We start from the raw sequence: 71,438 nt of genomic DNA on the forward strand, positions 1-71,438 counted from the left end.
GATGCCTCTACTACCTCCACTAGTCAAGGTTGTGGAAAATGTTATAATATTGATTTGAATGCTTATTCCACTAACCTTGCTAACATGGATGCAATGAGAAAATAAATTGCTAGACTCAATGAGATCATTGGCAAGGGTTGCTTGAGTGGTAAGGCTCAAGTAAGTAACAAGAAGGCAAATGATTCAAAAGTGCCTCAATTCAAGCAAGGGAGACACCCCTCAATCAAGCATGGGCTTGGGCACATTATAGGAGCCAAGACAAATGGAAGAAAGATCATAAATGGCTATGAGTGTGTCAAGTTTGAGAGGAAGGAAAGAGTTGGTACAGATCAGCCTGCATAGACAGTGATAGTGCCATAGTCTAGAGCGACAGTGCCACACCATGGCAGTGCCGTAGTGAAGGCCGACTGTGCTGCTCCCCGCAAAAATGGGAAGGCTACCAATTCTGCTCCTGATCAAACTAAGCCCAAGAAGGTGTCCCAATAGAAATAGGTTCTATAGAAGCCAAAGGAATTAGTGTGGGGCACTATGAACAAATATGCATACCAACCAAAGTTTCAACCACCTCGACAAAGCTTGACTTCATGTTTTGTTTTAAAGAACAACAACAGTGGAAAAGTGGTTGCCAAATATGTTGGAAAGGAAGCCAACACATATAGGAATACTTCTATTTGAGTTCCTAAATTTCTTATGACTAACATGCAAGGCCCCAAGTCAAATTGGAGACCTAAATCAAGCAACTAAATTTGTTTTGCAGGCATACTCTTCTGGTGGGTCAAGTTGGGTGCTTGATAGTGGATGTACAAATCATATGACCAGAGAAAGGAGTATGTTCTCATCATATACCTTGAAGATGGACTCAAATGAAAATATTCTCTTTAGAGACAACTCTAAGAGGGATGTGATTGGTCTCGGTGAAGTTGCTATAACCCTTGAGCATTCAATTACAAATGTTTTACATGTTGATTTGTTAGGTTACAATTTGTTGTCCGTCTCTCAATTATGCGAGATGGGCTTCAATTGTCTCTTTACGAATAAGGGTGTGGAAGTCTTTAGTAGAGAGGATTCCTCTATTGTCTTTATAGGTCATTTAAAGAACAAGCTTTACCTAGTTGATTTCAACAAAAGTAAAGCTAATCTTAAGACTTATTTAGTGGCAAAATCTAGCATGGGGTGGCTTTGGCATCGCCGACTAGCCCATGTTGGGATGAGGAACTTGGCCAAACTTTAAAAGGACAAACACATCCTTGGGCTAACAAATATTTACTTTGAGAAAGATAGGATATGTAGTTCTTGTCAAGCCGGAAAGCAAGTTGGCGTACCTCACCCACCAAAGAGCATCATGACCATGACGCAACCATTGGAGCTCATACACATGGATCTCTTTGGACTAGTCACCTACCTAAGTATTGGGGGTAACAAATATGGTCATGTTATTGTTGATGATTATTCCCGGTTCACTTGGGTATTTTCTTGTTTGATAAGTGTCAAGTTAGAGACAAAGTGAAGACTTTTGTTAGAAGAGCTCAAAAGAAGTTCGGTCTCCCCATCAAGAAAATGAGAAGCGACAATGGGACCAAATTCTAGAACACCCAAGTTGAGGGGTTTCTTGATAAAGAGGGCATCAAGCATGAGTTTTTAACTCCATACACCCCTCAACAAAATGGTGTAGTAGAGAGGAAGAATCATACACTAATTGACATGGCAAGGATAATGCTAGATGAGTACAAGACGTCGGACCTCTTTTGGTGTGAAGTCATCAACAGCGCTTGCTATGCCATCAACCGCCTCTACCTACACAAGAAGTTGAAGAAAACTTCATATGAGCTTCTAACCAGTAACAAACCAAGGGTGTCCTACTTTAGAGTATTTGGATGCAAGTGTTTCATACTTAATAAGAAACTCAAAATCTCTAAGTTTGTACCTAAAGTTGATGAAGGTTTTCTTCTTGGTTATGGATCAAATGAGCATGCCTATTGTGTTTTCAATAAAACCTCTAGGAGAGTTGAAATAGCGGTAGACGTGACATTTGATGAATCTAATGGCTCTCAAGTGGAGCAAGTTGATTCAAGTGTTGTAGGAAAGGAGGATCCACCATGTGAAGCAATCAAGCAATTGGCTATTGGTGATATAAGACCACAAGAAGATGAAGTCATTGAAGTGGAGGTTCCTCAAAATGCTGATGAATAAAGTTCCGCTGACGTACCTGATGCTGAGGGAGAGCCAACCCCTGCTGCAAATTAGTAGAGCGATAGTGCCGCACATAAGAGCGGCAGTGCCACACTCCCTCTGACAGCAGCAGCAAGTCCAACTCTGATTCAAAGACAAAACCTACAACCCATATTTGAGCAAGAAGATAATGAAGATCTAGAAGATGGACAAGAGGCCATTGATCATCCAAGGCTAAGGCAAACAATACAACAAGATCATCCCATTGACAACTTTCTTGGGAGTCTTCGAAAGGGGGTAACAACTCATTCACATTTAGCAAACTTTTATCAATATTACTCGTTTGTTTCCTCTTTGGAGCCTCTTAAGGTAGAACAAGCACTTGGAGACCCGGATTGGGCAAATTTTACTGAGAACCGAGAACCAAACCAAACTAACTGAGAACCGAACCAAACTAACCAAGAACCAAAATTTCGGTTACCAGTTTGGTTCTCAGTTCTTAGGAACCGAACTTTGTTCGGTTAAATCGATTCCTCCCCTCGGTTAACCGAAATAACTGAAGAACCAAAACCGATGGGAGGAACTTATAAATTGGTACCAAGGGATCAGTAATTGGGTTGTGAACTTGTGATTTGTGAATGTACCAATGTGTTGGTTGTGGTTATTTGGTTGTGACTTATTGATTTGCATATGTTGTCATGTCATTTATGCCTTGAAAACAGCCAAAATGTTGCTGAATTTTTCTATTGTAACCTGTTCAATAATTGGTCGGTTTGTTCGGTTGGAACCGAGAACTGAACCAAACTAATCGAAACCGAACTTGGTCGGTACCGAGTTTTTTGAAGAACCGATCGGTACCGAGTTTCCTGAGAACCGAACTTCCTCAAAAACCGAAGAACCGATTGGTTTGGTTCGGTAAAACCGAACGCCTAGGCCTAGTGATGGCCATGCAAGAAGAGCTCAATAACTTTGAAAGAAACCAAGTGTGGACCTTGGTGGAGAGACCCAACACCAATATCATTGGCACCAAGTGGTTCTTCCACAACAAGCAAGATGAGAATGTCATGGTGACAAGAAACAATGTAAGATTGGTTGCTCAAGGTTTCACTCAAGTAGAGGGCTTGGACTTTGAGGAAACATATGCACCGGTGGCAAGACTTGAAGCAATTTGAATACTTCTAGCCTATGCTGCTCATCACAATTTCAAGCTATATCAAATGGATGTGAAGAGTGCATTCCTCAACGGCCCCATTCAAGAACTTGTCTATGTTGAGCAACCACCGGGTTTTGAAGATCCCAAGTTCCCCAACCACGTCTACAAACTCCAAAAGGCGCTCTATGGGCTTAAGTAAGCACCAAGAGCATGGTATGAATGCCTTAAGGAATTCTTGCTTAAACAAGGCTTTGAAATAGGCAAAGCCGACCCTACCCTTTTCACTCATAAAGTTGGTAAAGATATATTTGTGTGCTAAATATATGTCGATGACATAATATTTGGTAGTACTAATCATATTTTTTGTGAGGAATTTAGTAGGATCATGACAAAGAGATTTGAGATGTCCATGATGGGTGAGTTGAAGTTCGTCCTCAGATTTCAAATCAAACAAGTAAAGGATGGAACTTTTATTAGTCAAACGAAGTATACCCATGATATGCTCAAGAAATTTGACATGGTGAATGCCAAGCCTATCAAAACTCCCATGCCAACCAATGGACATCTTGATCTCAACATTGAAGGGAAAGCCATGGATACCAAGGTATATCATTCCATGATCGGCTCTCTACTTTATTTGTGCGCATCTAGGCCTGATATTATGCATAGTGTGTGCACGTGTGCTAGATTTCAAGCTAACCCGAAAGAGAGTCACTTGGTGGCCGTTAAGAGAATCTTGAGATATTTACTATACACTCCTAACCTTGGTTTGTGGTATCCTAAGGGCTCTAAGTTTGATCTACTTGGGTATTCGAATTCCGATTACGCCGGTTGTAAAGTAGATCGAAAAAGCACTTCGGGGACATGTCAATTCCTTGGACGATCCCTAGTGTCTTGGAGTTCTAAAAAGCAAAAATGTACCCCTTGACGAGGCCAAGGCCGAGTATGTTGCGGCCAGTGCATGTTGTGCCCAACTACTTTGGATGAGGCAAACTCTTCGTGATTTTGGATGTCATTTCACCAAAATCCCATTATTATGTGACAATGAGAGTGCCATTAAGCTTGTAAACAATCACATAAGCCACTCTAGAACCAAGCACATAGACATCCAACATCATTTCTTGAGAGACCATGAAACCAAAGGAGATATCGAAATTCACCATGTGAGCACCGAAAAGCAACTAGCCGATATCTTCACAAAGCCCCTCAACGAGTCAAGGTTTTGTGCTTTGTGTAGTGAGCTAAATATACTTGATTCTCGTAACATGGTTTAAATTTTAGCATGCCTCTATTTGATAAACTAGTATCTAGGCAAAAGAGTTGAAAATTTTCATATTGTGCATGAAAATAATTTATAAAAGGCAACTTATGTATCATGATCATGGTCTGTATTGATTATTTGTTTCTGGTCATGATATATAGGTGATATGTGTCCATATCTTATATAGAGAGTCATATAGATTATAGCTAACTCCCACTGTTTTAGGGAGTGCGGCAGTGCCGCGCCTGCCGTGCGGCAGTGCCGGGCTAGGCATACGGCAGTACTGCACTTTGAATCTCAATTGAGATTCAGCCCAAACGATTTTTACTGTGAGGCCCATTTATTCTTCATCTTATCCTCAGGTCCGCAGTAACTTTTTCCCTCTCTCTTCCCCCCGACACCGACGCCCACGCCTCTCTCTCCTCTCAAGCCCGTGCCGTGGCTGATCTCTGGCAGTGTCGTGGTAGCTGCCAGCACTCCCTCAACATCACTGACAGCTGCTACTACCCCTGACCTGAGCAGTTTCTTCCCTCTCCTCTCCCATCCTCGTTTGAGAAGATGGAGCACGAAGATAATGACCGAAGGGGAAAAAGAAAGATGAATGAGCAAAGAGACAAGGATCCACCTTTTCATGGTCGAGGGAGGTCAGCAGCAACCGGTAGCAGTGCAGCTCCATGGGGACTTGGTGATAGGGGAAGGCGCAAGCAATACATTGAAGATGAGGAGAGGCTGGAGATGACATGTCATACCACTAATGCCATTTCTGACACCCCACAGCATCTCTCTGAGTTTGATAGCAGATACATGAGAGATTTTGAGGGTGAGATCATCATGAGACCTCCAGATGACTCCTGCCAGCATGCAGTTGTCAACCATTCCAAGAGTTGGAAGCTGGTGGAAGAGGCGAGGGGGATCAATCCCTATGCAGTGCGCAAGGATTTGGGCATTGATTATAGATTTTGGAATGAGTTTCATTTCAACTTTTATGCCACTACCATTCTTACATCCAAGAAAACCAAGATCATCAAGATACAGTATATTGATTAGGATGAGATACAGAAGAAGGAGGAGCCTGAGTTTGACAAGGTAATTAAAATTTGTGACAGGTTCTAGCTTTGCAGGCATCATGGGTTTCCAGTATAACTAGAATAAGGAGGTCCTTGCATGGTTTCATACCACATACTTCTATGATTAGACCTCTAATGAGATTCACTAGATGACTGATGGTCAGCACTATCGAGTCGACTTTGTCACTTTCAGCCAGATTCTTGGCTTTGGGGAGGAGCACAGAGGTTACACTTACATTCATGATGAGCCTCGAGCTGAGATCCGTGACATCAGTTACATGTGGTGAGATAAAAGGATTGCAGATGGCAAGAGGAGTGGTCTACATAGCTTCTATTACATCCTCAACAACCTCATCAGGAACACCATCAACCCAAAGGATGGAGCAGCCTCAGATATTAATGGCTATGTATGAAATGTGTTGGCTAGATTTGCTCCAGGTGGGGACAGGTTCAATGTCCCTAGATTCATGTGAACTAAGTTGAGATTTGTAGTGGAGGATGGGAGGAGGGGGCTGCCCTATGCCCCTTACCTCATGTTCATGATTGAGAGGGTCACTGGATTTTATTTTCTGAAGGATGGGTTGCACACCGTCTACAAAATTGAGAAGACCCAGCCAGCTGCAGCTACTCAGGGAGCGGAGAGCTCTCATGCTCATGTAGATATCCCTGAGTCTTCCCACTCTAGGTCTCACAGAGGAGGCAAGATGAAGAAGTTTGGCAAGTGGTTGAAGGCAATCTTCGGCAAGTGCACCTATGCAGCTGACAAAGCATATGAGACACAGCTTGAGCAACGTCAGCAGCGTGGATAGGACCTTCTATCACTTCCTCCTATTCCACCTCCTCCATAGTATGACCTTCCGAGTCTCTTTGACACAGATTCAGATGATGAGGATGATGATGATGATGAGCAGCAGGGACGAGCAGTAGATTGGGATGAGACCCTGAAGGGATACCGTCAGAGACAGGAGCCGAGGTGTTCCACTCGCTACACCGCCACTACTCACCGTTAGGGCCGTGCATGTATTGACTCCAACGGCGATGATGGTGATGGTGGTGCCGGGACTGCTGCAGAAGGTATTAGGGTTGTAGGAGGTGATGATATTGATTGGACGGACATCTAGGCAGATGACGTGTATGTGTTGATCTTTCTTCTTTTCTTCTTCTTTTGGTGCTTTATGCCAAAGGGCGAGAAAATTAGAGGGGTCCAACAACTTTTCGACGCCATGGTCAGCAGCTGCGCTTCATGTCCTATTCGATGAGTGTTAGTCTTCACTAAGTGAAAAGTTTGAGAGTCGCTAAAAACTCTAAATTATGAAATAATGCTACTATTTGACTTTTTGTGTGGGATATAGATATATATTAATCTATGTTGTCATTTGTGATACAATTAAGCTAGAATATATATCTTTATATGTACCACATATTATGTGGTGTATGTTCTGATCTGTGCTGTTACAGCAAGTGCGGCTGTGCCGCACCTAGCTGCAATAGTAAACCATGTTATGCATAAACTGTTATTTGCATCACGTTTTACATACCTGACACAGTATGCAGCACCCCATAGGAGCATGGATGTAGGGGGGAGCCCCATCACTTTCACTAAAATATGAATCTTGGCTTCTTATGGCAATTTGAGAATTCAATTCTCTATTGACATACTTAGGAGGAGGCTCTACACCCATGGCTCGAAAGTCTCAGTATTTATTTCATGTCTTTTGTAAGCTCTAATTGGGTTGTCATCAATCACCAAAAATAAGGAGACTAAAAGTGCAATCAAGCCTTAATTGTGGGTTTTGGTGATAATGACCGCGCAATTAGAGAACTAATGAGATTTATGGAGATGACAAGCAGGGAATTTATATTTGAGGATGCTACACGAAATGGAGGAGCCCCCAATTATAAATGTAGATGGCTTTAAACTCAAAGAAGGTTTAAATTCTTTTATATATTGAATTTGAGTATAGGAAAAGTCGTACTATAAAGGGGGGCACAATGATTAAGCTAATATGTGCTACCAAGTTCTTAAACAACCACATGCATCATCAGATTCACAGCCAAGACAGTCTACACTTCACTATTACCCTTGTTGTCTTGCATGATGCAGGCTCCGACTCTCCCGAACCCTTGGTCACGGGCTCCAGCTCGACCGACCCTTTGGTCGCGAGATCCGGCTCGCCCGATCCCTTGGTCGCGGGCTTCGTCTCGCCCGACCCCTTGGCCGCAGGCTCTGCCTCGCCCGACCTCGAGACCGTGGGCTTTGTCTCGCCTGACCCTTGGGCGCGGGCTCCGTCTCGCCCAACCTCGAGGCCGTAGGCTTTGTCTCGTCTGACCTCTTGAGTGTGGTGTTCGGTGTGGGCTAGGGGTATATATACATTTCCCTTTTATCCCCAACGGCTATCTGCGATTTAAAGTGACCATTAGGGGCTGGGGGTATATATACATTTTTCCTTCCTCCCCAACGATAACCGAACAAGCTCTCTTCTTCCTCGCTTCGGTACGCCCAAAACAGAGCAGGGGCTCTCTCTCTCACTCCATTGTTGACCTCAAGCCCCCAAGCAAGCCCATTGATTTCTCTATCAATCCTTGAGGGATAAGGGTTCAAAACTCGATTAGAGAGCAGCTCCATTGATTCCTAAACTCTAAAGAGCACTTGGTTCACGTTTTAGCGGGCGGTTGTGTTTGTTACTCTTGGAGCTTGGCTCCTAGCCGGCTAGAGCATCGTCCGTGGAGCTTGCCAACTTTTGTGGCTGCCCCGGGAGATTTGTAACCATCTTTTGAAGCTAGTAAACTCACCCCTCATCTCAAGAGTTAAGTCTCTTAGACTTGAGAATGCGGAAGGGCTAGAAAACTCTAAGCCTTAGTGGTTAACCTCAATAACGTGGAGGTAGGCAAACCTTGGTGGCGAGCCAAACCACGGGATAAATCATTGTGTCACTTATGCTTGATTTACATTACTTTCATGATATATTGTTGATTGGGGTGATTTCTAGAGTTTGAGGCTCATCTACTTGTGTGCGGTGTTCCCACCACTTTCAGCTATCGATCTGTGATCTACTACCCTGTAGGAAGCTAAAAATTTTACCCAATCTAAATTTCGTTAGGTAAATTTTGAACTGTGAACTAATCTCTCCTATAGGTGCGGCAGTGCCACGGGTGAATTTGACTTCGGTTTGAGTTGAATTTTTACAAGTCTATTCACCCCCCCTCTAGGCGTTCCAGAGATCCTACAAGAATAACAATTAAAAAGGGATGAAGGGATATTTTTTATATATATTTGATTGAAGTTGAGTATGTTTGACAGTTAAAAACTAACGGACAATATTTGGTCTTGGTTAACTTGTTACCCTCATGGTTATATACCATAAGAAGAATTTTGTTTTGCAAAGGTTTAACTGAGATTGATGTTTGGTTAGCGGCCATCGGTAGCCACGCCGAAGGTGGGGCGAGTTGTGGCGAGCCGCACATGTGGCGGAAAAATTCGACGCGACAATTTGTGGCTGCTTTTGTACTACGGCCTTGTTTAGATTGCAAGAGTTAGAAAAATTTGGCATTGTAGCACTTTCGTTTGTATTTGACAATTATTGTCCAATTATGGACTAACTAGGCTTAAAAGATTTGTCTCGTAATTTACAATCAAACTGTGTAATTAGTTATTTTTTTATCTACATTTACTGTTGTATGCATGTGTCCTTAGATTCGATGTGATGGAGAGAAAGTGAAAAAACTTGAACTTTGAAGCAATCTAAACAAGGCCTACGTTTTCTTGTGGCTGCCACACTTGTGTCACGAACGAAATAAGCGTCCCAGATTTTATGGCGAGCCAAAGGCCTGGCGATATGCGACCAGCATTAAACACACCCTTAGAGCGAGTATAATAAGAGACCGTAAGAAAGTTGAATGGTGAGGTGGAGAAGAGAGGAGGAGAGAGAAGAAGCGAGTTGTAAACTTACAGCCAGCTTAAACACAAAACCAAGAAACTTTGCTAGAGAGATAGACAGGTCATGTATTAATAGAGAATGACTGGCCACTATATAAGTGGGCTGAGAGATAGACCGCAAGGATTATTACAATCGACAGCCGACTGTATTATTAGCTTTGCTCTTACATGGTACTTTGGCAATGTAATGTTTAAATAAAGAATTCCAGTCTCGTAGCTCACGAGCAATACAGTTCTTCCAGGCTTAGTAACGCTATTGCCACATAAGTACACATAGAAGTTCCAATGAAACTCTTTTGGCGCCAACCTTCGTTGGTTTGCCTTCTTCCCGCCTGAAAATTTTCAAGCAGAAACATGGGTCGGACGTCGGACAGTGCCCTGCACATCCTATCCTGCCACTGCCACCACTCTGATTCTTGCAGCTCAACACTCGCATGATCCAATCTCATGAATTCGAGCACCAACTTTTCAGATAGGACGCGTAAACACCAGCGGTTTGCATTGCAGCAGAGAGCAGATGCAGCAAAAGCAACAGAGTACTCTGCCGACCTCTGGCACCTCAAGCCTTCCCATGCTTCAGTTTGACCACAGTGAATAGTACAGTGCTATACATACCGCATACAGTACCAATTTTTGAACTAATACCAGTCCCAGGCCATGTTTAGATTGCAAAAAATTTCAACCCGATGAATAGTAACACTTTCGTCTTATTTGATAAATATTGTCCAATCGTGGACCAACTAAGCTCAAAAGATTCATCTCGTGATTTCGAACTAAATTGTGCAATTAGTTATTTTTTTTACCTACATTTAATGCTCCATGCAACAGTACGACAGCAAAATAGCTTCGGCTCATGGTTTTTGCGACTGATAAGCCAGCTGATGTTGTTTTGTTGTAAGAAAAAAAACATTATACCATGGCTCCTAAACCGGGCCGATAAGTTCAAGCGCGTGCAATGGAGTATTACCATTCCATAAACAGATCAAGCTAGATCGATCAGTGTTTCGTGTCCACGTCTTCAAAAACACAGCATGCAGTGGCCTGCCGCGAGCAGCAGCAAACACCTACTCCCAGCGTACATACGGAGTACCGTGTAGCACTAGTAACATTCAGAGAATTGAAACCGAAAAAAAAAATCCAATTGAATTGGCCTCGAAGTGTGTGCCGGTGGCCGGCCGGTGCAGCTAGCTGCCGTTCCTGCGGCCGCACTGATGGCCGGCAACCACCCTCCGCTCTGCATAAATGCCATCCTCCCCTTCCTTGTAGTATACCGTTGCTATGATGTGATTTGAGTGTAGTGTACGGTGGTGTGTGTATAAATACCATCCACAAATACGGCGTGGTTAGTTTGCTCCACGTCATGGGCTCAGTAACTAATCAATGGATGATCGATATACTCACACATTGGAGTATATGTACGAGTTAGACGCAATGTGTGTGGCTCGCCATGTTCATGTGGTCCGTGTCGCGAGGGCGACGCCGGCGAGGTCGCCGCCGCCGTACTCCTCCAGCACCACCAGCAGGTTCCCGCTTGGCTTCAGCCACGACCGCGGCACGTGGTACCTGCAATTGCAAATGTGAAGAAATGTCATGTGTGTTCTCCGTGACGAAACAAGCTAGCGCCATATCCTCACTTCCCACGTTTGCACGCCACAGCTTTGTTTCTACGGAATACAGTACCTACCATCTCTGGGAGAGGTCGCCGCAGTTTGACATGCACTGGTCCTCGCGGTACGTCCCGGCGTAGCTGCACCGCCGGCAGCTGCCGGAGTAGGCCCTGTACGACCAGTACCTCCCGGCGTGGTGCCCGTTCACCCACATCTGGCCCTTGCCCATGCTGCCCATGTCCAGAGCCACCGGATCGCTCCCTGCCGGCGCGTTGAACAAGGCCTGTTCGTCACACCAAACAAGGATTCAGCAACACAAGTCACTTATCACTGCTGCCAATGCCATCTCTTCAGAAGTTCAAATCGCTAATGGAAGGACCTTGTGCCAAGTCAGTGGCTGTTTGCCACCGGGGCCGGCCCATTCCACGGCGGAGCTTCCAGTCACGGTGTGGAGGCCGAGCGACTCGCCTTTCAGGCCGACCTGCGCCAGGCAAGATTCAGTGTGATTCTGTGATGAGCTTATTAGTATTTCTGATGGAAGAAGGCATTTTTTCACGGATGCCTGGATGGTACAAGCACCTGATATGTCCATTTCTGATGGCTGAGGTCCCTCTTCCCCTCATTCAGGCCGGAGAGGGTCACTGGCCCGAGGACGCCGACGTTCCACAACTCAAAATGGTTGCCATTGTTCTACATCACCACCATATTCGGCGGTACAAACATTTTTTAGAGTAAGATGATTTTTTATGATATTGAATTGGCCTGTGATCAATCAACTTACAGGAAGGCCCACTGCTGAGCTTAGGATGGAGATCTTGTTGCTGCCCTGCCACATCTTCACATGTCCATTGAACCTAAGTTTCGGGTTGTCATAGCCGCCATAAACAGATCCTACAACATAAACATTCTCTCAGTATAATCCTCGTACAGACCTGATTGGTAACAAAATGCTGCTAGAGAGAGAAGTTATTAGTACCATATGATCTCCCATTGACGAACACCTGCATCGAGTGTCCAGCGGAATACACAGTGAGCTGAGGCCACTGGCCAGACTTCAGGAATTGTTCATTGGCACCAATGTTGACACTGCAGTGAGCATAATTCAAAGTTAAGATAATCCATCAGGTTTCAGAAAGAAATGGTTCCAATGATCGATGAAGCCTTATCAAGGCCACTAGGCCAGTCAGTCACTCACTGGGTGGTGTACCACAGATAGTCTGATTTGTCCCATGTCAAGCTGAGTTGCTCGACCAGGCCATCCCTTGTAAACGCACTGTCATCCAGCGAGTTTGTGTCTTCGCTGTAGGACTGCCAAGCGAAGTGTAACACCGGGTTCATCTTCGGCAGCAGAGTTGGCTCCTTCACCTACACAATTATCACATTTTTCTCATTAGACTACATGATCCCGTTTGTCCTGTAGAGAGAACGAAAGATTCAGCCTTCAGTACGCTCTCACCGTTGCAGTGTTGAAGACCGCGGTTTTGCAGTCAGGCAGAATGCTGATGGACCAAGCAGGGAGGTCATAATGACGCCCATCAAACCTGATTTTCACAGCAGTCTTCATGTGGTAGTTCGACAGGAATGCGGCACAGGCTCCATTCTTCGACTTGAAGACATATGCCTGGAAAACAATTGATCGTTCCATCATCTGCTGATGTTTTCTTGTATTTGGCAACACATTGCCATGTGAGAAAATTCGTAGCAAAAATTAACCTTCTCGTAGTTTCCAATTGATTGTATTGTTGGATCACCAGAAATCAACGCGGGCTCAGCCTGCTTGATAGCCCTGTGCAGGTCCCTCAGGTGACCCCATTTTGGTTGCCTAAGCAGACCTGAAATGTACATCCCAGACTTTTCAGGTCAGCTCAGCCCAACTCATGTGAACAAACAGGTAAAACCACGCTGTAAACTTCCCAACAAATATCTCTGGATGACAACCGATGGGAATTCAAGTTTGTCAAAGATGGCAATCACTGCATACCAAATTCATCGATGGGGGCATCATAGTCATAGCTGGTTGCGATGAAGGGGCCACCGGCCGTGCGCCCAAAGTTTGTCCCTCCATGGTACTGCATCAGATTCAGAATATGCAAATGTGGTCACAACAACAAGAATAGCATTGACTGCAACGGCAGTAATGGTGTGACCAGCATGGCCTCCTTAGTTTTCTTACCATGTAGTAGTTCACGAAGGAGCCTCCTTTCTGAATGAACCTCGCCACGGCGAAGGCCAGGTCCTCCACAGGCCGGTGAGGCACCGCGCCACCAAACTTGGTAAACCTTTTGATATTGTAAAATTACAAAATTAGACCATTCTTAGATATCGAAACGTTTTCACGGGATCGGCATGACTTCTGGCACGACTTGGATCAAGAGAAGTACCATCCAGTCCAGGCTTCGGTCCACATGGTCGGCTTGTACTTCTTGTTCGGTGTGAAGTAGTCGCAATAGAAGCCGTTGCAAGTGTTGATCTGCAATGATCAATTCACACAATGTAAGAACCGAAAACAGTTAAGCTGCACATAAGAAATTCAGGTACTTGACACCAGCCAGCCACGCCACCGTTGATGGTGCAGGAGTAGCGTGCAACCGAACATACCACAGGGTCCGGGGCATCATCCTGCTTGCACATCACCCACGGCACGCCGGTGTTGGTCCCAACAGCCATCTGTGCCACCCAGTGAGCATACTGGCTTGGCGCCACTGCCCACGACGGACTCCATTGGCCCGAACTCGTTCTCCACCTGCACATAGTGGGCGGATGAGGCTCTAGTTCTGCTCCAATTGCGAGTTGCATTGCAAAGTTGAACCAGAAATGTGACGGTGCACACCTGAGCCATGATGATTGGGCCTCCCTGCCACTCGAATAGCCCCTCCGACTTCATCATGGACACTATCTTCTCCACAAACTTCTGCATTGCCGCCTGGGGTAAAAAAAAAAGAATCAGGCACATCCCTCCAGCCCCCCACCCACCCAATTGATGCAAAATGGAAGAAAGATAAAATCTTATCTCATTGCCATAACTGAAAACAAATCAAATCTCTTTGGGTGAAAGTGAAACTAGTACACTACCTTGAAGGGGCCATTGTCTGTCCTGAACCTGATGCCCGGCACATACTTGAGCCAAACAGGAAAGCCACTGAAAAGAACAGACATCGACTGCAATGTTAGCACATTACAGTAGTTCTAGCAATTCACAACCGAATTGCATTACAGGACCAAAAATTCGTAGTCTGCGAGAGACAAGAGTGTTGGTGGTGGTGGGTACCCGAAGTTCCACTCGGCGCAGACGTAGGGGCCGATGCGGAGGTGGACGTAGAGGCCGGCCTGCCTGACGAGCTTGACGAAGCGGACGAGGTCGTAGCGGTCGGCGAAGTGGTACTGCCCCTGCACCGGCTCGTGGCCGTTCCAGAAGACGTAGGTCTGGATGACGTCCAGGCCGCCGTCCTTGGCCTTCTGGATCAGCCCGGGCCACATCTGCATTCGACTCGGAGTCGGAGAGCAAGAACCAGTCAGTCAGTCGAGGTGAGAGCCGCCGGCCGCCGACCAGCTTCTGGTTTGAAGCGGCGCGCAACGGCAGGCAGGCAGGCGACCTGCATTTGGGCGAGGGAGGCGAAGAGACGGCCGGCCATGGACACGGAGGCGAGATTGTACGAGTACGGTACCTCGGGGGTGCTTCTCGGGTAGTGGATAGAGCCGGAGATGAGGATGCGGCGGCGGCCGTTGATGACGAGGGAGCGGTGGTCGTACGAGACGGCCGCATTGGCCGCCGAGGCCAACAGGGAGGCCGCCAGGAGGAAGACAGCGAGCAGGATGCGACTACCGCCGCCGCCGCCGCTGCAGGCGGCAAGAAGACGCGGCGCTGCGGCCATGGTGCGTGCCCGCCGCCCACCTCACCGGTCCTCTCCTCCGAAGAGCAAAGCTCCCTGAGTCCCTGGCCTTTCTCCCTCCTGGAGTAGCAGTGACCTGCCGCTTCTTGGCCGAGCGAAGTGGCAACGGGGAGGGGCGGAGGGCGTAAGGTGGTGGCGTTTTTGTCGAGAGGAGGCGGCAATGGCGACGGGGGAGTGCGCGAGCTTTTATGCTGCTGCTCTGCTTTTGCTCGTTGTTTTATCCTTGTTTGTGCGGGTCGCTTTTGGATGGTTACCGCCGGCGGTGAGCTGCCGAGCTTGGGCCGTGGAGTGTGAGACTTTTAACGGTGTGCCATTATAATAAAAGATGGTCAAAGTCTACATGTCATCGAAAAGTTTAAACACATCTCAGTGTCATCGTTGAATTTTTTTCCCTCCAAACCATTCCGTCCACCTTCTATTTGATTTCTACCGTTTGACAGGCCTGACATGTGGATCCGACCGATAGTGATATCTAAAATACCCTTCTCTTTGACCCTGTCCTCTCCCTTCTTTCTCTCTTTGCCTGGTGAGGCCAAGCTATAAGTGACCTGGGCACCTTCTACCTCCGTCGCGCTCGTGCATCGCGCTCCCAAAGCCGCCCACCATCCTAGCCGCCGTGCGCGATTCGCCCGCTCGGCCGCCCGTTCGTGCACGTGAGGCTTCGCTTGGTCGCGTCGTCCGCGTGTTGTCGGTGTGGGCCCTGGCAGAGCGCGTGTGGCACGGACGCCATGGCCGCTCCGAGCCAGCGCCGCCACAATCACCGGCACCTCGCAGGACGCCCATGCCGCGGCCATGCGCTCCAGCCCGTCTCGCAGGGCGGGGCGCACGAGGCGGCGCCCGCGCTGCCAGCGTCGGGGATGCAGGGTGGGGCGCAGTGCTCGCGGCGGAGCTCGCGCTGCCAGCGTCGAGAACGGGCCGAGACGGCCCGCTGCTCTGCCTCGGCCCGTCCCCATTCGCGGAGCGGCTGCTGGACAACTTCGTTCGGCTGGTTCGCCGATCACACCACCACAGAGTTCAGGAGTGCTCGTCCTCTCCGGCGGCACCATCCTGGGCCTCGTCTACAAGTCCCGCAGACATGGTGGCCCTCGACGTCGCCACGCAGCCCTCGTCGCCCGGACCCGCAGCTTGCGCGACGCCAAGCTCTGTCCCGCCATGCTCATGGTGGGAGATGACACGGTGGTCGTGATGGACAGCATCCTGTGCGGCGGCGACTTGCTGCTTGCTTTGAGGCGCTCCGCCGCGGCCCCAGGCGGCAGCGGCTGGCGTGCCGACCCGCTCACGAACCCGTCCAGTCGGCCCTTGGAGCCGGATGACGGTGACAGGCTTTTGCACCAGTGTGTGTCGTGGCCTACTTCGTGGTGGGCGCGCGCGTGTGGATCTCCATCGACGACGGCAGAGGCACCTTCTCCTTGGACGCCGAGCGCGGGACATGGAGGAAGGAGGGAGACTGGGTGGCTCCGTGCCATGAGTGTGCTCTGTTCGTGCCAGAGCTCCGTTCAGTCACTAGGCGTGGGGCGAACAAAGCCGTCGCCGTCGTCGGAGCCTCGCCGTGGTGCGCGAGTGCGGGCCTTCGGGCACCGCAGCGGGGCAGCTCCCGCACGCATGCCGGGGAGCGTCGGTGGCGGAGGCTCCCGCTTGCAGGTGGTGGAGCGGCCATGGTGGGGTGGGCGTGCGGCCCCGGCCGGCGTCGTGGGCGGGACGGAGGTAGAGCCAGAGGGGCGACGGAGGTTGGGCGGGGATTTCTTGGTTGGCTGCTGTTGGTGGAGAGGGTGGACTGGTGGAGGGGATAAGGCCAGAGGGGCAGGCAGAGAGAGAAGGTTTGGGTGGCTGACAAACAGGCCCCACTATAAGGATAAAATAGTCATTTCATCTGCCTGATTGATAGCATCAGAGGCAAAACTGGATGGAATTGTGTAGAGGGCAAAAAAAAAAGTTTGATGATGGCACCAAAGTATATTCAAACTTTTTAGTGGTAAGTAGGCTACGACAATCTTTTACAGTGGTACGGAGGTAAAAGGCTCGTGGAGTATGGAGTGTGTGTTCGTGCACGGGAATGGTGGAGTGGGTGGGTGCGAGAGAGAAAGAGAGAACAGGGGCTTTTATGGATGCTGCCAAACTTGCCAAGCTGAGCTGACAGCCGAGTGAAGGCCGTCGTGATGAGCGAGAGAAGTGGAGCAACAAAGAGGTGGGGCCACAGCGTTACAAGCACCTGCTCGTGTTCCTTTTTTTTTTTTTTTTGCGTTTGTGTTTTTTCCGGTGAAGTGTTGTAATTTGGGACAGAAGGGGGCGGTAGCTAAATTTAGGATCTAAACAGATTTGCTAATAAACATGCTAACTATTAGCAGGTGGGCTATTAAGTGTTAGTTTCATTAGCAGGTTTAGAGTTGCTAATATATGCTAATAGTTTATATACACCTTCAACTCGTTGTCAAGCATCTATTAACAAGTAGATTCAAATAGCACCTGCTAAAAAATAGCTAGCTAAAAATTAGCAGCTAATAGCTAGGTAATTTTTATTGCTAATAGATCTAAACAAGCCCTAAGGTTGAGAAGGGTAAATTATAGCATAGGATGCCTCTTCCTGCTCACATCCTAGCCACGTTGTCGTGTGTAAGCAAAGCATGTCTCACGTTTGCTTGGTTGCCACGATAGTAGCAAATGATACAGGTTACCTGGCTTGTTGCTCCTCGTTTCCGTGTGAATGAAATGCAGTCCTCTCTATGTCCGGCTTTGTCAATGAAATGGTGTCAATAAAACTGGGGTTTAAACTCTTTTGGACTGCATGAAATTGAATTGAATTTTTAAATTATCTGAAGCAAACAATCTCTTTGACTTGGAGTATCTAGACTATATATACATTAAAATAACAAACATTTTTGTCTTGAGAAATACTAGTTTTTTTAACACGTAAAAGATTTGCGCATCATTGTATTAAGAGAGGAGAAGCTTGTTACAGAGCACTTCGCCCGCGCAAGGGGCTCAAAGGATCAATGAAGCTCATGCCCGCCCTAAGGCCATACTAACTAGGCTAATACTAGGTTCCATAGCACAATATAGCGTTACTAGTTCTTTAAAAACGCATAAAAAAGAAACCAATAAGTTGATGAACAGGGGAATCAATAAATAGGTACTGCACAAAACATGTTTAGAGAGACGGACACTAGCGCAATACTGTTGTGACTTGTGAGTACTGGTTGCATGCAGGTTGCAGCAACAGGCCCACTATCGACGTCGAGAGATAACGAAATTTAGGCGTTTATTTCCTCCCACAGAGTATACTCTCTATTCTATTGGATGATTCGACGTATGTATAGAGTATTAAATATATACTAAAAAATAACTAATTATATAGATTGCAACTGATTTGCTACAGTAACATATGCTAATGATAGATTAATTAGGCTTAATACATTCATCTCGTGGATTACTGATGGATTCTGTAATTTATTTTTTTATTAGTATGTGACACCCCATGTAACACTCGATGTGACATCTCTAAACTTTACTCCATGGATTTAAACACCACTTACTTTTGATATTGTTATTTAATTAAAAATCCTTGAAAAGGCCATTAAAAGAACTCTGACACAGCTGCGGCTGATTTGTAGGGCTAATTTATTGTGAGAGAAAAACACTGTTTCCATAACTGAAAAGTAGAACTAATTCTGGCTGATAAACTCAAGCGAACAGGACAGTGACGCTGCTGGTGGGCTTTGGTTCTGGCCAAACATGTTTAAAATCTATCCACACGGTAATACTACATTTTTTATTATCAATATTTTAATTTTTCACCCCGATGTAATGCTGTTAAGCATTAACAAAATTTTCCTTTATATTATAAAAAATATCAACTTTTGACAGGATTAACAGTACTGTATTCCTTATAGATAAAACTTTTGTAATATAGACCATTTCTTTTTTAGAGTTTATTGTGGTATTCTCAAATAACTGTGAGCCATTCATTTAACTAGATAGAATTATCTATTACTTTCTAAGAGGTAACATGTGAAATATGTATTTGATTAATTTTTTTATTTTGTAATGTAGGATGAATAAAGAAAGTTTTAGCTCTATAAATCTTTCTTTTAGATCTAATTGATGCATGTGATAATCCTCATATCAATTTGAGCTATAATCCTCACATCTTTCTTTTAGCTTTGTAAGTTAGATATTTTTTCATTCCTTTTACAATTGATGTGAGGATTATCAATCCAAATCTATTTTGCAGGTTCTATTTAGGAGAGCCACTGGTTTGGTTTCGGACCAATTTACAAATGTATGAGGATCGACATAGCGCACATGGTGGGAGGCTTGCAAACTTCGGTGACCATGATAGTGAGACTATTTGTGTCCTATGGATGGCCTTTGTTATTTAGAATTGGCTTCTGAGTTGTTTTTGTCATAAAAACTTTATTAGCCAAGAAATATTGAGTTGTAATGAATTTGTCTGATTCCTCCTCAAAGGATGAATCCGTAAATTTTTTCCATTATTGCCTGAAAAAAAATGTGCATGTCAAAATGGAAATTCACATTTGTTTTGTCTTTTCTCCTTTTCTGAAAGAACCTTTTTTAGTTCTAAAAACAGTTCTTATTATATAGATTATTCTTCTAAGCAGTAGTAGTACTAGTGTAAAGATCTTTTTGTCCTAAAGAAAATCTTAATACTGCTCTTTCTCCACACTAGGTAGGAAAAATTCTAGGGCAACAGCGTCATCCATGCATCTACATATTATATATAATTGTTTGGTACCAACGCAAGACATTCATACACGTCAGGAAGTATGTTCAGCTTGTTCGGTTGGCTGGTTCGTATCGTTGTTGGTTCGTTTATGTGAGAGAGAAGTACTACTAGCTGGTTTATATAAATAGTATTCATGTGAGGGGGCTGGCCAGCCAACCCAGCCAGCCCGCCCCCGCCGATCGGGCTGGTTATTGTTTAGTGATTCCATTCGATAAGACAAAATCAGTAACGCATGTGTCCGAGATCCGGTTTTGGCTTATGCTAATCATCAAACGCATCAGGTAGTGTGGGAGGTACCATCTAAGCATGCACGTGATGCGAGAGCGGTCATTGTAGAGTGGAGTATTATCCCCCGCCACACATGCCACTGTCGCTTGCAAAGCATCAAATGGTCCTAGGCGATGCCTATTTTCAAGGCTGGCCAGACTATTACTGATACATAGCACCACGTGAGTCTTATTCAGTTTTCATATGTGCACCAGCTAGAGACAAAACGGAGGGAGGATGAGAGAAAGCTTGAGGAATTGAACATTTTTATCTCTAACAAGCAGTTATGGATAAATATGCATGGTAAGATTTATCTAACAATCTGTCTTTAGAGGATATTTGTGAAGGCTAAGGAGAGCTAGTTTTAAGTGTCGTTTGATGTTCTTAGGGCCTATTTGGTTGGTGACCAAAATTTACAAAGCCAAAGGTTCGTCGTGCCACAATTTCTTCGACAGTTGTTTGGTTCACTGCCACACCTAAGGCACGCCACACTTTCTTAGCACCCTGCCCCACATGTCATATACTCACCACACTTTCTTTGACAGCCACAGTTTGTCGAAGGTTAGGAGTGGTAAGTTTTGGTCACCAACCAAACATGCCCTTAATTTCTCGTTTAGGCGTACTATAAATAGGGTATGAATGGGTAGCTTCGCCTAGGATCATCCATGTTTTCTATTTGGTTGGGTTACATAAAAGTGGGATCAAACTTTGACACTTGAGGCTCATCTATCAGGTTTTTCCATTTATTTCTTGTATCTTCGCTTATACCTTTCTCCCCCAACGGTCGATATCGTTGTGCTCGCCGAGCGCCTCCGCCGTCCTCTTCGCGCCCCTTACTCCTAGCTCGTCAATCTCATTGTGCTCGCCGAGCGCCTCTGCCATTCTCTTCGTGCCCCTTACTCCCCGCTCAATCTCGTCATGCCCCTTTCTCTCCATTCGTCGATCTCGTCGCGTCCCAGCACCTCCAGCGATCTTGTTGTGCTCCAAGCGCCTCCACGACCGGCACACCTACCCCCACTCCACGCCCCTGACGCCCATGCCTCCACCCCCCAGAATCCACACCTCTACCGTTGTGAAATCCGTTGAAATCTAGGGAATGCCTTCGCCTCGGATCTTTATGGTCACTCATTTCTCAAATATTTAGGCCCTGTTTAGATTCCAAAAATTTTCACCCCAAAGTGTCACATCGAATCTTGCGGCACATGCATGGAGTACTAAATGTAGATGAAAAACAAAACTAATTGCACAGTTGGGTAAGAAATCGCGAGACGAAACTTTTGGACCTAATTAGTCCATAATTAGACACTAATCGCCAAATACAAACGAAAGTGCTATAGTAGCCAAAACTAAAAAATTTTGCCAACTAAATGCGCCCTTAGTTGAATCCATAATTATGACCCGATAGTGAAGCTTTATTTTTGCCAACTCATACACACCTAGCAGTGATGGTGCAACAAGAATTAAACTATTCGCTTGCTAAAAAGTATTACTGGAGTAGTGGTAGAACAGAGCGTATATGTTCTGCTAGCTTAGATACGCAGCCTGCAGGTACGGACGCGTTTCCTCCAGTATATATTTATATATTTCTTTATCGATCGATGATCGATCCGGCACCGTACCTCTTGAAAGAAAAGAAAAGAAAAAAAGAGTAGAGTAGATGCGTGGTGAAAGCGAAAGACCAAGAAAGAAGCATATCGGCCGTACGCCTTTGATTGTTCCATGCATCAGATACGCGCTGTACCAGTGAGGCACATTGTTGATACTCCATGAAAGAAAAGGGTAATGGTCGGTGTTTCGAACCACCGGCGAGTAAAAATGTATCTATGCGTCTGACTCGGATGGTGTGCTCGGAGGACACAAGAATTTATACTAGTTCGGGCGGAATATTCCTACGTTTAGTCTGCTGTTGCTCGTGTTACCGGCACTAGTTTGTAGTAGGGGTTAAAACGGGCGAGAGAGGGAGAAGGTCCAAAGTCTCTGATGAAAAGATCGAACAGAGTTGAGTCTTGTTGAGCTCATTCAGCCGTGTCCTCGTCCCTCCTCAGGGGGCGTCCTGCTTTCCCTTTTATAGGTGAAGGAGAAGGCACAGGTTACAGAGAGATAAGAGAGAAAAGGGGAAAAGCGAGGGAGAAGAAGGCCATGCGGGTCCCGCCGACGCTGTAGATGGCGATGGGGACGGCTCCATGTCGGGCTCCTGTTCACCACTGGTGGCTTGCCTCGACGTCATCAGCCGGTCGTGGCGTCCCATCCCGCCCCGGCAGATGGCATGGTGGACCGACGTGCCTGTCAGCGGCCGTACGGGGATTTAGCAGCACAGCGACCACGCACTCTGTCACTGTTGGCGATGTGAACCCTTGGGTGTGGCCTGACATGGCCATGGGTCACGTCGAGACGTGCCCGCTTCCCTCCTAGTGTCAGAAATTTGACCCCGAGATCGTACTCTTAGATCCATAATGGTTGGAGACGGTATGGACCCTCATCGGGCGAGACGGAGCCCGCGCCCTCGGGGTCGGGTGGGACGGAGCCTGTGCCCTTAGGGTCAGGCGAGACGGCTCCCACACCCTCGTGGTCAGACGACACAGGGCCTGTGCCTGAGGGGTCGGACGAGACAGAGCCCGTGCCCTCAGGGTCGGGCCGAAAGAGATAAAAAAAAGAAACATAGCACGGCACACATGTCTGACGTGTCTTCGTTTTCCCGGTCCGCTCCGCTTTGCCCCGAATCAAACCGAGTCATGCAGGCAGTTAAGTCCCTACAAAATAATAGCCTCGTTCGACTTACCTTATATTCGGCTTGTTCGACTTTTTTTTAACCGGAACATTGTTTTCCTCTCTTAATATTTCAGTCAGAACAGTGTTTTTCAGCCACTTTCAGCCAAGTTTCAGCAAGCCGAAGATGACCAATATTACCTAATCTCTTTATATTACTATAATTGTCCCGGAATCCATCTATATTATACAAATCATAAAACAGAGAGTTTGAGTCGGTTGTCCAGCCTGGAGATATCACGATCTCCTGTAGCTACCAAAAATCAAAAGCAAGTCGCTTATACTATATCTATGAAAAAACACCAAACCAAAGAATTCTGAAGCAAATCAAACGCCCCAAACTAAGCGAGGAAAAAAAAATCATGAAGCAGGCAGCGCCCGTCGGCTAGCGATAAAAAAAAAATCATGATGCAAGCAAGCAAGCGCCGTCCAACCGACTATCCAAGCGCAACGTCGATCGGGGATGGGGCAAGTCCGTTTGGGGACTGCGAGGCTGTGTTTGATCTTCTCCGCCATGGACGACAGGCTCCTCGAGGACGAGCCTGGGGATGACGAAGCCAAGGAGGATGAGATCGCCGGCCACGATTTTTTTTTTCATTTTTAACCTTTTTTCTAAAATAAATAAATTTCAAATCTAACATCGTTTTTTTTAATCTAACATTTTTTGCGGCGCCAAAGTTCATGGCGTAGCCAAAATATGCTGTCGCGCCACAAGCATCGGTGTGGCACAATCTGCCACGGCGGACAGCGATTTCCACGTGGAAATCCTTGCCACGTCAATGTCGTTGGCGCTGCAGCACTGTAGCGCCACGCCATCCAAACTGGCGCGACATGGCACAACCTTAGAAAAATTATATCTTTTTCATACGATCTCGGATGATGATCTTTATATAAAAATTATAACTCTTCGACGAGATCTATAACTTTCTAGTTTTGAGTTTTAAACATGTAAGTCACATTGTGCATTCAAGATAACGACCTCAAATGAAAAATCTTAAAACTATAAAGTTATAGATCTCGTGGAGAGCTATAATTTTCATATAAAGATCATCTTCATCCCGCATCGTATAAAAATATACCATTTTTCTAAGGTTGCGTCTTGCCATGCCACGTCAGTTTGAACGGCGCGTCGCTAAGTGCTACAGCGCCAACGCTAGTGGCGCGGCGAGGATTTTCACGTGAAAATCGATGTTCGGGTCACGGACTTTGGCGTCGGCCAAAAGAGAGATTTGAAAATAAAAAAACTTAGATTTGGAATTTGCATAAAAAAGAGGTTAAAAATGAAAAAAAAATCCACGCCGCGCGGAGGTTGAGCGCGGTGAGGACCAGGGTTCAAAATTTCAGCGAAATTTCACGAAATTCGGTAATTTTGGTGGTGGCCGAAAGAAAAATCCGAAATTTTGTAATACACTAATACATGTGTTATATAACTTTAGACTCAAATTTTTATTGTTTATATTGCATATTTTTGTATTGAATAGACGTGTAGTCATAAATCATACTAATATTTGTTTAGATTTAAATGTTTTTTTAGAAAAAGCATACTTCATGTGCTAGTCTCTAAAAAATTTCGCTGAAATTTCGGTCGAATTTTGCGAAATTCGATAGTTTCGGTGGTGGCCGAAATTTTTGCAATACCGAAATTGAAAACTCTGGTGAGGACGAGCTCGCCCGCGTGGAGGATGAGAGCTCATTGTGGCATGGGAGGTCGAGCATGTGCAGCCCGCTGGTAGCGCGAAGGTCGAGCGCAGCGTACCCGACGGTGGCGCGCGCAGGGACGACGAGCCCGACGGCGGCGGCGGCGCGGAGGACGACTGCGAGGAGAGCAGGCCACCAACGACGCGGAAGATGAACGCGAGAAGGAGTCCGCCAGCAGCCGGGAAGATGGGTGCTGGGAGAAAGAAGAAAAGGAAGGCGTGGGGGCTCGGCTGGGGAATCTATAAGATTTTTCTCAACGCTTGCTCTCTCCCTATTCCGATTTCAGGGCTCTGAGATTGGGCGAAGGCAGGAAGGCTCGACGGCTTGACTGCGTCACAGGACTATCGCCGATGGCGAAAAGTTGGAGGAGAATAGGAGATAAGTACGAAGACATGAATCTCATGTATTGTGGAGGGTCCCACAGATTATCCAATGTATAAAATATAAATACCATATCAATTTTGCTAATTATGTTAGGTTGATCACCACCATGGTCAATTGGACCCTTATCCGCGTCCTGATCGGGGGCGCTCAGCCTTTGTACTGGCTGATGGGCCCCGTCGCGCAGCGCCATAAAAGGACGGTGGGGGCTGGGGCACCAGACACGAGATTCACCACAGCCGCCAGCCCCACCGTGATGTCCTAACCCCAGTTCGATCTAGAAGGGGAAGCTATAAGCGACGGAAAGCGCCATCGCTTTCGCCGTCGCCACAAGCAGCGCGCCCGCACTGTTGCTACCTACGATGACTTAGCGAGCGCATCTCTGCTTCCCCTACTACTACGACTCCAGTGGCCATGTCGCAGTGGCGCCGTGGCCGTAGCTACGCATGGTGAGGTACATCACCAAGTCTCTCATTAAGCTAAGTATTACCTACTGATCTACGCCTAGAAGTGCTTTTAGTTCTATCAATGGTTGCAGAGCCATGGTTGTTAATGGGTAGATCCAGTTTGGGGTAGAAAACAGGAAAGAAATCAAGAAAGAAGTGATCCAAATCGGCTCAGAAATCCTAACCCTAACCCTAACCCTAACAGAGAGGTCGACGAGGGTAGGGACCTACCCGGTTTTTTCTTGCCGCAGTCACCACCGCCGTCGCGCGGGAAGAAGCTCCACCGCCGCCGAACTGGCACGCAGGGAGAAGCCGAGCCGCATGAGCCCCGGCCGAGGGCACCGTCACAGGACCGCTTGACGGCGGTGCGCTCACCCACTGGGGAGCATGCGCTCCGACGAGGGGACCCGCGAAGGCGCTGCACTTTGATCTAGGGTTTAGGGCGAGCCCTCACTGTAGTGTCTGTGGGGACTAAGAGCACCACTGTGGTGCCGTTCGACGGCGCCACGCGCGGCTTCAGTCGCACGCGTGCACCGACGAAGGGCACCACAGCGGCGCCACCACCTCCTACGTTGACCTCGGGTGTGGCGTCTATGGTACGCGGTGAAGAGTAGCCAGTGTTATTGTTAGGGGAGTGGAGCCACGTAGAGTCAAGGGCATCGTCGCCCAGACCGCTCGACGGTGGCCTGCTCAGCCTCAGGCGAGCGAGCTCACCGGCGAAGGGACCGGCGGTGGTGCCACTCTACAGTCGCCTCTCCATCTTGGCACTGAAGAGAGAGAAAGGGAAGTGAAGAATGAGTTTATGGTTTTGGGGGAGCGACGCAGCATAGTTTTTGTTTGGCCGAAATCAGCGCATGGCCGTCGATCTCAGATCAACGGCGCACAGCAGCCGGACCAAAAATAGCCTAGGCGAGCGCGAGCGGTGGGCTACTTTCCCAACCAAGGCCCAGGTTGCAGCCTGGAGCACGGGAGCGCGCAGAGCGCGCGTAGTGGGCCTGGCTGATTCCAGCTCGAGCCCAATGAACAATATTGCTTTGAGCCTTTTCCTTTTTTTCTTTTTCATGCTAATTTTGCATAATTTCTGGATATTGATTAATGGCTCAAAGAAAATTAGTTAAGATAATTTTTCTAGCGGGTAAAATTCACCAATTATGTTTAAGTTTTCCGCTGCAAAGTTTAATGTTGATTATCTTCTAATTAAATTCGAACCAACGGGATAATTTAATTTGAAGAGCAGTTATATTTAGTAAATTATGATTAAGTTTATGCTCTAATTAAATTGGAACCAACGGAAAAATTTAATTAGAGGAGTAGTCCATTTTATTTAAGTAAGATTATGGTATTGTCATTTTCTGACCAACGTTGATGATGACAATATTATAATGAATTTAAGTTTGAAGTTTGAATCTCTGATAAATTTTACACCAACGTGGTCAATTTTTTAGAGAGTAGATAAGGACCAAGAAATGCTCCTAAAGTAAAATAATGTATTTCATTATCAAGTTTCCGCTGCAATGATGTTGATTATCTTCTAATTAAATTCAAACCAACGTGAGAATTTAATTTTGAAGAGTAGTTATATATATTTCAAGTTGATTTATGAGTTTTATGCATTAATTTCATTTTGTACCCAACGGTGATGTAGAATTAATGCAAAAGCACCTTGTTTATTTAACCGACGAAATCACTCGGCTACATGCCAACAGGCTACAATGCTGGGCTATGTGAATGAAAAGCCTTGAGTCAAGCCAGTTTAGGACTATTTTTTGTTAGTTTATTAATTTTCTGATTAAATTAGAACCAACAGGAAGATTTAATTAAAAAATAAAGTATAAGCGAATGTTTTAGTCGTCATGACTAAGTTTTGTATAGATTTATCCTGCATGGAGAGAAATTCTAGCATAGTACTTATGCTAGTCAATCCTACATAGTGGGAGAAGTTTTGTGATGATTCACATGTTTTGTATCCCGCATAGCGAGAGTAGTTTTGGGTAGCTCTTATGTTGTACTAGTATTGACCGTGGCACAATAGAAATGCATTGTCATGGTCAATACTAACCAAAAGATAAGAAACGATGCAAGCATGACTTGCAAAAGTACTGCTAATGAAAGATCTCGTTGAGTTCTTGAAGTAAAATAAGGAAAGTGTACTCCTAAATGGATCAATAAATAATTTTATTTACATGACATAATCATGTGAATGAAGTAAGTTATAAGTATCTCCTCGTTCACAAGCTTTTTGAATAGTTCTCGAAATTATGGCAGTAAAGTTCATGTCATATTTTAAGGGGAAGAATATTAAGATCAATTAAGAAAAATACTCTTCATTAAGAATGAGATAAAGATCAATTAAGAAAGATACTCATCATTAAGAGTGAGATAAAGATTAATTAAGATGAATACGACCGTTGGAGGAGTACAATAGTCACAACAATCATACCCCTAAGCAGAGAAAAAGCTAAATTTCTAGACCTTTTAAAGTTCCGACAGGAAGATAGCGTAGCCAGCCTCAAAGATGTTAAGGTCGTGCTTAAAGCGCCATATGAGATTTTAACAAATTAAATCCAAAATAAGATATTTGAAGATACACCATCTTTAGACAAGATGGGAAGATCTAGGGGACCATGATATGTACAGGTATGTAGAGACCTAAGACTTGAAGGAAAAAGAGGGACTGCATGCCCACTCTAGTGACTCAGGAGCAACAAGTTTTTCAATACCTATTGATGTTGTATGACTAATACAACACCTGTTGTTAGCTCTTCGAAGAAGATGAATAATATAAATAAGGACCTTATAATACAGGAGCCATTAGAATCAATTGCCTCTTAGCAATGAAGAGCAACAACAGCCCCATATGAAAGTGCCAGTAGATGAGGCCCTAAAATGTCTCAAACAATTAGTAAACCAGTTTTTCTGATGACTATGAAGTCTATGTTAGTAAAAAAATTCAAATAGAGGGTGATCCCACCTCATTTGAAGAAGCCATGAGAAGCGTTACTCATTTGAATGGCAAGAAACTATCGAAGTTGAAATGAATTCGATGAATACCAATGATGTTTGTGACTTAGAAGAAATTCCTGATGGAGCCCAAATAGTAGTGTCAGGTTCATAAACCCAGGGTCTCTCACGGACCGGCTTCCCAACAAAGGCTCGGCCTAAGTAGACAACGCGTAACTCATAGGCTGGTCTAGGTATCTAAACAACAGGCTAGAAGGGCGATCTAATCACTGACCAGAAGGTCTGGCTGAGAAGGAGCGGCGCCTGTTTTCTGAGTCTAGCCCACCTTTCCGACCAAAGGGTTCACTTCAGTCTCTAGCCCACCTCCGAATGGCTTCTCCGACTGGAAGGCCTGACAAAAGCACTACTTCCGACTTCGACCCCATGTCTTCGATCGGGGATGCCCCGCTCGAAAAGGACTAGGAAACGAACGGAGAAAGCAAAGCAAGGCGCACAAGTCAAACCACGATACTAGGGACCGTACCCTGTACACCTGCAGAAACAATACTCTGCAACCTCCCTGACACAAACAATGTAGTTGGCACCAAAATTTTCCCTACAGTATTGTGGGCGCCATTAACTCCCATACGGTAAGGCTCCCCCACATGCCTTTGGGCATCGACAGTGTTGTGGGCACTGGCATTTACCGCACCGAGTGAACATGGTGAAACCCCTCATATGCCTCTGGGCATCAACAGTATAGCAGGTACCGACATCTGCCATACCCGAACAAAACGACGCAACCTCCCACGTGCATCCGACATCCAACAGTGTTGTGGGCGCCTACCATCATCCTGTACCCGCCGACGTGGGCAAAAAGACTTAGAAGGATACGTACTCTCTTCCTCTCACTTGTAAGGCCATCGCCTTCATCTATAAAAGGGGATGTGCTCTCTCCCAATATTCAAGTGATTCTAGATTTATTAGATCGATCAAGTTCACTAGTTCACAACCACAGAACCGCCAAGTTCGAACCTCAAACATACGCTTGAACACTTAGCCCATAGCAGGGCTCCCGTTACTCTCGGCCCTTCCGACCGGAGTCCGACCGGGTCTCTTGTACCCCCCATCTTTCTCCTTCTCGTTTGTAACCCCACTGTAAACTTTGAGCACCTAGGCTCAGAAATAAAGTCATCGACCTATTCAAACTAGACGTAGGGCACGTTGCCTGAATCAGTATAAACCCTGTGTCATTGAGTGCTAGGCCACCTCTGATCACAATGTACGGTAAAACTACAAATATTTACTCATTGGTCACTTTCTGCACACCCACAGTTGGCGCCGTCCATAGGGAAGACGTTGTACGTTCAACACTTTTTGGTCATCAAATGGCCCACTTTAATGCCACCTTCGCCATGGTGGGCTCAAGCGATACGACTCGCTTTGGCTCACCGGAGTTTCCCGTACACCCATCGGTTGGGATGTGGGTTCCACCCGTCTTCGAGCCGTCCTAGGCCTTCCTCTTTGGAAGCCTGAACTTCATTGCCAACTAGCTTAGTGTACTACACCTTTATGAGGAGGCACTCATTCCAGCGCCCGTCGGAGGGGTGTCCTCCATCGGCTCTAGGACGCGCGACGATTTCAACAATGAGGCATTTGCGCTTCATTCCGAGTAAACTCTCTGCTCAAACCCGGTTGTGAGTAATGTGCATGCTATTATTTACTTGCTATTTTCTATCTTCCGCTAATTACCTAGAGGGACCCTGTTGTCCCCATCGCGACCGCCATATGACCGGTTCCCCTACAGCCTCACGTCTCCCGTGGACGCGTACGCCTGGGTGCTCCGAAGGATGCCGGCGCCGCCCCCTCTCACGTTCGAATTCATGGGGATGGCGAACTATGCTCCCACCTGTTTCCTCGACCTCATGGATGACGATGTTAAGAGTGATGACTCCAGCATCGGCGACATGGCGCCTAGCCACCGTCCGTCCTCGGAGTGCGCTATGGCGGACGCTCTGAGATAGCCACTGGTGGTAACAGAGTCCTTGCAGACTCACGCCTCTTCGAACCCTCGTGCGGAGACCCTCGATCTCACACGAGAGCACGACGAGGAACTACGACAACAGTGGTTGCACCAGCCACCGACTGCGCCAACGCGCTTGGCGCACCACGCTACGCCCCATGTGCATAAACCGGCGAGCGACGCCTGGGGTCGCGCTCATCAGGTCCAGCGCAACACTATGAACAGAGGGAACGATCCCCCACAATTCGCTCGGGCCAATTAGAACATCACCGCTGTGGCCAAGCTTTTACGCGGCCTTCCTGAGCCAAACGACCCTTAGGAACAGGTGATCCACCGAAACCTCTGGGCACTAGTGGAGACCGTCGCCGTTCAACAGGCGGAGAGCTCTATATTGCGTCACCGACTCACGGCCTCTCTCCCCACTAGGGGAATGGGGACACAGCAGATGAGTCGCTCCACCCGCTCACCGCTACAACCGCCGAGCGCGGCACAAGAGGTCGCACCTATGCCTCGTCTTGACTTGACGACTACTCTGCATCGATCGCCTATATACGCGCGGCTCGGGCCGAACCGAGACGTACGCAGTAGTGACCAAAGTCACAGCCCTGATGGCCCGAGACCACGGACCTTTGTCCAATGCCTCCAACGAGCCCCGCTCCCACCACGCTCCAACGGAGGCCGAGGCAAAGGCAAGGCCAAGCGCCAGGATCAGGACGAGGGCCCCTCCACGCAGAAGAGAAAAAGGAACAGAAAAGATCGTCGTCGACCGGCTAACTCCCCATTGGTCACCACGGCTGATCACATGGGCAAGCAGCCCCAGTAGGACCCTCTAGGCCACTTCCACTAGCTCATGGAGAGCCCATGCACCAACCACACCTACCCCATCAAACACCTCTATAGTAGTATTTGAAGTTGATGAAACAATGAGAAAGTTTGGGTTTTAAAGAAAATGAGAATGACAATAGCGTTTATGCTAAGTTCAAGAATGAAAAATTTATTTTCCACATCCTGTGAATAGATGACATTCTACTCACTAGTAGTGATGTTAATCTGTTATTAGAGAAGAAGAAGTTTTGTCCTCAAGTTTCAATGTGAATGATCTTGGTGAAGCGTCATTGGTTCTAGGAATCGAAATTCACCGAGATAGAAGAAAATGGAGTATTAGGACTATCGCAAAGGCATACTTAGAAATTTTTTTAAAGAAATAAAGTATGCATGCGAGTAAACCTATGCCTGCTCCTATAGCCAAGGGTAATAGATTTATGATCTTTAAGTATTCTAGGAACCGATATGAGATCGATCGAATGAACATGATTCCATATGCTTCAACTGTTGGAAACTTGATGAGTGTACAAGTACAAGTAAGAACTTACCCTGACATAGTTTACGTATCCGGGATATTTTGGCAGAAGTCCAGTCTAGATATAGATCATTGGAATGGAGTTAAGAATATCTTGCAATTTTGCAAAAGTATCATAGGCCTCATGCTAAGTAAGAAAGAACAAATACTCTCAAATAGTTGGGGGTATAACTGTTAAGTCTTGGCGAGATGTGTAGTGAAATCCACAGTAGTTGCTAACACTCACAGTTGGAGTATTATTGTGAAAAAGCTCCAAAGAAACAGTTATGGTGTTATCAGTGATGCACACTATAGTATAGCTTGACATGAGGCTTAAGAAACAGACAAAAGGAGGTTAAGGAAATTTGTACCCAGATTTAACAATGGTAGACAACAGCAACAACCATTTAAAGTAAGTTAACTCCTAAGACAACAGGTCAAGTGTGCTACCAAACACATTGACACTAAGTTATATGTTGTAAAGAAGAAAATCCAGAATCATTTTAAAAGTATTGAGCACATAAGTACCGAGTAAGTACTTGCGGATCTGCTTACCAAAGGCTAACCACCCAGTGCGTTCAGAGAACACACAGTCGACATGGGTTTACGGAAAAGCCTATGATTTCTGGATACTAAGAGCCTAGTTGAGTATCTGTTTTAAAATAGAGAGGTGCATTGTAACTGTTAAATCTAATGGCAGCTGACCGTGACAATGATGCATGTTCTTATGCACTGATCTGTGATGGAATGGGAAAAAGAAAAAATGAAGTTAAGTTTAAGTAATAAGGTGAGATAAAGGGGGAGAATGTTGGGTTGATCTCCACCAATTGACCCAACGACCAATTGGGCCTTTGATCCGCGCCCTGATCAGGGGCGCTCAGCCTTTCTACTGGCTGATGGGCCCCCGCCGCGTAGCGCCATAAAAGGACGGTGGGGGCTGGGGCACAAGACACGAGATTCACCGCAGCCGCCAGCCCCACCGTGATGTCCTAACCCCAGTCCGATCTAGAAGGGGGAGCTGTAAGCGACGGGAAGCGCCATCGCCTTCGCCGCCGCCACAAGCACCGCGCCAGCACTGTTGCTACCTACAACGACCTAGCGGGCACGTCTCTACTTCTCCTACTACTATGACTCCAGTGGCCATGTCGCGGTGGCGCCGTGGCCGTGGCTGTGCATGGTGAGGTACATCACCAAGTCTCTCGTTAAGCTAAGTATTACCTACTGATCTACGTCTAGAAGTGTTTTCAGTTCTATCAAATTAAAGTAACGTTTATTTATATCTTTTCTAATCTAATTCATCCACGAGTACCTTTTTTTTAGCATATTCATCCAGGAGTACTAACCTGCTCTCTGATCATTCACAGCAAAGGGCGTGCTATTTTTCTCCGTGTTTTCTTTGGGTATAGAGTTCGTTTGGTAGCTGATTTTATTAAAAGTTAGTAATATGCGATGAATTAGAGATTAAAATCTTAATTATTTAATTGTCTTGAACTTATGAGCCTCATGCGAGTTAGATAGGGTATGTCCAACCTAACCTACGTAGTCTGATTTTAAGGTGCATTAGAACAAATGACATATAAATCACTTTACAACGCGTGGACATTCGGGGGACTCACAACGTGAGTATAAATGTGAGGGGTGCATTTCGTCACCAGCAAATGAGTACTACTACCACAAAATCATGGCTTCATTAAAAGATCTAAGCGCAAAGCTTCTTGATTGAGCTATTATTATGGCAATTACTTTTAAATGTAGGTGTGCGTGTGTGTGTCTATCTATATATATATACTGTTCTACTTTCATAAATTGGCAGTTATTAATTTCGATCAAATGTGCCAATTAATTTAATTATAAGCAGCAGCCATTAATTTTAAAGACATCTACAAGAATTTGTTTATTTGCTTCAAGCCAATATCACTAGCTATGTAGGCTTGCCATGTCCACAAGGTCACTATATATAAAATTAAACACACGAGTAGCATGTCCAACTATAATATAGAATATAAAAACGCACAACTAATTGAAATGCATGATGCGATCGTTAAATCTCTAAGTTATAAATTATCTAGGACCATGTAAGACGTGAGTCCCGTTGCAATACACTGACAATTTTGCTGGTAAAGTACAAAAGAAGAAGTTCACCATAACACCAGCCAACCGCCGGCCGGCAATGCAGATGTAACGAAGCTGATCAAGAGCTTCGTGGTCACGACTCGCGAGTATATTTATTTACGGATCGGGTCGTTTGAATTGGTCGGTGATATGATATCGTGGTGGTTGTTATATTAATTAAATTAATTTTATCGTGACATTCGTTGAAAAAACTAGCTTGCTAGCTTATACGCACTACTGGTAATTGACAGGCACACCAACGGGATCTGTTTGGAACGCGCGGGGACTTCACAGGATTTGCACGGGAATTTTACAGGAATTCAATTTCACAAAAAAAACATAGAAATATGAAAAAAAAAATCATGTTCCAAACAAACTCTGAATTCCCTTCTCGGCATTTGGATTCCTTTTTTTTACATGTATAGAGTCACGATGATGTATACGGTAATGCATGTCCGGACGACTGGACGCTATCTTCCTGAGCCTGCGCAGCGAACCGGTCAAACAGGCAACCGCCCTGCTCCCCTACTCCCCCATCTCAGCGACCAATAATTTCCCCACTTCGCTCGTCACAGTGTTCACCGTGGCGTCTGCCCCTCCGCCTCTTCGTCACGACGTCCACTCGTGACCGTGCCAGGCGGCGCGAAATCCAGGCCGTCATAGATCCCCTCCCATCCAAGCTTCCTGCTCCAGCACCCACCCGCCCTCTACTTCATCTGTCGCTGCCATGCCCTACCTCATCCACCGAAGCGACTTGCCGCTGCTCCGCGCACCCGCCCTGCTGCTCCTACCATTGCTTCTGCTCCCCCGCCTTCCCCGCCCGACGACGCCAACAGGCGCCGCCAATGCAAGGAGAAGCTAGCGTCGGGCCCTAGCGTGGAAGCCCATCCAGCCTCGCCTCCTGCTACGGCTGCGGTGCCCCGATGCAGACGGCGAAGGAGGCCGCACCTGGATATGATGCATGTTGCAAATGTATATTTTAAATGTTTCAGATGTTTTAGATGTATGTTTCAATTGTTTCACACGGATGTTACAAAGTAGATCGGGATGTTGCATATGTTGTAATGGTTTTACACGTATGTTGTAAGCGTCTGTCCCTAGTGTTTCATCTGTTTTCAGACGTATGTTGCAAGCGTGTTTATCCGGATATTGCATATGTTTCACACATATGTTGCAAGTGTTTTATCTGGATGTTGCGTGTGTTTGCAATGGTTTTCAATTGTTTTTGCAAGTGTTTCAGATGCATATTTCAAGTGTTTTATCTGTCTTTTGTTTGTTACAAGTGTTGTATCTGAATGTTTCAAAAGTAGATCGTGTATTGCACGTGGGATACGCGTGGGAAGCACGAGAGGGCGCGAGCGGTCCCCGCACAGGCGACGCGGCGCGGGCCCCTATGTCGGTGCGAGTGACGCAAGCGCGGTCGAGCGACGTCCGGGCAGCGCGGACCCACGCGTGGATGCGCGAAATGGAGTGGGGAAACCGACCGCAGCCGCGGGCGTCCATCAAGATGTTCGGTCTCTAGCAGTGCCGTATGTATAGCATGGAACGTTCTAACTAGTTTTGTTCTGCAATTAAATATTCTGTTAGTATTTTGTCGCTCTAGCATCTTAGTATTCAATCTAATATTCTGTTAGTATTTTGTTGGATTCTTTCATCGTCTTGCTTAATTTTTCACAAGAACAATTCTAAGAACGTAGATCCAACTTATAATACGACAACTTTATTTTTAAGAAAGTCCAGTAGCAAACACACATGATGTATTTGTAGTTCACTGTCATTGACAGATCCGAAATAAGCAAAGCTACAAACACATGCGAGGGGGAGAGACATTAAAGATATTCCATCACAAAGGGAAAGAATAGATTAAAGATAGTTGTCGGCAAAAGTTCAATAGTTTCTGAGTGCACCAACGAATACAGAGGTTGGCTGGAAAAATACAAATTTGCATGGTGGTAGTTCTGTTGTCATTTGGATTAGCAGCTCATGAATGCATCAACTCAGGATCCAATGGCTGCAATAATCTGAATGAGAGGAGCTCGTGAATGTAACTGATAGTTTAGATACATGGTTGCTTGCATTTAAACTGAAACGGTTGTATGTGATGCATTTCGCTAATGGAAACCGGTGTAGGCATGGAGTAACATTCTTAATGCATGGCTAAGCAAAACATTGAGAAATTCAAATAAACTTCCTTTCTAACCTATCTTAAAACGTCCTCAAAGAATATGTCTAGAGGTTCCCTTCATAGATGTCAAATGACCAGTTTATTCATGACCGTTTTCGTGCTCGCATATATCAAACAAAAGTTTTCGCACTGGTAATAATCATCAAAGGCACGTAACAAGTCAGATCGGGTCAACCATGGCCATCAGATTCGCATGAGCAAAATCAATGCTCCAGAAACACCAATCCAGGTCATAGCAAAAATAGTACACCAGTCTACGGTTTTCCAGGCACATTAAACCGCCTGTGTATAAAGATCACAGTTCTCAACCCCGGTTTTTCCCCAGCAATCTCAGCTTATTAGCTCTTTCTTCTTCCTCCTCCATTTTCTTTCTGCGTAACGCTTCCTCTCTTTGCTTTTGTATCCTTTCCAGCTCCAAATACCGTTCCAGCTCTTTCTGCTCCTGCTCAAGAGCTACTTTTCTTTGAGCTTCCTCCACTTTACGTTTGTTCTCTTCAAGCATTCTATCCAACTCCTCCCTCTCTCTTCTTTCTTGTTCCTGTGAAGTTTGATTCGTTTGATTCAAATATATTTGAATTTGAGCCACTGAATATTTGCATGGTTCTTTGAATAAGAATTGTGTTTACAGTTCCTAAACACACAACAAAATGAAAGGCTAAACTCTAAGGGGCAACTACTATATATGCATTAACGCATAGAAAACTACATCCTTGTGTTGAAGCAGAAAACATGACGACCCTGAATCAGTAACAGTTTGCTTATAACTAGAAAAAAACAACCTGTTGCACCAAGCAAAAACCGTTCCTCAGCCTCCAGAGCACCTTCTATCGGTTAGGAACAAGGTTAATATATCAAAGCTAGATATTCCATTGTCAACAACTTACTAGCTCTCTCAATAAAAAAATCTAATACTGTTCTTATGAACAATAATCAGCTACAGAAAGCATACAGATACATAGAACTTACTGCTTTCTGCCTGGCTTCATGAAGAGCCGCTTCTTTCTCTTTTTGTAGCTGAGAGTCAACCTCATCAAATAACTTTCTAATACCCTCCTCAATTCGGCGTTCAATGTCAAGTTTCACCTCCTCAGAGTTCAGACGTTCCTCAACATTTTTTCTTATAGCTTCTTCGACTCTTCTAGCAAGCTCCTCTTCCAGTAACTTAAATTCAGCTTCCTTTTGACACCTGAAATTCAATAACAAATTATACAAGTGGACTTAAATACAAAGGGACTGATTGGTACATAGTATAGTAAATATCACCATTTGCATACACGAACAACATAATGCTACTACATGAACTGACTTCATATAGCATTACACTAACTGGATAAGTAACGATATTGCTAACTGAAACAAGCAAATGTACTATTTGAAGCTGGATAAGTAGAACTATGAAAATGGGCATGATATGTGGAACCACACTATTTGTGAACCGAGTTCTCCAAAGAGGGAAAACATCTACCGGTGATAGGTTGGATGGCGATGACATGATGTAAAATGGTGTTATGTGTGGCTGCGGGGAGGAATAGATCTATAAATAATAGCAGGACAAATATGAGAAGCAATGAGCATGATAGAAACTTTACAGAGTAGGAGAGTTCAATTAAATGTTTTTTGCTTGATTAAAGAAGGTACCATGCTATTCCTATAATAATGCATGAACTGATACGGCATCAATTATCTATACATAGGTGTTTGTACACCTAATTTAGGCATATGCACTTTCTACATTTCATAAGTAATGGAGTACACACGTGCAAAAGTTCTTTAAATTACAAAAGGGTAAACGATTCTAGGAAACAGCTACGAAACCAGTTAGAATCGAGTTAAGAAACCTGTTTACTGGGCTGACTCCACGGTTATGGCATGTTTTAAAAAAGCCACAATCTAATCAGTTCAACTACTTAATCAGCCAGTTGCACTTTAAAGAAGTGTAGGCCCAACAACAGCAGGGAGAGGCTTGTGTTACAACAATTACTAGTTATTATTAGAAATTTTTTCAACACTCAAGAGAGCATATCATTATATTAAGAAAAAAAACAGGGGTAAGAACCCCTACACCCACAGCCATACATTGTAGAGAGTTAGATTACATAAGAGCCCAAAGTGACTAGGAAACGACCTCAACCTAGCGTAGGTAGTCAGCCAAGCCTTATGGGCCGGAACACAGTATTGTAGGCCCATTAGGGATAGGGTTAAGTATAAGATTAGATATCTTGCTTAGGAATCAAGTAAGCCTCTCTATATAAGGAGAGATGTATCGATCAAGCGAAGAAGAATATCAATCTATTGGGGTTAGTTCCCTTCCATCCCAGCTCTTTTGGTGCAGCTGCCACCTCTTGACTGGCGAGGTCACTGCATGGATTAGGCCATGTAGATCAAGGATTGTGACACAACCTGAGAAGGAAACTAACAGTATTCACCATCCGGCAGAAGGGCAAGATAGTAAATGTCATTGGCCACAGCTAGACCTCAGTCAACAACTCCCAAGCGAGCAACAAGGCTCTCCAGCCAAGTTGGGAGAAACACCATAACAACGATTACAATGTTCCCAAATCATCCAGGATCCAAGGATGATGATGTAATTAAGCCCCTTTTTTGCCTGACCATCAAATCTCGCTTCTACTCTGCCAACCGGCAATTGTCAAAGCAGACATCCTCTTGCTAGGGAGAAAGAGCTTGAAGACCAAATTTCTGCTGCAGGTTAAACCAGAAATCCTGAGCAAAGACACAAGAGGTAAGCAAGTACTTGATATTCTCCGTTTCCTGGTCACAGTGAGGGCAGTGTTCAGGATGTGGGAGGCCACACCGAGTGAGTCGATCAGTGGTCTAACACTTGTCATTGAGCCATTAACCACATAAAAGAATTACAATTCCCCGGAGCCCATGATTTCCATATTCTCTCCGGCCATATGTCACCGCACCCTGAAATTAGCTCCTGTAAGCTGTAAGCAGACTTCGCTGTGTGCTGGCCAGATATTAAAAAAACAGCATACATGAGTCTTCTACCCCAGGTTGCAAAGCCACCTCAAAGAGAATGTCCTAGAGCTCAAGGTATTTGGCAATAACATCAACAGATAGAGCACCTTGGATATTTGCAGTCTAGTTGTGATAAGAACCACCTCCCAATACTGTGCATTTGTTTGACCTTCTGTAGGCAACCAAAGTAAATAGCTGGGGCAACAGACCACAAATCCGTTTCCCATGAAGCCAACAATCAGTCCAAAATAATGTGCGAGCAACAACACCAACTTCTGAAATCACAGCCACAGAAAAGAAGGCACCGGGCGCATTGTAGGGAAAGCCAACCAAGGGTGATTTGGCTCCGTTTTTTTGTAACCACAGACATCTCATCAATAGTGCCAGCAAAGATTTTGAAGGTTAGAAATTCCCACTCCACCAAGCTCTGGACAGAGACAGGTTTTGGTCCAAGCCAGAAGCAATGGCCCATGGATATTCTCATCCTCACCAAAGGAAACCCCTTCCAATCCTATCAATCGCCTTAATGGCCCAGGAGTTCCATAGCCATTGCCAAATACACCATCATCAATGTGAGCACGGACCAGACCAAGATCCTTGGGCTGGTGCGTGCTAAAATATCAGCTTGCCAGCCAAGGAGTCAGTCAGCTATCTTATCAATGATGGATTGATAGGAGACTTTGTCAATTTCTTCAAAGAGAGGTGAACTCCCAAATATTTTCAAGGAAAATACTGCAGCTCACACGGTAGCTGTTCTTCTGTATTCGTGAAGTCCGTCTCGGTGCACTAGATGGGAAAAACATTACTCTTGTGCACGTTAGTTTCACCCCCAATACATCTCCAAAGAGGTCCAAAATATGAAGGTTAGACCAATATCATTAGCAGATGGACCGAGGAAGAGGATGATGTCATCCACATAAGAGAAATCCGGTGTGGCAAAGCACACGAGGCTTGACTGAGAATGTCTATTATGAGTATGAACATGTCTCCAGGTACTCAATTAAGAAGCACCAGTGTTGAGGAGGAGAGGAGCAGCCCGTTGATATTATCACACCAAACCATGCAAAACCCCATCTTTTTCATGACCACAAGGAGGAAGGGCCTTGTGATCTCAAGCTTCAGGATGAACGTAGAAATTGAGCCGTTTGTTGAACAAGCATCAAATTGTCTTCTACAAATCTCCCCTTTATAAATGCACTTCAATTTTCATACAAACCCTTTGGTTTAACCGAGTAGCCGAATGATTTGCTTGAATTTCAGTGACCAATTTAGCAAAGCTATGCGCAAGACTTGGCAGTCAGAAGTTTTGTAATGGCAACTTTTTCTTGAGGGGAAATATGGTGAATTTTTTGGTTGCTGATCAAAATCCATTAAATTATGTGGGATAGCATAGCTAAGTTATCAAGCAGACCGTAAAGAGGCTAGTGCTTGAAACGCCATTTTATGTGCAAAACGGAGTAATTACTCCTAATAATATCTCAAGATATGACTATAAGAATTTAAGAGGGAACAAAAGGTGAACATGCAAAGATAGCAATGTGTGTGCATAGGAGACAATAAAAGAAGATGGGTACCTTTTCTTTTCTTCTTCCATCCTTTGTTTTACAGTGGGGTTTATTTTCTCTGATACATGACTTGGACTACCTGAGTTATTTTCTAATGAACTTGTCGTGCTCCGACTTCTCTGTCTTTTGTGTCTCCTTGGAGATGGTGGGCTTCTATGCCTTCTTGGACTTGGTGAGTTGCTCCTATCCCACAGTGGAGAAGGAGACCGAGTTTTTCGCCTAAGGATAAGTTAAGATTGGAACTTTAAAACAGGAAAATACGGCAGCAGAAAAGCTTATAAAGTTAACTAATATAATTAACTACTCCCTTCTTTCCAAATTATAAGACGTTTTAGCTTTTCTAGATACATTTCTTTTACTTTGTATCTATACATAGTGTATATCTAAGCGCATAGCAAAAGTTATGTACATAGAAATGTCAAAACATCTTATAATTTGGAACGGAGGGAGTACTGAAAGTAGAAGAGTGGACATGTCAGTATACTCTCCAACAGGAAAAAGGGTATTATTAGGACTAGGAGGCTTGACCATTTTCATAGTTTTGATGTGATTTAGTACCGATATGTTAGTACTATCTGATTTTGGATGCTTTTCTTTGAAATCAGATCGGGCGCTCATGTTCTGTTTGTTTTATCTATCCCATTGACAACATTTCATAAGGAAAAAAGAAACATTCTCATTCAAAAACCCTAGACAAATTTAGGACGCCTTCCAAGCAAGCAAATCTGAGATCAGGAAAAGAAAATATGCAGAGAGCACCTGATGTCCGACCGAAAACACTACTGTAAGATGGGAGGGTAATCATCGATAAGTGATTCATGTTTGCACAACAGGACCTCCGTGAAGATCCGCTGAGTCAAACTAGCTGGGGCAATACATCGAACATCGAGGCATAAAACAGAAAAAAAAAGAATTCAATCTAAGCTCTGACAAAAAGAAACCTAGAAATAGAAACAGAGAGATTGGGTGGGTGTGTGGGTAGGGGGTTAGACGAGTACCGGGAGGAGTAAGGGGAGCGGCTCCGGTCTCGTCTGTTTCTCCGGCTGGCGTACCGCGGAGGAGGGGAGCCTCGCCGGCGGAAGGGCGGAGGCGACCGGGAAATCTCTCTAGGCATCCGACCTTGTGCCTCTACTCCGCACTCGGCATGGTTGAGTAGTCGCGCCCGTGTCTGCGAGGAACTTCTCAGTTCTCACGAATGGGAGAGACGTTTAGAACTTTAGATAGATCCTGTTTGATGCAAAGTACTTTTGCGGTTTTAGAAAAATGTTATAATTTTATAAAATACAAGCAAAGTTGCAACGGAAGAAAAAAAAATCAAATATTCATAAAAATATTCATAAAAGATGACGATTAGAATGGTATATATATCTATTTTTTTCTATAAAAATTAAAAGCTATAATTTATTATGATGACTAACGCATCCGTAATTTAAGCTAAGGCTAACAATAATATAGGAAATGTCCTATTATAAGTTTGTCTCGAATTAAAATAAAACTTCGATAGATTTTCTCACCGTTGTAAAGTACAAAAATACTTATTCGTAAATATATGATAACTTAAATTTTTATAATACACATCTGTTTGATTAGTCACGGTAGATTCAGGTTTTAAAAAGAGAAGGGATTGTTTAAAACGTAGGAATTTTACAGGAATAAGTTTAATTTCACAAGAAAGACATAGGAACCACAAACATCTCATCATTCTTCTTGTTGTGTTCAGTTTGTGAGAAGTTTACGTGGTGTTGAGGAATTTTCAGGCGGAGATAGGGATATGAAAGAAATAATCTCCAATGATATTTGTGAGTATAGGGACAACAAAACTCTCCACAAAGATACATGCGAAAAATCCGATGGAGACGAAGGGTGAGAATCTAATCTTCCACAGGAAATTCATTGTTGACATCTCTATATACAATCGACCGCATCTGAATTTGTGGCTTCCTTATGGATCGCCGATAAAAAAGCATTTGATAACAAATGCTGTTCTTGTAGCTGCCTTATGGTGTTTATTGAAATTACGTAACAATATTTGCTTTTTAGGGGGCTGTTTGGACAGGACTGAAGGAGTTGATGCTGTGGATCACCAAGGCGCTGAGAAGATGGAAGCCAGAATTCACTGGAGTATCAGTGGAGAAGATAGAGCGGATTATCCACCGGGTTTAGATTGCAAATTTTTACAATCTGGACACTGTAGCATGTTTCATTTGTATTTGACAAACTTTATCCGATCATGGACTAACTAGGCTCAAAAGATTCGTCTCGTGATTTACAACCAAACTGTGCAATTAGTTATTTTTTTTATTTACATTTAATGCTCCATGCATACGTCAAAAAAATGATGTGATGAAGAGAGAACGAAAAAACTTGGAATTTGGAGGTAATCTGAACAAGGCCCGGATGAAGTTGAAACATCCCAGCCGCCAAACATCGGTTGGCATCAATCAAGACTAGCAACATTGGGATCTCAGCCTTCGGAGTTGGTTTCCACCGGTGTGATTCGGTTGAGTTCTGAATCGGTGTTGTATGAGCCTGTTATGCATGAACTTGGAGACCTTTAGGTCGTTTCCTGTTTGGCGAGCGGGCCTATATGCCTGATGGCGCTTTTATTATCAGTAAAGCGGGGGAAATCTCTTTTTTCTAAAAAAAAGTTCGACTGTATCTGTCACGCGAACCGTGGGTCACAGACGTTGAGGTGAAAGAGTATTACTTGTCCAATTTTTATAGCTGCATTCGGACGCTCGTATAGAGAGTTAGAGACATTGGCAGTAAAACCTACTATCTCCGTAGAAAAAAATATAATTCTCACTTTTTGAGATATTAAATGAAATATATTTTCGTAGTATAAACCTATTTAAAAATATAAATGTAAATATTTATACTGCGTAATATATAAACTCAATTAAAGTTAAGTTAAGTTAGTTTAGCTTGTACTCCCTCCATTTAGAAACCAGCAAAAGTAATTCATATTTAACTAAATTTCTAATGAATAGTATTTATAGTTATAGCTCCAAAATAATTTATTATAAAAATATATTTCGTAATTAATCTAATAGTATTTATTTAATATCATAAATATTGATACTTTTTTATCTATAATTGATCGAACTCAAGATACTAAACTAGCGTACTGTGCAGGTCCTATTGTCGTATAAATTTTATAGTTACATTTTTTTTTGACCGAGAGAGTACAATCGGGTATCGACGCTGGTGCCTGGTTTGTGGTTTGTTGTTGAATTTTGGTTGGGTGGCCGAAGCGAAGCCCAACTTGCCCACCCCGCATCATCACCATAAACCCGAACTGAACAAACATGACTGACGCCTCGCGCCCCACCCACCCCCCGCCGCCCTCCTCGCCCAGTGGGTCCTCGTCCTCCGCATCTCCCCTCTCCCGTCTCTCCCTCTTCCGCCTCCCCTCCGATCTCCATCTCCTCCGCAGCATCACCTCCCCCGAACCCTAGACCCACGCGCGCGCCCATTGCCTCCGGTCGCCATGTCCGCCGCTCATCTTCTCCGCCACTCCCGCAAGGTCTGTCTGCGTGTCCCTCCCCCTTTTTATGGTATGCAATTCTGTGCCATAAAAATGTGTTCGATCTGTCCGATCTTATGCGGGTAATCGCGCCGATGCTTCCTCTTCGTGTGTTGTAAATGTTGATGGATTTTGCAAGTGGGGGAGGGAATAGTAATTTATGGATTTTCTCCCTGCGCTGCTAGTAATCAGTGCGCCAATCACTCATGGATGTGGGCTTACGTGCGGATGCATTCTGTAACTAGCCATGCTGTTCGATCCGTGCTGCATGTTTGTGTAATTACGTGCACACGATGTGGGCGCGGGTGGTTGATTTTTTGCAGTTTATCATGTCATAAACTGGAGATTCCATCCTGTTTTGCGCCCCCCCTCCCCCCAACCCCCCACCAAAAAAAAGGTAAGGTTGGTTGGAGGATCAGTTTGGATTGTAAAGTAGAGGTGTTGCAACTGTCATGACATTGACTGGTTGTTTTGACATAAACCTAGACTATGACTGTGCCCTCTTACATGTTGTTCTCACTTATCATTTATTTCTGCACTACTTTTATGGGTTGCCATCGCTCCAGCTAGGTTTCTTAAGAACTTTTTATGCACTCCTTTTATGGGCTGCCATCGCTTCAGCTAGGTTTGTTAAGAACTTGTTCACATTTAACAGCATAGTGCGCATCCCTCAGTTCGGTACATTCCATGTACACTGTTTCATGTGTTTTTATACTAAATTGAGTTATCAAGTAATCTACCATTCTGTTTCTACCTAATGTTTCTTTCTTCCTTCAATTATACAGCTGCAGAGTTTGCAAAATGCTGTAGGCTGTGAGAATTTAAGTCTTGTTCGGCATTTCTCCAGCGGTTCTGGATCCTTTATCGCCAAGGAAAACGGTATTTGCTATCATTCTCATCTTTCTTTTATTTTCTTCCCCCTTTTCAGTGACCCATTTCTGAGGAGGTCAATAGCATCTGTAATGTGTCCACTGAATTAGATTGGGGAATGCAGATGCTTGTTCAGGCTACATGCTATCTGATAAACTATTTATTCTATCCAAAAAGCTCATTGCTTTATTTATCGATTATCGATACACTTGTACTATTGTTTTGATTATTGTTCATGCCTCTTAATATCATCGATGTAGACATGTATGTCACCTTAGGTACACATATTAGATATTAGATGCTCTAGAAATTCATCTATGCTCTTTTCAGTCAGCCTGGATTCAAATATGTGATATAGAAGCATCCTTAATTGTTTTTTCTTACATTTGTGCAAATAACATGAAGTGGTAAAACTATAATTTGGTTTGGCATTTTCATTGCCTATTATGTCACCATATTTACTATTATCGTTATTCTCACCAAGCTTTGGATTATGGAGTTGATACTTTCATTTCATGACATGTGAGTGTCTGATTCATCACATTATTATTTTGAACTTCTGGTGTGAACCTGTTTCAGGAAGTAGTTGTTTTGATTTCTGAGGGAATGTGTACAGTGAATAGTTCTCATTTATTGCATGCCCTTCATTGTTGCCATTGAAAATGTCATGCCTCTGGTTGCGTTAGGTGTTGGAAAAAGAACCAGAGGTACCAGATTTTCCCAGCATAACCAGCCTGCAAAAGAGCCGGAGACATTCTCACTAGGAGTAAATGGAAGCTGCACTTGGAGAAGAACATCCAACAGCCTTACCCCAAGTGCTGCTAGCTGGCTCAATGGTTCACTCTCATGGTATGTATCTTTCTAACCTGTTATTCTTAGCTTATAGAGATGTATTGGAATGCATCAAATGCAAACTACATTAAAATGAAAAATGAGAACTAGAAATGTTGACCATTGGATCTCTCATGGAAGTTCATTAAAATATTTGAAAATACCCCTGATTTATTCCACTATACTTCAGCCTGATCCACAATTTAGTGCACACACAAATGGCAATCTGCTCTGCTGTAGAACTATAGAACTCAATCTAATCTGATGAATAATATTGAAGTTTATAATGCTCAGTATTAATTTTAGTTCCCTCCAGATATGCCCTGACCTTGATGTTCCAGTCAGGTCTTGGTAAATACTCTGAAGCTGTTTTGACATTTTTTTGGTTGTTTATTGGCAGTGGACAGGTAGTTTCAGCACGTCCATTCTCAAGTAGTGCAGGTACTGTCCGTTTGTTATACTTTTTTACGCTTTTAATTGAGAAACCTTATTGTTATGACTAGTATATTTCTAAGTGGATCCAGTCCCTTCAAGAAATTTTTGCAAAAATGCAGGGTTACTTTCAAATGCTTGTACAGAATTTGCATCTGCTGGCATTCTATTTTACTAATTTCATAAAGTTGCTCCTCTCTGTATCCTGTCTTTTCAATGCCTCATTTGTTCATTCATGCACATATTGATCTGTATTCTGTCACTACAAGTACAACACAGTCAGATGACTCAGATCCCTCACCGCACCCCACCCACCCATTTTTTCTGTTGAACTTTGGATGCATTTTTGTCCTGCCAGCAAAGCTTTTAGCTTGTTTGCATTGCATTGGCAAATTTGAGTATCTTCCAATATTGGGTGTGGTGTCTGCATCTCTTTGTTTCCTATCTTGAATGCTTTAATTCCATTGGCAAAAGCATGGCCCTATGCTTTCTGTATTAACATACTGTGCTTATTCCAGACCTGCCTCCACATCAAGAAATCGGGATGCCGTCTCTTTCGCCTACAATGACTGAGGTATATTTGTCACCCAAAAATCATTACTACAAACTGAATGATAGCTGAACTGAAACCTGTATTGCTGCTTGTCTTTATTCTGTAAAATTCTTTGTAGGGAAACATTGCCAAGTGGCTTAAGAAGGAAGGAGACAAGGTCTCCCCTGGTGAGGTTCTCTGTGAGGTGGAAACTGTAAGTTTCTTATAATCTGCAGAAGATATGGAACATATGTTATTTGTATTTATTTACTTAAGCTGCAGCAGAACCAAATAACATTTGAGTGGATTTCTGGTGATCAGGATAAAGCCACTGTGGAGATGGAGTGCATGGAAGAGGGCTATCTCGCTAAGATTATTCAAGGAGATGGTGCAAAGGAGATTAAAGTTGGCGAGGTACATATTTACTGACTAAAGAATAAATATGATTTTGAGACATCAGTTATCAGTGTAGATAATAATTTGGCCCATTCTTTTCCCTTAGGTTATTGCTATAACCGTAGAAGAAGAGGGTGACATTGAGAAGTTTAAGGATTATAAGCCGTCATCTTCAGCTGAACCTGTAGCTCCTGCTGAATCAAAGGCTCAACCAGAACCTTCCCAGCCAAAGGTTGATGAAAAAAAGCTTACCCAGGCTCCTGATGCCAAGGCCCCGAAGATTGAAGAAGCTTCTCAATCTGGAGATCGCATATTTGCCAGCCCTCTTGCCCGTAAACTGGCTGAAGATAACAATGTCAGTTCTTGTTATGTCAGCTGTATTGATAGTTTTGATGAATATAGTACTTAATGTTGAGGGTTTAACAGGTCCCACTATCAAGTGTGAAAGGTACTGGTCCTGATGGGCGTATTTTAAAGGCAGACATTGAAGATTACTTGGGTGAGTTATTACTTCTCTGGTTGAAAACATTTGATCTCTTGTAAGTTCTAAGCTTATGCATTTGTACTGCCAAGTTAAATTTGGATGTCTCCCCCATTTAAGTACCTGCCATGATTGATATATAGTGTTCTGTTTAGTTGGCTGGAATTTTTCTAGATGACCCAGTATGTATTCCCCTTGCTAACTGCCTGTCGTTGATTGTTGTATACGGTGTGTTCTAGTTGTTGAGTCTGATTCTTTAGATTATAACCTGTGTCAGATTCTCTATATTAGAACCTTTAAGGATTGATACTAGAATTTTGAACCGCGCAATACTGAGGCTCTGCTTTGGCATTGTGGTTGATTGTGGTAGCCACACTTGCTGGAACCACTTTTAACTGTTCATTGTTTGTTTAACGGATTTTTAAAACCATGTTTCAAAATCAAGTATTTCTGCTTTCTAAATAATAACTGGAACGTGATAAGAGAGAATTTTGTGTGAGAAAAAATAGGGAAAGATTGACCTTTGCATGACAGGTTTTACTAGAGTTTAATCTGATTTGCCAAACATGGTGCCAAGAATTTCAAGACTGTTATGGTGCCAAGAATTTCAAGACTGTTTGTGCAGCAGCCTGGAAAAATAAGCTCAACCCAAGTGTAAACTGGCCCTAAGTGGTGCCATCACATGCTTTTGTTTCCCTGCTGGGTTATGCTAGTTAGATTCTGCAGAGAAAAGTTCAATTCACTCAGTTGTTTCCCCGAATCCTTGTTACACTTTGTTTAGTTACTTGATTATTTGACTTTAGGTTATATAAATGTTATTGCCTCACTACATAATGATTGTTGCATCTTATTTCATTTGTCATTTGTGTAATAAACTTGTTATAATATCCCATGTTTTTGCATTTTGGCTTCATTTAGCTGAACCAACTGTAATCTAACTTCTGATTCCCCCTGGTGTTAATGAAACTTCTGTAGCCAAGGGTGGGACGAGGGAGGCTTTTGCAGCTCCAGGGCTAGGTTATATCGATATTCCAAATGCACAGATAAGAAAGGTAAATTTTGCTGGCCAGAATGTTAGGCAGCATTTTCATATTAGATGTTAACAGCCTGAGAATGGGTTGACCTTTTGTTGTGTTCAGGTTACCGCAAACCGCTTGCTAACATCGAAACAGACCATTCCTCATTACTACTTGACAGTAGATGCACGTGTTGACAAACTTGTCAAGTATGTTTCTAACCTAATTTGTGATTTACAGAGCTCTTTTCGTTGGTGGAACAGCACTGATTCCTTTATTACTTCTAACTATGAGTTCCTTGTGTCATTCTAATCCACAGGTTGCGAGGTGAACTGAACCCACTGCAGGATGCTTCTGGTGGAAAGAAAATATCAATTAATGATCTTGTCATCAAGGTAATTGTGGGTTCTCCCTTTTGGTTTGGTATTCTATTGTGCACTTAGTTTTTTTTTTGTTATTTGTACTGATATTCTATTAATTTCCTCTCTACTGTGCAGTAATGAATGTCTTTATTTGATATGCAGGCTGCAGCTTTGGCTCTTCGAAAGGTCCCACAGTGTAACAGCTCATGGATGAATGATTTTATTCGCCAGTAAGTTCTGATGGTTCATTTGTACTGGGAATATATTTTATTATCTTGTAGCCTAGAATAGAACAATTAAATATGGTACTTATTTCTGGTACAGATACCACAATGTGAACATCAACGTGGCCGTACAGACTGAACATGGATTGTTTGTTCCAGTAATTAGGGTAAGCTACTCCAAATATTTCCTATGTGTTCTTTCTGTTGTTTGTAAATTGGTTCTTCTTTTGGGGAAATTCTAACTTCTACTTATGCTGCAGGATGCAGACAAGAAGGGACTTGGTACAATTGCTGAGGAGGTGAAGCAGTTGGCTCAAAAAGCAAGAGATAATAGCTTAAAACCAGCAGATTACGAGGTATGTTGTGTATACTAAGTGTGCTAAGCTGGAAAGTAGAAATGAGAAAAATTTCATGACATATTGGTGCTGCATTTTCAGGGTGGCACCTTCACTGTATCAAACTTGGGAGGTCCCTTTGGAATTAAACAATTCTGTGCCATCATAAATCCTCCTCAGTCAGCAATTTTGGCCATTGGTTCTGGTAATGAGTTCTAGAACATTTCAAGTTATATGCTAGCACTTCTCTGTTTTTTTAAAGCCATGTTATCTTATTTGTGCTAACCTGGCTTTAGCATTTGGACCAAGAATCATACATAATCTTGAATATAGTGCCGCTGAGTGATTAGCAATTGAGTTCTGCAAACAGGATGTTTAACCTAAACATTAGGTGGCATGTGTTTTGTTTCTATGCTATACTTGCTACTTTAGAATGATTTAATAGCTCCTTATTTTGCTAGCAGTGCCTAATGTTCTTTCATGGTTAATTGCATTCTTTTGAGTAGCTGAGAAGAGGGTGATACCTGGATCTGCTGACGGTGAGTATGAATTTGGTTCATTCATGTCAGCTACACTGAGCTGTGACCACAGGGTTATAGATGGTAAGCTATTGGTCCTTGTGCGATGTCTCCATGGACTGTGGACTAGGAATTAACTCTGCTGTTCATGGAAACTATGCAGGTGCAATCGGTGCGGAATTTCTGAAAGCCTTCAAGGGCTACATGGAGAACCCGACTTCAATGCTGCTGTGAAGTTAGGATGGAGACCTAACACAATATTCTTGTCAAGTTGTTAAATAACCAGGCCACCCGAAAGTGGCGTCTCTGAACTAATAGGCAATAGCACAGGCGTCTCTGAACCAATTGAGGTCATTTTTGGGTCAACGTATACAGGCCTTATTGAGGTCATTTTTGGGTTTGTCCTCACGGACAATTGATGGGAATAAATAGGAAAGAAGCCAACATGGGAAGGAACTCTTTGATTTTTGGAACATTGCTATGCGATTAGAAAACTATGTAAATCTGTTGAGGTTCTCCACAGTAAGCGTGATTCTAGGAGCCCGGATAAAAAAAATCTCAGAATGTTATATTCTCATCCAAACAGTATAGTATTCTAGAGATTTTAACGTACATGCATACTAGACCTGTTAGCTATGTGTGCATTTTTTTTTGGGATAAAATTCAAACGATAGAATTGTAATAATTTTGGGACGGAGGGAGTACAATCCAATAAACACACAAACGAGGCCTAAATAGGTGGTAACTACTGTATGTATGAGTACACTGAAAGATCCATATCAGCCAGCACACGCAGCAACAGGATGTTTATTAGCCTTGCTCACAGTGGGCTTGACAGAACGACCGGCCCAGGTCCGACCTCTGGGGTCCTCTGGGCTTGAGACGACGGCACGCGTTTCACCACCAGGGCCCACGGCGCCAGCGCCAGCGCTGACGCACTTGCCGGCTTGCCGCCGCGCTCTGCCATGGAGGAGAAATCAGAAACGGACAAATGGTCGATCGGGGAGCCCGCAGCCCACTCGGGCGTGTCGACTCGGCCATGTGCCTTCACAGGCCGTGTGGCGCTGGCTGCTGCCGCAGGTGCGCGCACACTGACACACACTCTTCCGTCGTGCTCGCTGGTGGTGGAGGGCTGCAGGCACGGCGACAGCTGGACGACACGTCGGCACCCGTGGAGTCTTGTTTCAACTCTTATTCGTTGTATGACTTATAAAACAAATAAGCCCAAACAAACCGGACGTTTATACGTACGCAGCAGAGCCAGAGCCTTCCTTGGTCCTTGCCCGGCTTTTACGTCCAGGAAAAGAAGGGATTCGGTTTCCGACACCATGCGGCAGCAGGACAATTGCCAACGCGGCGGGAGTGCGAAGGTTCCAAGAGTCGAGCACGTCTGGCTGAGGGCGCAGGGCACCATGTGTTTGTTACTCGTTCTTTCTGACTCACTGGACAGTGGCCACGTCCCGCTCCTCCTCTCCAAGCTGAAACTGCAGCTGGGCAACAACAAAGACTCTTTTGGCTGGCTCACACCGTCACGCGTGTTGGTGTGGCCTGCCGAGGGCGCGTAGGAGCAAACCGACCATGCCCGTCGGCCGTGGCCATGGAATGCAACGTCCGAGTCCCACGCTACGGCCTACGCGTCGTAACGTCGGCGGGGTGCCACCCGAACAAATCCTTGCCCGGGCCCACACGTCATCCTCTCTCAAAACCCTGCGCCACCTTTCCCCGAATCTCCCGAAAGCCCTGCCCTTTTTATGCCCATCCATCCGGGCCTCCGGAGAGGACATCGACAGCAGCAGCAGCCACCACGGCACCACCCACCCAGGCAGAGCGCAGAGCAGCACAGCCACCTCACCACCCGCCGCCACCACCACCTCGCCATGGCGGTGAGCAACAACATCACGGCGTGCGTGACGCTCCTAGCGCTAATCTGCGCTGTCCCCGTCATCGCCTCAGGGATCTGGTTCGCGTCAGCACAGGGCGAGGAGTGCGCGCGGCTAGCGCGGTGGCCCGTGGCGATCCTAGGCGGGCTGCTCCTCCTGGCCGCGCTCGCGGGCTTCGTGGGCGCGTACTGGAACCGGCGCCGGCTGCTGGCGTTCTACCTCTTCGCGATGGCGTCGCTGGTCGTGCTGCTCATCGCGCTGCTCGTCTTCGCCTTCGCCGTCACGCGCGGGTCCGGGGCGTACCCGGTGCTGGGGCGCGCCTACGACGACTACCACCTCGACGGGTTCTCCATGTGGCTCAGAGGGTATGTGTCTGATGACCCTGGAAGGTGGGAGAAGATCAGGGCGTGCCTCGCTGTCTCTGATACTTGTAAGAAGCTCACGAGACAGGCCGCGTTCACTAGCGCCGAGCAGTTCTATCAGTCGCGCCTCTCCCCGCTCCAGGTATGTAGTATGTTTGTTATGTGTCCATTATCAGTCACCTCCTCCTAAGCTTACTGTTCATTGAGCTCCATTTTCCATGATTTTCTTGCTGATTTTAGAATGTACAAACCCTAAGCAGAGTACTTACAGAGGACTAGCACTAGTAGCTTCTAGTAGTGACACTTGCGTAGCTGAGGAGACAGAGACAGGGAGAGGGGAAAAAAAGAGAGGAATTTTTTAATTGCTTTAGGCTCAATCAATCAAAGGATCTGGAGCCCTCCAGAGATGCTACTACCAGAAGGGGATAGGAGGAATCAGATGACAAACTTTCTGACAGGGCTTAGCAAAAAGATCATGGGCAGGCATCTCTACCGTCACTGTGGCGTGGGCCTCTCCTCGCCTTTCGCCACGATGCAAATGCCAAAGGGGCATCCATGTGTAGGACCGTCGGTGTGTTCGTTTCGGCTGGATTATTTACTGCTGTCTGGTTTAGCTGGATTGGTGACTATTTCAGCTTATAATTCATGAACGCATACGATCGTATAAGCCCAGCTGAACAGGCTGTGTGTCGCCACAATACTTCACTTCCTGGATCAAATCGGATGCTGACATCGACTGGTTTGGGTGGGAACATTAGTAGCTGCGTGGTGGGCGATTTCTTGGTTGGAAATGCTATCTCTTTTTTTTTTCAGTAACAAAAGGTTTTAAACTTTATTAGTTACTAGCAATACCCATCTCGAAGTTGGAACTCGTTTTTATCACAAAAGAATCATCATGCGAAATTCGTCCCCGCGTCTCTCGAGAGAGCAATTGCGGATTTATGCTGAGTTCTTTGTGAGAACAAGGAACAAGGTCGGAGAGCGATAGCAGACAGGGGTCTCATGGGACGGTGCATTGGAGTGATACGAACACTGCTTTTGTAGTTTTGTTAGCTGTGGATCTGTGTACTAGTGATTGTAATCCCTGTTTCCATCACCTCGATTCGAGGTTTTGGTCACCTTGACAGCCGTGTTCTTGGCTTTGGCGCGAGTGCAGCTAGCATGGGCACAGTAGTGATTGTAGCTGATAGGATAGTATTTTCGTCTTGGTGTCCTCATCTGCGCAGAGTTTGTCTGTCAGATTACACTACACGATGTGTTTTGGTCCATCCATCTCTGCACCCTAATTCAATCAACAAACTGTTTATTAAAGGAAAAAAAAATCCATCTGACGACTGACGCTGCGTTGTTATTGTGCAAATTGAACCACGGTGCAGTCTGGGTGCTGCAAGCCGCCGTCGGTATGCGGGTTCAGCTACGTGAGCCCGACGGTGTGGACGGCCCCGGCGCGGCCGGCGGCAGACCCGGACTGCGGGCTGTGGAGCAACGACCCGGGGCAGCTGTGCTACGAGTGCGAGTCCTGCAAGGCGGGCCTCCTGGAGGCGCTCCGGGACCAGTGGCACAAGGCCAACATCGCGCTCGTCGTCGCCACCGTCGCGCTCGTCATCCTCTACCTCGTCGGCTGCAGCGCATACAAGAACGCGCAGGCCGCCGCCATCTTCGGCCGCTACAAGTACTAGCTAGTAGTAATTAAGCTGCTGCTGCCGATGATCGAAGTGGTTAAGGATTTTTAAGCTTTTTGTCATATATGTGGATTGTGGATTTGTGTGTTTCCTGGAGAAGCATTTGTGTGTGTTCACCATGGCAGTGGTAGTGGTAGATGTGTAAGGAGCAGTAAGGTGGAGGAAATGTGTAAGATTAGTTAATGGTGTTTTTCCTACTAGTATTTGCCGACGAGTAATGTATCTGATGATCTAAAGAAGTGGCCAAGTGAGATGTACTGCTGGATCATGGCTGATTGATTCAGATTCGTACGTTGTTTACTGACATTGAGGGAACTCAGATTTGCTGTGCGTGGGTTCAGTCAGATTTGTCACCATGTGCTTGGACTCTTTGCATCGTGCTGGTATGCATTGGATGCTATCGTAGAGAACAGTAACGGGCTCCGACAAGCGACAAGGCACGCTGCCTTACCCCATGGACGGATCCTGGTGCTCACCGATGCCACTCCAGAACCAGACCAGGGCTCGTGCGTGTCACTGACACTCCGGTAACGATTTTGCAACAAGAAACGTTCGCGGAGAACCTGTATACAGACACATGAGTACATGACATGACATGACACATGCATGGCTTGTTGGCCTGTGCAAAGATCGATCGATGCCCTTGGTAGTAGTGGTAAGAACACAAAGCAAACGTTCGCTCACTGTCACTGCTGCTGCTGCACACAGTGTCGAAGTCGAACACCAGCAGCTGGAGGAGGAGGTTTGCCAACCGAGACACGTCAGCACGTCGTCAGTGGTACCTCACTTGCTCCTCCTGTGCCTGTGCGTGCTTGGGTTGGCCGTCAGCGTCAGCGTCAGGCGGCAGGTGGCACGGAGTGCTGCTGAACACCCTGAAGGCGGAGACGAGGGAGAGCGCGACGAAGCAGGCCAGCGCGGCGGCGTGCAGCGCCAGCGACACCGTGGCCTTCCCGCAGAAGCGGCCGAAGTAGGAGCACACCTCGCCCCACGACACCTCCCGCTCGCCGCGCCGCGCCAGCTGCAGCAGCTCCGCCGCCGCCGAGGCCGACGTCACCAGCAGGTACGCCGACGCCTGCACCCACCGGCCACCCGTGCATATGCATGCACAAGCGATGTCAGTCAGGTCCCGTTTGGGACGCAAACACGTCGAATGATTCTGGTCTCTGCATCCCGTTTTCAGCAGAATAGCTGGGTTGTTCTGCATTTCAGTTTTCAACGTTGCTCTGTTCTGCTGAAATCAGCGTGATCCTATTCCAATCTTCTACTGCTACTCCTGTCCTGATCAGTTTGTCGATGAACAATTGTCGTCTCCTCGCCAATGAATTGGAACACAGGTAATTAAGAGTATATACTGTGGAGAAGAGAAGAGAAGAGATGTTGGGTGTGACCTGATCCATGACGAGAATCACCCAGCCGTAGCGATCGAGGGGCTTGAAGGACGAAAGCAAGATGGAGGCTACCGCGTAGGCAGCTGTGACGGCGTTGACGCCAACCAAATAGCTGACAAAACGAATTCAGAATTAGCGCGATGATGCGTTTTCTTTCAAGGAGAATAATTCGTAATCATGTTACAAATTCGAAAGGGTACAGCAGCAGCACGTACTCGTACAGCGGAGAGGAATTAAACAAGCAAGAGGGTTCACAGCCCAAGGAAGCGTTTGGTTATTAATCATACTTACTGCAAGTCTATCCGAACTTGCATCCGGCAGGGAGAACTAAGCAGACAGCAATTGAGGCATAATTAAGCTGACGGTGAGTACCTGAATCCGGAGAGATCGGAGAACTTGACCTCCCCGTAGGTGTCGTCCGCCTGCGCGTTGGTGGCCATCTCCCAGAGCGAGGCCAAGGCGAGCGGGACGACGCAGACCCTGAGCGCCATCTCGGGGACCTTGAGCCCCGCCGCCATGGCCCTGGACTCGGTGTGCGCGTGCCGTAGAGCCAAGGGGAACGAAGAAGATGGAGAAGACAGGAGGAGTTTGGCGCACTCACTAGCGTCCAGAGCGTGGCGAGCTAACAGGCCCCGTGTCCCGGAGATGAATGCGGTGCGCCTGGCCTGGCCCACGGAATGATGCATCGAGAGGTGGAATGGAACCTGTTTCGGTGTCGGGTAGTACGTTCACGTGTTGGGCATGGTTGAATTGCAATCTTCCTGCTTTTTTCAAACAAAGAGGATAAGGATTTGCAAACACTGGGAGATGTAAAATTTGTGGTACCAGGAGCTGCATTTGTGTTGAGTTTGTCATATCAGACATAACATCGTCATGTTTGCTTTGTGTGTTGTTGTGTTATGTGGTAGTTGGCGAGGATATACTAACGAATAAAATTTCTGGTTTTGGTCCATTTGGTTAGTGGGCGAGGTCAGTTGGTTTCTCTTTGTTGCGAGCTATGATGACGGTCGTGCAGGGTGCGCCTGTGTGAACGGAGATGCGTCTGATGGAAGCTTGATCCCCACTAGACAATACACGCGGCAAAGCTGGGCACGCACGGGAATGCGCGTGGTCGGCGAGACCAGCCGTCCGCACCACCGCTCAACGGGCCTACTCTGCTTCAGCGGAGCCACCACCTGCGTCGATGCAGTGCGCCTAGTTGTTTGCCTATGCATGCTTACACACATACACGCGCCGCTCACGACAGCAGCCGGCCGCGGTGACGTCGCTCCAGCAGCCTCTACGGCAACTATACATCGGGGGCTGCACAGGGGTTGGGCGGCGGCCACATTCCTCTGGCTAAGGGCCCGTGCGCCGACTGTGCTCTGCTGGCCCAATTCTTGGTTGCTGCTCACGGGCCTCTTTCATTCACTCACTCGCTCGATGCGTCCTAATAGTAACTCCACAGGATTTTTTTTTAAAAAAACAACCATTTTTCTTATAAATTATCATATCTATATCTAATGATAAAGAGACAAAATTTCTGGCCATTTTTTTATCGTCCATCCATTTTTTCCTAACTACCGGCAGTCGAGAGTTTCTTCTGTCTAGACTTATATAACCCTAGATAATTAGGACAAATAAATCTCTGAGCCATAGGATTAGGAAACCTAATTCAAATAGAAAAAAATTAGACAAAATCTTATTTTACTTTCTATATAAGCGTCTCTTTCAACCCGACTTTTTTACTTCCCATAACAATAACATAATACGTCCACCATATATTGCATTGATGCCCGCAATCCAAAGTTTGTGTCCAGCAAAGAGATCAGTCCGACCACGATGTGTTGGCACAAGAGACCGAGCCCTCCTCCAGGTGAATTAATAGTCTCTGAGAAGTATCCTAACCATGCACAATACATGAATCAGGTCTGCACCATCTAAAAGCAAGCTACCCCATTGTTTATCGCCTTGTTCGTTTGGGCTTGTTTGGCTTATAAGCCATACTTTTTCAGCCAACGAACAATATTTTTCTCTCACACCAAATCAGCCAACAATACTTTCAGCCATGGCTTATCAGCCAAACAAGCCCAAACGAACGCGCGTATATAAGGCGTATTAGGATTTGAAAGTATTTCAAACTGCGATTTCGCTAGTAAGTTCTCTTACAACATATTATCATGAGGCATGCTATTTTTGTTAGTCATGGGCATGGTGTGGAAAATGGGAACAGTGTGGAGTTTAGGGTAGTGGAAGTTGTGACAAGTGTTAGCTTTAGAAAAATTACATGAGCATGTTTCTGTGAGTTGTCATCATAACTGGCTGTTATCTCCTTTTAGAAGATGCATCATCAAAGGTTGTTTATTCAATGGTGTGTTGTGTTTCATGCAGTGATTTGAAGATCAAAGATAATTTTGTTTTAGGACTAGGTTATCTGTTTTGTAGCTTATATTTTACTTTTGTAGACGGCATTTGTATGCTTATTTATGGACTGAAAATGGTTGTTTTCTTATTTTTTTGGAATGGTCTTAGAAATGTTGCAGTGTCTTACTACAGCTGTTTTGAAGTACATTGGGGTGATGTTACCCTTGTATAGTAGTGTGTTGTGTTGTTGGTACTTAGATTTGTATGTATACTAGGCAAGGCAATAGAGCAAATGAGTTTAGGGTGCCTCCCTTTTAGAGTTTGAGCCATGTGTACTTTTACTTATATGCAAATATTACTATTTTTACATCCTAGGACTCAATGTATTTTTTTCTTAATCAAAGTGTAATTTTATTTTATTTTTTTCTATAAGTATTTGAGTTTGAGTTTTATGAATTGTTCTTAGGTGATCAACCTTATCCAATGAAAGATAGCTGAGTTGTGTTCTTTTGAATTTGTGCTTAGTTGATTTCTTATGTAAAATTCTGTTTTTTTTATTTTCTTTTAGGTTGTTTATTTCTGTTAGTGAATATTATATCTGTTTTAGTATGTTGTGTGATTGAGTATTATTGTTTGTTGCATCAGTTTTAGTTCTATTAGTTTTTAATTTATTTAATTTTTTGTTAGATGGTTCGGAAAAGGCCTGCTGGTGTTGTTGATTTATCTAGTTCCGATGATTCTGAAAATGATGATTTGATGATGTCTAGTGTTCTCAACTTCCTTATATGGATTATGATTCATATCAATCTGCTTCGGAAACTCATGTTGTTTCATATGTGAGGGTTCTGTTTGTAACTCATTTTTATTTTTTTGTATTTTATGTAATTTTTTGTTGTAGTTATTTTTTGTTGTTGATTACAGGGTGATTCTTCCACTGACAATTCAATTTTTGACCGACATTTGTATGAGAAGTGTTTGAAAGATGTATGGATTTGTTCATTTTTCCCTTCTTGTCTTTGTCTCTTTAGGTTTTGTCGGGTTCATAAATCCGGGGTCCCCAATGGATCCGCTTCCCTATAATACTTAGCCCAGCAGGTGACGCAGCGATAGCGCGCGTCTGGGCCGGCCTAGATATACAATGACAGGCCGAGACAACGATCCGATCCCTGACCAACACCTCCGGCCAAAAGACCTGGTCGGAGCCCCGACCGGAAGGCCCGGCCGAGGTGGGACCACAGTCTGACTCTGACCCCGTTGCTCCGACCGAGGATATGCCAGACCTTTGCTCGCCTCTGTTTCCCGACCGACACGGTTGGGGCCGACTGGGAAAGACCGACCAGGATGCCTACTCGATGTGGACCTAGGGAGCAGGCGGAGCAGATAAGGTAAGGCACTCCAGTCAACCACAATACCGAGGACCGTACCCTGCCATGTCCTGTGCACCTATAGGACGGTGTCATTAGGCCATGTCAGACGGACACTATACAACCTACCAGACGTAGCAGAGCACAAACAGTATTGTAGGCGTCGTCATTTGCCATCCTAGGCGAACACTGTGTAGCCTGCCAGGTACACCATGTCATGAACAATAAGGTGGGCGATGGCGTGCCGTACCCGATGACATGGGCAACAAGACTAGGTAGCACCCGTACACTCTCTCTCCCTTTCCGTCTTTAACTTGTAAGGCCATTCCCTTCATCTATAAAAGGAGATGTGCTCTCTCCTCTTTGAAAACAGCTCAACAACTCTAGAGCTCGATAGCTACACAGTCTATATGCTCTCAACAGTTGATAAGCTCGGATACACAGAGCATACGCTCTAATACTTAGCGCACGTTTGAGTATCTATCACTCTCTTCCACTCGGTTCAGAGTTTGACCGGGCCTCTAACACCCCATTCCTATTCCTTACTCGTTTGTAACCCCACAACAAACTTCGAGCACTTGGGCTCAGAAATAAAGTCACCGACCGACTGAAACTGGATGTAGGGCACGTTGTCTGAACCAGTATAAATCATGTGTCATCACGCGCTAGGTCACATCGGATCACAGCGCACGGCAAACCTACAAATATTTATTTGTTAGCCACATTTCGCACCGACAGTTGGCGCCGTCCGTGGGAGAGACGCCGTGCGTTCATTCTTTTGGTCATCGGATGGCCCACCTTTCCCCCATCTTCGGCATGGCGGGCTCGAGCGATACGATTCGCTTTGGCTTGCTGGAGTTTCCCACGCTCCCACTTGCTGGGATGTGGGCTCCTCCCATCTTCATGCCACTCTAGACCTTCCTCTTCGGGAGTCTGGACTTCGTCGCCGACCAGCTCGGCGTACTCTGCCTCCATGAGAAGGCGCTCATCCTGGCGTCCACTAGAGGAGGAGGAGCGCCCTCCATCGGCCCTGGGCCACTCGACGACCTCAACGTCGAGACACCGCACGCTTCGCCTCGAGCCCATGCAGGGCTCAAACCCCACGGTGAGTGATGTACATATTGTTCTTTACTCACTGTTTAACACTTTCCTCCAACTCTCTAGAGGGACCCTGTTGTCCCCACCTCGACCGCCGTACAACCGGTCCCCCTACATCACCGATAGGATAATTATTTAACCTGACGGTAAAAAACCGACAAAATGTCGGTTGAGTAACCGTAAAAAAATGCACTTTCTCTGTCGGTATCGATTTTTCCCTGTCGACTTACAACGGTCAAGAAAATATTTTCCCCATCGGTGTTAAACCGCCGAGGAAATTACGATCCACAGGACAATTGTATACATCTAATGAATGCAATAGCATTTTCTATACATTTCAAAAAACAATATATTTAATATCATTTGCACATAAAATACACAATTATTTTAAATATAGCTTGAATCCAATAAATATAACATTAATCAAATGCATACAAAGATGTCTTGCATCAACATACCAAAATACACAATACATCTAAACATTTGACACCCATCTACCCAAAACAACTTCTCCAAATATTTGGCATCAGCATAACAAGCTCTTGCACAACCATGAGTTAGTACTAGCTAAGCATTTACTACCAGCAGAGTACTGGACGAAGCAACGACGGCAACCTCGCCATTGTCGCTGCAACCCCACATCTCCCTGGTATTGATGCTCTAGCTTGTCTATCAGTTACCACACTAATGTTTTGTAGAGGGTCTGCATAATAATAATAGCAGTCAACAAGTTTACCAATAAACTAAGCAAAATCACAAAAAGCACAATGACATTCAGACAAGTAAAATGAGACATGTTGCATCCATTTTCAGACAATGCACAATGACGTTCAGTTTTCAGAAGAAAAAAAACATGCAGCACTCTCAGGTTCTGTGAACTACAAACTCTTGCTGAAAATTTGTGAACTATGGCATTCAAGAGGGCTGCTACATCTCGCACAGAAATTGCAAACATGTATGTACAGCTATAGGCTACATGTACGAATGATCTGGGTTCTGGGTCATTTTCATCCCACTCTCACACACAACTACATAAAATAAACTTACCAGGTCAGTGACATATTCAGTAGCAATGTCCTTTACAAGTGCAATAGTTCCTGGAAGTGGCTGCAAAATCAAGAACACCACATATGAGCAAATAACAATGTCTTTTATTATAACTTACAATGTAAATTACTACTCTGAACTATATAGGATTATTGTTTGCAGTATATTCTTAATAAAAGAACACAAGAATAAATTAAGGAACTAGACATGAAATTATTCTATCTATATGAACTTCTAATGTTATTAGCCTTAGCAAGCATCGACAAATTTCTATCAACATCTTAGTAAAGCTGATATCACTTTAAAGCCATTGTGCATTCACATTTTAATCGGATCATGGAGCAAGATCTCAACCTACATAAATCCTGATCCTAATTTTTTAAGTGATCGATCCATCCTCTATATCTCAATCTGAACAAACCATGCTTAATCTAAAAGTTGCAAGATGAATGATTTTAGGATGTAATGTTGCGGCAGCTAGCCTCTGCACTAATTCATAGCTCTAAACCTAAAATATAGTCCTTGTGTACAAAGAATGAGTTACTGAATCATGATTATTATGGAAACTAGAAAAGGATGAAATAATCTTGGCCCATTCAGTTAATTACCTTGTGGAGATGATACATGCATTTATTCAACAGGATCTGAAAATCCATGCTGCTCCGCTTCTCCCAATCACGTTCTAGCACTCCTCTCTAGTCCAGTCACAAGCTAGCACTAGATCTGTGCATATGAAAAATCCAAGCTACTCTGCTCCAAATCATCAGCTAGCACTAAGTCAGAGAAGGTATTGAGGAGAGCTAGCACTAGAACAGAGAAGATATTCATATCGAGATACTAGATCCACTCTGGTCCCTAGAAATAAACCTCGTTGGGCATAAGAAGGGAGAGGCAGCACGACGCACCTTTTGTTTGGGCTTCTTGCGGCCAATGCGAGAGGGCGCTGCTAGCGTCTCCTACCTGCGGCCGTCATGGGAGGGGTGTTAGGGCCAATGCAGGCTTCACCGGCACTAGATCTCCCGAGAGGGGGCGGCCAGGTTCGTGTGGCAGCCTGGCAGGAGTAGCGGCGCTATGACGAGAGGAAGGGGCGGTGACAAGATCTGGCGTGCGGCGCTAGGAAGAGGGGTCGTTGGGGTTGAAGGAACCGAGGAAGACGCTGCTGCCCTCGATGCATGGATGGGGAGAAGGGGAAAGGAGGCGCAGTAGGGGACCCAGGTGCTGCTGGAGTACAGGAGGAGACCGAGGGGCACCACGGGCTCTGCACCGCCGCACTGCTGGAGTACAGGAGGAGACCGAGTAGTGCAGCGTGGCGTGGCATGACTGAGGGAGGGGGAGAGGGAAATGAGAGAGTAAGGAAGGGGATATAGAGTCTAGGGTTTTTTAGGTGGGTCGATTTGGGCCGAAGGTCTGCATGGGCTGAATTGCTATACAATTTAAATGAAATAATACAATTAAATATTCCCTTTTCCTTTTATTTTAGAATGAAAATACTACAACTTAAACTACATGTCCTATCTAACAATGTCCAAGAATTAGTAGAAAATAAATATATGTAAGAAGGCATGCTTATTTGAGCTCACATCGTGAAATCGATGGAAAAATTAAGTATTTTGCTGAACATTACTCAAACTACTATTTTGGTAACTCCAACAAAAAAAAATCATAAAGTGCTCTAAAAATTCTAAGAATTGGTACCGGCACATAATGTGAGTGTATAAGCTTTACATAAAATTTTAAATCATTTTAACAAAGCAGTACTATACGTTGTTCACAAATGGACACATCTCTCACATAGTTTCTTATAACCATGTGAGAGATGTACCATTTGTGAGCAATGTATGGCATCTCTTTTTCAAAAACATTTGAATTTTTTATTGGAACATTGTACACCAAAAATATATTGTCATGCAAGTTTGTAGGTTTTTCTAACAAAGTTTCAAATTATTTTAATTATTTTATGTTAATTTGGAGATAGAAGGATGAATTATCCATAGCAAAACAAATGATTTTTTTCATCCATATCTGGATATGGCCTAGAATGAAACATATGAGCATAAATATAAATTTAGAATATTTTTGGAATCTTATTGGAGGTACCTACTGTTCAATTTGAAATTATTTTTGATAAGCGTGCAGAAATTCATTTAGACTAAGAAAATATAAAATCGGTTCCAAAATTTTTGAAACTTCAACACACCAGTATGTATGTAGCCTATTTTATATACAAAAATGTTTGGAGTATGAAAGACATTTTATGATGGTTGTTTCACAAGGTGCTTTCTCTATATACATGATTAGAAAATAAACATATGCAAAAGAACCAAGAAATAATAATTGGTATCCAAACAAATGTTGTTAACCGGTAGATCATGATTTTAGATATAACTAGGAAAAAGAAACATATTATTTGGAGTTAGCATGAGGGAGAAAGACTAGTTATAAAATTTCACCGCATATTAAAAGGAGACAACCTTTTGTTCATGTTCTTGAGTTTCTAGTATTTTCCTGTGTGTTTTCCCAGAAACCGTCAAGATAATTCCATTTACCCTGGCGGTTTATGCAATAACCGTAAAAAAATACGAAACCGTCAAGGAATTAAGAATTTCCCTGACGGTTATCTAATTACCTTGACGGTTATATGCACTCACAGGTTAATTAGGAATTTTCATGACGGTTATTTAATTTTCTTGTGTGTTTTTCAGAAACCGTCAAGATAATATCAATTTTCCTGTGTGTTTTTTTAGAAACGTCAAGATAATTCTATTTACCCTGACGGTTTATGCAATAACCATAAAAAAATACGAAACCGTCAGGGAATTTCAAGTTTCCAGTAGTGTGCCGTCCGAAGGATATATTTTTCTTCACACATGGAGTTTAAATTTGCGATCTGATTGCACACATGAACTGATGACTTTATAAATCTATAATATCGTTGAGTTCAGAATTAAAAAAATGGGTGCTTGCATACCTGTCACTCCCATGCCGGACATCAACAAACCGGAATGTCAATGGAGGTGGCATCATGAATTGTTCAAGTCATGCCGTCTTACAAAGTGGGAGTCAATTTCCAGTTTACCTGCCTGCATCATTGGTTGGTAGTCAGGAATCAGGATTGTTGCCATGTGGACAAAATCTCCTGCCGTCAGTTGATCACTACAGTCACATGCATGCTTCTTGTCAGATTACCATGGAGTTATTATCTTCCAGGTGGACCCAAGCTGTATAATCTGGTGTAGTCATATGAACTATATGAACCTGAGCATTTGATAGAGTAATTTTAGCAGAACTTCAATTATTTGATCTAATGGTCACAGAACTATGACTGTGCAAACATAAATTATATTTATATATAGAAGCACTATTTTGGCACTTGATTTTCTAGAACCACAACTATTTTTTACATAAATTATTTTATTTCTTTGATATATACTAGTTTGTAATTTTTTATTTTAAGATATATGTCAAAAATAATTGTAGCAATGCATGTTTTAGGTCAATATAGTTGATAGTTGTAGTTTTGTGAAATCTACTTGAATTAAATTTTATGCTATATGATGGTGAATGGGAAGAAAAGCTTTACCTTTATTTTAGTAAGAAAACTAACATAAAGCTTACATTTTGGCCACTATGTTTGCCTGAGTATTTCTAAGCCAGCAAAGGCAGAAGAAAATTTCCTCTGAATCTTTGACCTTTCATGACCATTAAAAAAACAAAAGAAATTGCTCTGACCAATAATTATTTTGATACTATCAACGTCAACATCTCAAAACCAGAAGATGGGGCCTACCAACATAAGTTCACCACAGTGTTGCTTCAGGTACATGGCTCTTTTTTTGTGTGGCAAAAGTCAATCAGCTTAAAAATATTCAGAACAATTTCAATAATCCGAAAGGCTGCTGTACCTCCATTTGTCAACGTTTGCGAGGCCAAAAGGTGTCGTATAAATACCATGGAAGTTCTTGGCCTCTAGGACACACAACACAAGCAATCTCTCCTTCTATAAAACTTCTATAATCCCCAAAGCAATCAGGTCCATAGATCAAATTCGCCACCTCCAATTGCATTGTTGCAGAAAGAGAAGCACTACGCCATATTCTTATACTAAGAACGGGGGCATTTTTACTGTAGGGGCGGCTGGAGTTGGGGGTGTCCCTACAGCGGGAGTCCTCGGGCCCCAGCAGCCTAGCCGCTCCTACAGATGGCACTGTAGGGGCGGCTGGTAACCTGAGCCGCCCCTATAGTTGGGGTTGATCTGTAGGGGCAGCTCAATCACCAGCCACCCCTGCAGTGCCCATTTGTCTTTTTTTCAAATTTTAAAATTTGAAAGATTTAAATTTAGTCAAATGATAAGATAACCAAAATAAAAGTTATAGATATTGATGAGTTGAACAACTTTTGTATTCATCACTTTTACATCTGAAATTATTTAGGGTTTTAAAATTTGGTTTGAACTTGTCAAATTTCAAAATTTCAAAATTTAAAATGTGTAAAACATTGTCACATCCAAGTTTGATCAAACTTAAATGCTGAAGCATGATTTTAGAAATTTTTAGGAAAAAAAACCATCACATTTGGAGTTAGTATGAGGAAGAACAACTAGTTACAAAGTTTACCCACAGATTAAAAAGAGAAATCATACTGTTCTATATTATCCTTACATGACATAGTGAACAGTGTGATTTTTTTTTTAATCTGTGGGTCAACATTGTAACTAGTTTTTCTTCCTCATACTAACTCCAAATTTGATAATTTTTTCCTAAAATTTTTTAAAATCATTCTCTATCAATTTATTTTGTTGGTTTTGTCAATATATACATATGAAAAATTTGAGCAATTTAAATTTTGAATTTTAAAAAAATTCAACTTCAGACAAGATTTTGGTACCCCAAATGATTTCAGCTGAAAAAGTGATAAATACCAAAGTTGAATAACTCATCAAGATCTACAACTTTTGTATTGGTCATTTCTTCATATGACAAAGTGGTAATGACATTGTTCACAAATTTGACACATCTCTCATAAGGTTTTATAAACTATATGAGACGTGTAAGATTAGTGAACAATGTGTGTTAAGAATTTGTCAAATGAAGAAATGATCAAAATAAAAGTTGTAGATATTCATGAGTTGAACAACTTTGGTATTAATCACTTTTTATGTTGAAATCAATTTGGGTCTCAAATTTTGGTTCGAACTTGTCGTTTTTCAAAATTTTAAATTTGAAATGTTCAAATTTTGTCAAATGACAAGATGACTAAAATAAAAGTTGTATATATTAATGAGTTGAACAACTTTGGTATTCATCACTTCTTATGTTGAAATCATTTTGGGTTTCAAATTTTGGTTCGAACTTGTCATTTTTTTAAATTTCAAATTTGAAAGGTTCAAATTTTGTCAAATAACAAGATGACCAAAATAAAAGTTGCATATCTTGATGAGTTTTGAACAACTTTTGTATTCAGCTAAAATAATTTAGGGTTTTAAAATTTAGTTTGAACTTGTCAAATTTTAAAATTCAAATTTTAAAATGTGTAAAACATTGTCACATCCAAGTTTGATCAAACTTAAATGCTGAAGCATGATTTTAGAAAATTTTAGAAAAAAAACATCACATTTAGAGTTAGTATGAGGGAGAACAACTAGTTATAAAGTTTACCCACAGATTAAAAAGAGAAATCATACTGTTCTAGATGATCCTTACATGATCATAGTGAACAGTGTGATTTCTTTTTTTAATCTGTGGGTCAACTTTGTAACTAGTTTTTTTCCTCATACTAACTCCAAATCTGATGATTTTTTTTTTCTAAATTTTTAAAAATTATTCTCTATCAATTTATTTTATTGGTTTTGTTAATATATACATATAAAAAGTTTGAGCAATTTAAATTTTGAATTTAAAAAAAATGAACTTCAGACAAGATTTTGGTAACCCAAATGATTTTAGCTGAAAAAGTGATAAATACCAAAGTTGAATAACTCATCAAGATCTATAACTTTTGTATTGATCATTTTTCATATGACAAAGTGGTAATGACATTGTTTACAAATGTGACACATTTCTCATAAGGTTTTATAAACTATGAGAAATGTGTAAGATTAGTGAATAATGTGTGCTAAAAATTTGTCAAATGAAGAAATGATCAAAATAAAAGTTGTAGATATTCATGAGTTGAACAACTTTGGTATTCATCACTTTTTATGTTGAAATCAATTTGGGTCTCAAATTTTGGTTCGAACTTGTCATTTTTCAAAATTTCAAATTTAAAAGGTTCAAATTTTGTCAAATGACAAGATGACTAAAATAAAAGTTGTATATATTAATGAGTTGAACAACTTTGGTATTAATCACTTTTTTATGTTGAAATTATTTTGGGTCTCAAATTTTGGTTCGAACTTGTCATTTTTTAAAATTTCAAATTTGAAAGGTTCAAATTTTGTCAAATGACAAGATGACCAAAATAAAAGTTGTATATCTTGATGAGTTGAACAACTTTTGTATTCATCACTTTTACATCTGAAATCATTTAGGATTTTAAAATTTGGTTTGAACTTGTCAAATTTCAAATTTCAAATTTTAAAATGTGTAAAACATTGTCACATCCAAGTTTGATCAAATTTAGATGCTGAAGCATGATTTTAGAAATTTTTAGGAAAAAAACCATCATATTTAGAGTTAGTATGAGGGAGAATAACTAGTTAGAAAGTTTACCTACAGATTAAAAAGAGAAATTATACTGTTCTAGATGATCCTTACGTGATCATAGTGAACAGTGTGATTTTTTTAATCTGTGGATCAACTTTGTAACTAGTTTTTTTTCCTCATATAACTCTAAATTTGATGATTTTTTTCCTAAAATTTTCTAAAATCATTCTCTATCAATTTATTTTGTTGGTTTTGTCAATATATACATATGAAAAGTTTGAGCAATATAAATTTTGAATTTCAAAAAAATACAACTTCAGACAAGATTTTGGTACCCCAAATTATTTCAGCTAAAAAAGTGATAAATACCAAAGTTGAATAACTCATCAAGATCTACAACTTTTGTATTGATCATTTCTTCATATGATAAAATGGTAATTACATTGTTCACAAATATGACACATCTCTCATAAGGTTTTATAAACTATATAAGACATACGTAAGATTAGTGAACAATGTGGGCTAAGAATTTATCAAATGAAGAAATGACCAAAATAAAAGTTGTAGATATTCATGAGTTGAACAACTTTGGTATTCATCACTTTTTATGTTGAAATCAATTTGGGTCTCAAATTTTGGTTCGAACTTGTCGTTTTTCAAAATTTCAAATTTGAAAGGTTCAAATTTTGTCAAATGACAAGATGACTAAAATAAAAGTCGTAGATATTAATGAGTTGAACAACTTTGGTATTCATCACTTTTTATGTTGAAATCAATTTGGGTCTCAAATTTTGGTTCGACCTTGTTGTTTTTCAAAATTTCAAATTTGAAAGGTTCAAATTTTGTCAAATGACAAGATGACTAAAATAAAAGTTGTAGATATTAATGAGTTGAACTTTGGTACTTCTAAATATTTATGTGCTTTGAATAGAATAAAAAATATATCAATGTTGTATTTTGTATTTAGTTTGAGGTAAAGACTTTAAGTCAGCCGACCGTTTTTTATTCCCACCGCACGCTTACGGCCTATACACGCACGCGACCTCCCTTATCCTTTCAGCGTCGTCTTCCACCTTTCATTCCTCGTGTCTCTCTCTCTCTCCGGCGACTGGCGACTGGCGACCGGCGAGCTCCTCCCCGGTGACCTCCTCCTCATGGCCGCACCCCACTGTATCCCCGTGTCCTCGCCGAGCTCTTCCTCGCCCCCACGCGCGTCGGCCATGGCGGATCTGCCGGAGACTGGGGACCGCCGCCCCAACCGTACGCTAGGTGTTCACCGGGCCCTTGGCCACTCGTCGGCGATGAGCACCCACTAGGTTCGTCCGCCCCTGCCTTTCATTCCTCTTCCTGCCTCAGATCCGAGCCTAGCCGACCGGCGGCCTAAGCAAGGGACCTTTATATTCAGTCTTAACTAATGACATGCTCTGTTGCGACATATTGTCTTTCTGCTTTTTTAGGTGTCTTCCTCTACTGTGTCAAGTTTTTTCCCTATCTGTCTCAAACTGAAATTTCCACATAGTTGAAAATAGGTCAGCAGATTGACAGATTGAAGAAATAATGTCTGCTTTCTGTAGTAGCCATGAAGTCCCATATTTCTTATTTTTGGTTTTAGGCAAAACTCTTTTGAAGATAAAAGCAAGGATATCATAGAAATGGAAAAAGGAAGCCTATGGAATGATACTGAATGTTGTGCTGAAATGGGTTGGGAACAAGTATTTTTTGTCTCTATGTCACCCAGTCATACAGGGTAGACCAGCCAGATGAAACGCGAGAACCTCTTTTTATAATTCTAATTTCAGATGACCTGCACATATATGGTACTGCTTATAGTTTTTTCTCAAACTGAAGTTTGTGCAGGTTACTTCAACAATACCTTTGAGTTCAGCATGCATCTGCCTGCTGCTTCGACAATCAGGTGAGGTTCTATTTGAGATAATTGTTTATTCAATTCTATCTCACATTGATGAGGATTCCTGCACATGATCACAAAGCTTTAGAAAATTGGTGGTTTTCCTATAGGGAAAACGATCATACATGCTTCTACCAGTTGATCATTCTATTGATGATCTTTGTGAATAGTTTTCTAGAAATCATTTCCTGCTAAATTGATTGCTTGTGGAGTAATTTCCACTTAGTGTTTTTGTGGCCCCTTTTTCGATCTTAAGGCTCCAGATTAGTTTGTACCCCTTGTGATATGGGCCCCTTGCTTGCCTGATTTTTCTGTGTTTGGGGATATTTCTTGAAAGATTTTAAGCTTATGCCTGTTGTTCCTTATTTTAATTTTAGATGTACTATTTTTGTCATGGCTGTTTGGACTCGGTTCTTTCTTTTGATCACCTTTTTTGCTGCGCTCATACATTTACCTAACATTTATCTTTCATATGCTCTTTTCAGTCTATACATCTCAAAACACATTTGAGAGTGCTTCAAAATTGGGCAATTCTTTTATGCCGTAATATTATTGACGTAATTTGAGATATGATCAGCTACTCATACAGTAGGATAAAAAGAAGGCTTCAAAAATTCAGCAGCGATTTGTATGTCTTTGAGGTCGACTTGCCTTTATTCTGCAAGTAGGAATCATGCATACATCTGCAAATAAACCTGTTTGCAAGTGGTGCCACATGTAGTGTATACCTATGTACCCTCCTCGGTTTGTTCCAAACTTCATCAAATGTAATATACACATCCCAACATATATCTAGATACTTTGTATTGACCACGCTTTCATCGCGTGCGCGATGAAAGCGCGTTTTGTACTAGTGTTACTACAAACAGTTGTGCCTGGGAGACTTGCAGCCCTCCAGATTATATAACTCATGCTGCTGCTTAGACTGCAACTGAAATTCCAATCCTAATACATTTGAGTTTCTCCAGGTATGTGAATGATGGAAGGCCCTTTTGGCAATACACAGCGAGTTCATCTACTGGCTGCTCAGATCCACAGTACTTTGAGGTACTGTATCAGCACTATACAACTGAAAAGGTGAGATACAGTGTGCAATCAAAATGGGGTTTGACCTTCTTTTGGTATAGATATATTTGCTAAGCTTATAAAATGTGATATGTTTGCTAGGCTTGGCATCTCTGTGATCCAGATAATGGATGTGTTTCTGAGGCATTGAGGAGGGTTGGTGTCAAAACAGCTATTGTGTCCAACTTTCACACTCATCTTCGGCCACTTTTACAAGCACTGAAATGTGACCGCGCGGTTTGATGCAGTTGATGTATCTGCTGAGGTTAATGTGCCTTGCCTTTCCTATTTACTAAGTTCAAAGTTCAGCCCATTGCATGATTTTCTTTAAAAATAAATTATAAAATTTTGATTCATCCTATACTTCATCCTTTTGTTCTGTAGTTTCTTTCGCGCCTACTCTTCTTTTGTGTAGTATGTCGATTCATCCTTTTACCTAGAGTTCAGCATAGATAACGATGTTGCCTATGCGCAATGGCCTTGCCTTTCATGAATCTTCATTAGTTTGGATAGGATTCTTCTATTTTTGAAGTACACTGCTACTGCAAGAAAGTAAAATTCCTTTTTTTACTTAACATCATGTAGCCCTGCCATACATTGGGACACT

At 43.7% G+C, this 71,438-nt stretch overlaps 4 protein-coding genes and 1 pseudogene across 4 annotated transcripts; 2 read left to right on the top strand and 3 right to left on the bottom strand.

Annotated features, from left to right (window-relative positions):
* Positions 1-10,400: 10,400 nt before the first annotated feature.
* Positions 10,401-15,236, bottom strand: LOC136471461 (beta-galactosidase 4-like; annotated as a pseudogene).
* Positions 15,237-36,067: 20,831 nt separating this feature from the next.
* On the bottom strand, positions 36,068-41,729 carry LOC136471462 (uncharacterized protein At1g10890-like). Its single transcript, XM_066469188.1, has 4 exons — positions 41,528-41,729; positions 40,539-40,748; positions 36,949-37,168; positions 36,068-36,520 (listed from the first exon to the last, which is right to left on the bottom strand). The coding sequence occupies exons 1-4, from the start codon at positions 41,641-41,643 to the stop codon at positions 36,287-36,289; spliced, it is 780 nt and encodes a 259-aa protein (XP_066325285.1). The 5' UTR covers positions 41,644-41,729; the 3' UTR covers positions 36,068-36,286.
* Positions 41,730-43,865: 2,136 nt separating this feature from the next.
* Positions 43,866-50,664, top strand: LOC136476089 (dihydrolipoyllysine-residue acetyltransferase component 2 of pyruvate dehydrogenase complex, mitochondrial-like). The gene is made up of 18 exons (XM_066473766.1): positions 43,866-44,055; positions 44,841-44,934; positions 45,612-45,774; positions 46,157-46,197; positions 46,707-46,762; positions 46,860-46,934; positions 47,042-47,134; positions 47,223-47,471; positions 47,543-47,615; positions 48,573-48,649; positions 48,737-48,822; positions 48,933-49,008; positions 49,138-49,205; positions 49,300-49,366; positions 49,460-49,555; positions 49,637-49,739; positions 50,041-50,136; positions 50,216-50,664. The coding sequence occupies exons 1-18, from the start codon at positions 44,020-44,022 to the stop codon at positions 50,284-50,286; spliced, it is 1,620 nt and encodes a 539-aa protein (XP_066329863.1). The 5' UTR covers positions 43,866-44,019; the 3' UTR covers positions 50,287-50,664.
* Positions 50,665-51,788: 1,124 nt separating this feature from the next.
* Positions 51,789-54,179, top strand: LOC136476090 (tetraspanin-2-like). Its single transcript, XM_066473767.1, has 2 exons — positions 51,789-52,436; positions 53,671-54,179. Exons 1-2 carry the CDS (start codon positions 51,804-51,806, stop codon positions 53,971-53,973), a joined length of 936 nt encoding a protein of 311 aa, XP_066329864.1. The 5' UTR covers positions 51,789-51,803; the 3' UTR covers positions 53,974-54,179.
* A 286-nt stretch (positions 54,180-54,465) lies between these two features.
* Positions 54,466-56,022, bottom strand: LOC136476091 (CASP-like protein 2D1). The gene is made up of 3 exons (XM_066473769.1): positions 55,737-56,022; positions 55,365-55,476; positions 54,466-55,048 (listed from the first exon to the last, which is right to left on the bottom strand). Exons 1-3 carry the CDS (start codon positions 55,880-55,882, stop codon positions 54,749-54,751), a joined length of 558 nt encoding a protein of 185 aa, XP_066329866.1. The 5' UTR covers positions 55,883-56,022; the 3' UTR covers positions 54,466-54,748.
* Positions 56,023-71,438: the final 15,416 nt, after the last annotated feature.

This window comes from Miscanthus floridulus, chromosome 8 (assembly GCF_019320115.1).
Source record: "Miscanthus floridulus cultivar M001 chromosome 8, ASM1932011v1, whole genome shotgun sequence".
Lineage (NCBI taxonomy): Eukaryota > Viridiplantae > Streptophyta > Magnoliopsida > Poales > Poaceae > Miscanthus > Miscanthus floridulus.

Excerpts from the sequence above, each read along its gene's own strand:
- LOC136476091 (XM_066473769.1), bottom strand. The coding sequence starts at position 55,882 with ATGGCGGCGGGGCTCAAGGTCCCCGAGATGGCGCTCAGGGTCTGCGTC. Across the intron at positions 55,477-55,736 it reads TCCGATCTCTCCGGATTCAG|CTATTTGGTTGGCGTCAACG; the intron begins GTACTCACCGTC and ends TCGTTTTGTCAG. Across the intron at positions 55,049-55,364 it reads TGATTCTCGTCATGGATCAG|GCGTCGGCGTACCTGCTGGT; the intron begins GTCACACCCAAC and ends CGGTGGGTGCAG.
- LOC136471462 (XM_066469188.1), bottom strand. The coding sequence starts at position 41,643 with ATGCCTAGAGAGATTTCCCGGTCGCCTCCGCCCTTCCGCCGGCGAGGC. Across the intron at positions 37,169-40,538 it reads ATGGAAGAAGAAAAGAAAAG|GTGTCAAAAGGAAGCTGAAT; the intron begins GTACCCATCTTC and ends ATTGAATTTCAG. Across the intron at positions 36,521-36,948 it reads ATGAAGCCAGGCAGAAAGCA|GAACAAGAAAGAAGAGAGAG; the intron begins GTAAGTTCTATG and ends CAAACTTCACAG.
- LOC136476089 (XM_066473766.1), top strand. The coding sequence starts at position 44,020 with ATGTCCGCCGCTCATCTTCTCCGCCACTCCCGCAAG. Across the intron at positions 47,472-47,542 it reads AACTGGCTGAAGATAACAAT|GTCCCACTATCAAGTGTGAA; the intron begins GTCAGTTCTTGT and ends AGGGTTTAACAG. Across the intron at positions 49,367-49,459 it reads TGTTTGTTCCAGTAATTAGG|GATGCAGACAAGAAGGGACT; the intron begins GTAAGCTACTCC and ends CTTATGCTGCAG.
- LOC136476090 (XM_066473767.1), top strand. The coding sequence starts at position 51,804 with ATGCCCATCCATCCGGGCCTCCGGAGAGGACATCGACAGCAGCAGCAG. Across the intron at positions 52,437-53,670 it reads CGCGCCTCTCCCCGCTCCAG|TCTGGGTGCTGCAAGCCGCC; the intron begins GTATGTAGTATG and ends ACCACGGTGCAG.